Source organism: Panthera uncia (genome assembly GCF_023721935.1).
Source record: "Panthera uncia isolate 11264 chromosome B2 unlocalized genomic scaffold, Puncia_PCG_1.0 HiC_scaffold_24, whole genome shotgun sequence".
Taxonomy (NCBI): domain Eukaryota; kingdom Metazoa; phylum Chordata; class Mammalia; order Carnivora; family Felidae; genus Panthera; species Panthera uncia.
This window is the reverse complement of record NW_026057580.1, coordinates 8518517-8587848: the sequence shown is the minus strand read 5'-3', so window position 1 is coordinate 8587848 and position 69332 is coordinate 8518517. Positions and strand designations below refer to the sequence as shown.

At 53.5% G+C, this 69332-nt stretch overlaps 2 protein-coding genes across 2 annotated transcripts in view; both read right to left on the bottom strand.

Moving 5' to 3' along the window:
- Window positions 1-17157, bottom strand: part of LEMD2 (LEM domain nuclear envelope protein 2) — a 17648-nt gene extending 491 nt beyond the window's left edge. The window contains exons 1-9 of the mRNA XM_049653437.1: window positions 16366-17157; window positions 14708-14748; window positions 11344-11419; window positions 8160-8236; window positions 7168-7247; window positions 5402-5547; window positions 4273-4374; window positions 4088-4190; window positions 1-896 (exon numbers count right to left, since the gene is read on the bottom strand). The exon at window positions 1-896 is cut by the window's left edge and continues 491 nt beyond it. Of these exons, the coding sequence (XP_049509394.1) occupies window positions 746-896; window positions 4088-4190; window positions 4273-4374; window positions 5402-5547; window positions 7168-7247; window positions 8160-8236; window positions 11344-11419; window positions 14708-14748; window positions 16366-17095 (1506 nt within the window). The 5' untranslated portion in view covers window positions 17096-17157 and the 3' untranslated portion in view covers window positions 1-745. The remainder of the gene's footprint in view (window positions 897-4087; window positions 4191-4272; window positions 4375-5401; window positions 5548-7167; window positions 7248-8159; window positions 8237-11343; window positions 11420-14707; window positions 14749-16365) is intronic.
- Window positions 17158-21901: 4744 nt separating this feature from the next.
- Window positions 21902-32787, bottom strand: MLN (motilin). The gene is made up of 3 exons (XM_049653436.1): window positions 29101-32787; window positions 26929-27045; window positions 21902-23690 (listed from the first exon to the last, which is right to left on the bottom strand). The coding sequence occupies exons 1-3, from the start codon at window positions 29215-29217 to the stop codon at window positions 23526-23528; spliced, it is 399 nt and encodes a 132-aa protein (XP_049509393.1). The 5' UTR covers window positions 29218-32787; the 3' UTR covers window positions 21902-23525.
- Window positions 32788-69332: the final 36545 nt, after the last annotated feature.

Below are 69332 nucleotides of genomic sequence, written 5' to 3'. Positions count from 1 at the left end.
GCAGCACCACTAAAGAGGCCGCCTCTGGGCAGCCCTACCCGCCTCGCCGCTCTCGGCCCTTGTCTGCTCCCGATTGCTCTCAGGCGGCCACGCAAGCAGCTCACTCCGGACCCAAGGGTCCTGCGTGCCAGGGCCTGGCATTTCTAGATAGTCCTTCTACAGTACTCGTTCTAACTGCTAGCACCTTCCCCCTTCAGGATAAAAGAGGCCCAACCCAGCTAGAGGACAGGCTTTCTCCCCTCTCCCTTGAGCTCCCAGGTAACACCCTCTGAAGGCACATGGACCAAACTGTTCCCCGACCCCTGCCGCCCCAGCCTGCCATCCCGACCCACCGCCCACTGGCACGATGCCCACCCTGCTGAGTGCTCGCCAGCGGTGGACGAGCTCCAGCCCACCTAACTGCACACTAGCTCTGCAGGGTCTCACGGCTGCTGCTCTTTCATCTTTTTTGTTCATCAAAAACAAACCCTTCTCCCCTCTTCTGCCGGCAGTCGGGGCACAGGATTGGACCAATGCAGAGGACAAGGCCTCTGGCTTTTCCCCTGTGCCCTTCAAGGAAGCCCACGCTTCCCTACAAGCTAATCTCTGAAGAGTCTTACAGAGAGACCTTTGGAACCAGAGTCTGGAGGAAGGTGAAAGTCAAGGCAAGTGTGAATTCAGCACTGGCAGGTCTGGTGGCCTTCTCGCGCCCCGGGAGGGGACTGGCCTGGGACAGGCCGACTGGGAACAGGCCCCCGCCCGGGATTTATCGCTCTGAGTCGGAGAAGGAAGAGGGCTTAGTCCATCTCCACACCAGCATATCCTCTCCAGCCACACGGTGGGACTCTGTCTGGATCCGGGATTCGTTGGACGCCAGGAACTCCACAGCCCGGTCCCAGACACGCTTCATGCGCCTCCTGCAACGACAAGGACCAGGCTCAGCAGGCAAGCTGCGCCCCGGCAGCTCCACTGGGTACTGCCCAGAGAAGTGAGCTGGTCCGGACGCACCCTCTGTACAAACTGGGGCCCTGACTCCAGGATCTCGCGCAGAATTTATCTGCGGGAGGAAAAGTCATCAGGTACTAACAGAGCTCCTGCAGAGGAGAGGAACTTCTTGAGCCACAGAGAAATAATTCCTCAACCTTCTCTGCTCCAAAAGCATTCAATTAAAGGGAGCTGAAGGGGGCCAGAGGGGGCCAGGGCACCCCCAGGTGTCCAAGAGGGAAGGGGCTGTGCTGGCCTCAGCCAGCGCTTGCTGGGACCTGTTACCGCAGCAGCCCGGGCCAGGCAGCCCCACCACCGGTGCCGGCTGCATTCTAATGCCCCATGTGGGCTAATTAAAGAGTGGCCACTGGGCTGTCGAGTCCAAACTCCACAGTACTTTGGAGCACTCGAGTGAGCTAAGCATCCAACCGGGGAGGCGAAGAAGCTGGAGCTGCTCTTGGAACCAGAGCTACCGGCCAGGGCCCCTTCTGCTCTGCTGGGTCCCTGGGGCCTTGCATCCCCTTGGACAGCCCCCTGTGGTCTCTTCCCCCTCCAGACTAGACAGGAAGATTCCAAGGCAGTCAGGGAGGACTGCTCTGACGTCTCTTTGATGAGTTCCCGTCTTTCGTCAGCACCGCAGACCACCTCCCTGTGACCCCTCGCGTGGAGAGTGAACATGGGTGTGTACATGTGGGAGCGGGAAGGTTCCACCTGGGGGAGGACAAAGGAGGGAAGCGCCCAAGGTGGCCCGTGGGTCAGGAGTCAGAGTTGGGGTGCCAGGGCTTTCTCCTCCAGAGGTCAGATCCCGTTGGGCAGGCCCACTGGGCTGCTCTAGCCCCAGCCCCCGCTCCCAGGCAGCGAGCAGGCCTGCGCCAGCCAGGCTCCACGGCTCTCCCTCAGTCTCACGGGCAGACCCTCCTCTGCGGGGCACGCCCGACGGTGCCCACGCAGGGCCGACAGCAGCAGACAGGTCCTCACGACATGAGGGCTCAGGTGCACCGACCGGGAGCCTGGGCGATAAATCGAGAGGCTGGGAGCCAACATGGCTTGAGTCTCCCGGGGTTTACTGACCGGGCTCGGTCCCGCCTGTGGTCCCTGCTGTGGCGTGGGAGCTGAGGCTGGGTGGCCCGGCCGGAGACAAGCCGCGACGGCACTCTTGCTCTTACTTCAGTGAGCATGTGGGTTGCATGGAACTGAAGCCCAAGCAACAAGGGCCACTCTTGGGTGAGTGCTCACGTGCTAGGCACAGACTGAATGAGCTGTGAGGCCACTTCCTGACACCCCGTCCCCTTTTCCTGAGGACTTGTCACTACTGCCTAATAGCACACATTTTCCTTACGCATCTTGTCACCTCTCTTCCTCCCTAGAACCAATGTTTCGCTGGGGCGCGGATTTGGGTTTCTTCTCCCCACCGTCTCCCCGGGACCCAGTAGCATGTGGCCTGCGGTTGGTGCTCAATAAACATTTGTTGAGGAAACAAGGGCTTCAGCGCAGCCCTCTGCCCAGCAGTGGTGTCTTCGTTTTGGATGAGGAAACTGGCTCAGAGTGGCCATGACTCATGGTCACGTGGCGACTCCTGGTGGGGCCAGGAATTTGGTGGGAGTCTGAAAACACCAAGTGGCCTCCTCTTGGGAGTCGGAGGGCGATGTTAGCTGCCTCCTGCTGAAGACCAAACAACAAGCACGAGCCAACGCCTGCTCTCCCTAAGCTTCCTGCCTGCACGTCCCTAAGAACGATGAAAGTTACTAAGCATTTACAAGTAAAACCTTAAATGTTTTGCTCTTCCAGTTCCTCTTGGGTTGCACAGATGTGCCACCAGCGCTGGGCCTCGAGCAAGCTCCTTAACCTCCCTGAGCCTCAGTTTCCTCATCTGTTAGATGGGGTACTCACTGTTCTCACCTCGCAGGGCCACAGTGAGGAGCCAGTGAGTGTGGGCTTTGCCCGTGGAGGGCACAGAGCAGCGCCAGCTTGCAGTGAGTGTTCGTCCCCCTCCGGAGAGATGGCATCCGGCTGGAGACCGCGGCGAGCTACTGAGGGGGGCCCCACAATCTGGGCCGACACTTCGGCGGGCCCTGATGGCGGCCCCCTGGGACCCCGTCCTCCAAAGCTACCCCACATGTGGTTTTGCAGATGCCCACATCCGGGATCTGCAGCCCATGTGAAAGGTCCCCTGGTGTCATGCAGGACAACGGCCTGCTACCCCTTCCCATGCAGCCGTGCCCCCTGGGAACGGACCCCATCCACTGCCGTGAAGTTCTGCTTTCAACTGCAGGTACACCTGTGTGCGTGTGCATGCGTGTGTGGGAAGTGAACCGTATTTTAGATAGCATGTCATGGGCCGTGGTTAAAAATGTTTGAAAAACAATCTCCTCCTTGCTAGTGACTGATTCAAGAATATGGGGCACGTGGGTGGCTCAGTCGGTTAAGTGTCCAGCTTTGGCTCAGGTCACCATCTCACAGTTTGTGGGTTTAAGCCCTGCGTTGGGCTCTGTGCTGACAGCTCAGAACCTGCAGCCTGCTTCGGATTCTGTGTCTCCCTCTCTCTGCCCCTCCTCCAATCACACTTTGTCTCTCTCTCACATATTCTAAAGAACAGACAAGTAACCGAGTCTGGCCAGCAGGGCCTCAGTGAGTGTGTCACTGGCAGCTTCTGAGAATGTTTTCTCCTGCTTGTGACAGCAACGGGAGGCCCCTCTCCCCTGCTGGCTGTGACAAGGCAGATGCTGGTCCAGCTGCTGCTGGCCACCATCCTGTGACCGCGAGGAACTCCCGCCAGCCCACGACATCCACAGAAGCCAGGACCCCAAGGATCACAGAAAAAAGGGACCAGGGACCCGACTATTCTGTGTCTGGAGCCCACATGACTCTGGACTTCCACTAATGGAAACCTATCAAGATCCTTCCCGGCTTGAGCCACCCAACGCTAACAGAGGAGTGGGACCATGTTTCTAAACCTCTGGTCTGCGTTCTGCCACGAAGAGCTGAGCGTGGGAGGAGTGGCAGGAGGCATGCGTAGTGGCCCCCTCCCCTGGGATCCTCGGGGCTGAGCTGCCCCTCCCCCCGCCCCATAACTGATGCTCGGGGCTCCTTCCGTGGCACTCGGGGGGGCCGGACCAGGACTCACCGGCTCTGCGGAGGGATCAGGGTGTCGCGCACGTGCAGGATGCCCACGTACGGGTAGCGCTCCATGTCCTGCTCCCAGTCCACGTAATGGTCCTGGACCACGTCTGCAGGGTAGGGCAGGGGGCACGGTTTAGGACAAGGACCTTCCGGCGGGTGCCCGCAGTCCTCGCCCCAGGGGCCACACACCTATAATCTTCTTCACCATCTCATACATGGCTTGCTCCTCTTCTTCCAACTTCCGCCACCGATACTTCAGGAGGATCAGGAGGCCCCACAGAAAGGCCAAGCCTGTGAGGGAACAAAGGCCCGGTTAATCCTCACGTCACCTGCGGCCACTCAGAGGCACACTGCGTGTCAGTCTGGGTCGGTGGCTGCGCTGGAGGCTATGGATGAGCCGCACAAGTGTTCTGAGCACCTACTATGTGTCAGGCCCCGGCTAGCATGCGGGAGGGGACAAAGGAGGCGGAAATGCAAAGGGAAGGCAGGCCATTAAGTGATCATCTTCCTCCTGCCGGCTGTCACCACAGAGGCATCCCCAGCCGTCCAGATTGCAGCTCCTCCCAACCGCATTCCGGGACTTTCATCTCCTCCCTTGTGAACCAGAACACGGCGTTTCATACATATATACATGCGGGGCCCTTTGTATTCCGGGATGCTGCTGCCGATAATGATGTCTGTGCCTGATGGCGTGGGTGAGGGAGCTGTGTGCACGCCCAGATGGCCTGTGATTTGTAACTGTGCCATGTCTGCAGAGCCGGCAGTTTCTAGGACTCGGCCTTTTGCCTTCAGAGACACCCCAAGGTCTCTGCTCAAAGGCGGCCCCTGATGTCGGGAGACAAGACTCGCGCTCTGCTTTTCAGCTCAGCGCCCCGGGTCCTTCCTGCTTTCATCAGGTACCTAGAGCTCCCAAGGAGAGGGAGTAAAATCAGGCCAAGCTCCTGGTGCTCCTTCTCCTCCGAGAGGCCTGCACTCTGGGGCCCCCAGGGCGACGATGCTGGGCTCCAGCCAGCACCCATCTCCCTCTCAGGGACACTTGACGGTCCCCGACCCTGAGCAAGGATGTTTTCAGTTATCCTCATGCTCCCGCCACCAGTCTCTAAAGGTAAGATGAACCAGGGCAGAGGCCGACTTGTTCATCTCCTCTGTTTTATTAGACAGACCTCAGGTTCACTAGACAGAAATGAACTCTCTGGGCCTGGGCTTCCAGAACTCATCACTCATGCCTAGGAGTGTCACTGAGCTGGGCTCCTGGGAGGTGCTCTGGGAGCAGTCCCCGCGGCAGAGGCAGGGGGGAGAAGGGCAGCCAAGGACTTACACCAGAAGAAGATGAGCAAGTTGGTGATAGCAGTGAACAGGGCGCGGCTCAGGCGGCAGCCGACACCCATGCGCGGACGGGCGGATTCCAGGCACACCACCTTGTCCACGGTCGTCACCAATTCTGATGGGTCTTCCCCTTTCAACCTAAAACAGGACACAGGGCTGCAGACACATTCAAAAGCTCCCAGGAGCTGTGGGATCGGCCCCACTCAAGGATGGGCTTTGAGGCCTCTACTTGCTTATGAAATAGGCTCGGTATCCTGGTTGCATGCTTTCCCAAAATTTCCCACGTTGGCTACTTAGGAAGAATAAAGCTTTAAAGACGGCAGCAGGCTTGAACCCCTACCGCTAAAGTGACGTCCCCCTCTGTCGGGTCTTTTGACAGCCCCTCTCAGCGTGTGGAAGATTAAACTGTAAATTGGATTCCCACCTCCCAGCATAGAGAAATGGAAATGTTTACTGAATTGCTGGCTTTGCACTGCATGGCAGGAACTGAAAGAGTCTGGGAGGGTGTGCTTTTCCTCAGTGATGGTGACAAAGAGGCATATAAGCTGTTTAAGGGTAAAGATCGGGGTGCCGTGAGGCTCAGGGAATGACGACCACCGGGCTCCCCGAGGCCAGGCCCCAGCCCCAGCGCCTCCACCCTGGCCACTGAGAGGAGGTGTCAGGACACACGGGGATGGATGCCCACACCTACACCTTCTTCCAGCTGGGTGACAGTCTCGTGCTCTGGACCGCACAGTGCAATGCCCAGTATCTGTAGCGTCCCGACTTCTAACGACCCACTTTGAACACTGGTTGTGTGAGCTGGGCCCGGCCCCCCCTCCTGACTACCTTCCCCAGAGTGGAAGGGCGAGCGTCATCATTCTTCTGTGCTAGCAGTTTCGGTGAGTGCCGTGGAGGATAAAATCCATATTCTCCTTCGCCTTTCCTAACACACAGGAAAATCGCTCAGCCACTCAGGGAAGCTTTATTCTTTTTTAAGCCAACGAATTTTAATCGTGCCACGCATCCAGTTATCAAGCTTTGGGTTGAGCTGCCCGAGGGGCTTCTGGTAGAGGCACTGCTGATGGAATTAGTAGTCTGGGTGGATTAGAGAGGAAGGGAACAAAACCCTGGAGGGTGTCTGAATATCAGGAGCTATGGCCTGAGCAGAGACCCCGACAAACCCTGAGAAACGAGAGGCAGTGCCAGGATGATGAACTCTGGTGGGGGAGGGGAGGCATCACTGGTATGCCCTGCCCCCGCCAGCTGAGCAGCCAGATGGGGCTTTTCAGGAGGGCGAGAGGGCTCACCATCTCTGCGAACAGTGCTCCCCAGAGACAGAACTGAGGTGGAACTGCCCAGTCAGAATAAAATCCAGTATTTCCTTTAGCCATTTCTATACAGAGTGAAACCAACATACAGAAACATTTGTCTAGGAATGAAAACTAGCACCCAGGGAGAGGAAGTGCAGAAAAATGCCTTCTCCAGCAACCCACGTGGGACCAGTGAATTCAAAGCGAGTCACCTGAAACAGGTTTAGCTGGAACACTAGGCTAATGTCCTGCCACCCGGATTTTGTGTCTTATCTGCACCCCAAACGCTTCTTCCTTCTGTTGCCTGGCTTCAGGCTTAGCCCACAAGGACTCAGCCGGGAGACCTGCCTCTAACTTCAGACCCGAGACACCTCTGTGAGCACACGGCAGTCAGCTGAGGGTGAGGAACACAGCCACGGGTGATTGTGGCGGGGCCGCCACCCTGTGATGTCTCGCCCGCACTCACCAGATGCCCACGTCCTTGTTACTGCTCAGTATCCAGGTCAGTGCAGCTTCAAACTTGGCAGAGGAGCTGCTGGTCACGTTCTGTGGGAGGGGGCGGGAGATGAGTTCTGCGTCTGGGCCGAGCAGCGGGAACATTATTCTCCTGCTGGATTAAGGAAGCCCTCTCCCGTGCCCTCCGTGGGCCCCAAAGCCCTGTTCCACTACATGCACAGCAAAGTGACAGGCAGGAAATCTGGGCTGCTGAGAATCAAGAAGGAGCTCTGCCCGGAGGAGTTGATGTGGAAGCACACACAAGGAAACGACGCAGGTCTGAGGTAGCCAAAGGAATTATCATTTCCTCGAGGACCAAAGTGTCAGGCCACAGAGCTGGCAGCTCATCTTGGGGAAAATGAAAAACAGTGTGGGGATGGGAGCCCAGTGGCCAGTCCCAGCTGTGTGGCCTTGGGCAAGTCCCTGTCCCTCTCTGAGCCTCAGTTTCCTCGTCTGGGAAGTGGCAATGACCTAGGCGACCCCTAAGGTTTCTGTCAGCTCCAAAGTTCCATTCTATCAGACTGGGGCCAGGCACACAGTCAAGCAGACCCTGAGCAATCTGCACAGCAAACGAAAAGGAGAGAACGGACAGGTGAAATGTAGATCCGCAAAGCTGCTGGGAAGGAGATCAAGGGGGAGCGAGTAACAGGGCCACTTAAAGAAGAGGTGGCCTGCAGTGGCCGTACTGGCCGCTCAGGAGCCAGCCCCCCACCCGCATGCCAGCAGGCTGGGCTCTGGCTCATAGCTCACCTTGGACCGGTCACTCCTACTGCTGCCTAAACTTGCAGCAGCCTAGCACTCAACTAAGTTAAAAAAAAAAAAAAAAAAGGAAAAAAAAAAAACAAAAAAGCCAAAAAGCAAACACAAAACAAAAAGGGAAAAAAAAAAAAAGCAGGGCTTGAAAGATCACTACAAAAGCGCCAGCACCTCCCGGGAATGGGTAAGCGCTGCAGCCTTACTTACTGCTAGGTATTCCTGGGCCTCCATTACAGGAATGCATTTGCTTTTTAGCTTCTCTGGATTTCCACATTCAAAATTACCTAGGAGGAAAAAAACACACATTCAAACACAAAGAAGAGGTGGGGGAAAAAAAATGACTCTGAAACGGACTAAAAAAAATGCAGCAAGAATCAAGCCATCAGCTCTGATAGGGAGCATGTGGCCCCGTGGCTCTGGCTTCTGTGGGGCATCTTCACTCTGCAGCAAGATCAAAAGCCACTTAGCTTGGATCGATTCCAGATCATTAAAACCTGACCTGCAAAGCAGTGCGGTGATTTGCATTAAATGACTAAAAAGCTGCCCAATCCTAAGGTCTGTTTGCAATTGATCCCTAAAAGGATCAGACAGATAGCTTTGGAAGGTACCAGAATGGCACTATAAATAAACACAACCTGGGAAAAAAGAAAGGCAGGGAGGCCGGAGGCACTGCAGGGATTTTGACCGTGACTTAGGCAGGTGACCTGAACTCCAGGCCCACCGTTTCAAGGGGTTCTGGGGAGGGGTGTCCAAAATGCCCCAAAGAGAAAGAGGGCATCTCTGTGCTGGGTAGTGGGGCCTCGGCATGGTGCTCCAAGGGGCCACTCCCTTCCAAGCACCCTGGGTGAACAGCTCCCACCCAGGATGGAGCTGGGAGCCTCCCCTTAGGCCTGCCCGGGGCCACCTCCTCTGAAAAATCCCCAGCCCGTGGGAGAATCTTGTTGGACCAAATTGCTCTGGACTTGGGGGCCCACCACAGCCGCTGGTTCTCAAGAGCCTGCTATGGTCCACCCACAACGTGCTGTTTCCCATGGGTCACTAGACTCCTTGAGAGCAGGGACAGCACAGGGTCGGCATGTACAAGAACCTGAACCCACGCACAGCCTGACTGCTCTTAACCTGGCACAGCTTAGGGGCTACGGATGGCTAGTCTGTGAGTCTGTGTGCTGGGGACTGAGTGGCTGGGAATGAACATTAAAAAGCTTGAGAACGAACTAAAGCTTATCCCTCCTATGCCAAGTTGATCTTGACCTTATGGGACCCCTGAGACCAAGGTGGCTGCCATGGTCTGCCCCACCCCAGATCACCCCGCCTGGACCACCGCCACGGCCTCCTGATTGGTTGCCTCCTCTCCCCTTTCTCTTCCACGTTTGAGCAACCAAACTTTAAAACGATTCTGCTTACGTGACACTACTACACTCAAGCTGCTGTCACATTTGCATTCCTGGCTACTGGCTCTCAGCACATCACTCCCCTGCTCAGAAGCCTCCCCAGTGCTCAGTGCCTGCAGGATGAAGCCCCGAGGGCCTGGCCTCTACAGCCACCCATGGTAGAGCCCGGCCGACCTTTCCAAACTCCATTCCTTCCATTTCTTCTTCCCTCACGAAGCCAGCCGCTTCCAGCCCTGACCCTATTTCCCCTTTGGCCTTGCCTTCCCCCCCACATATGCAGAACCAATCCTTGCTGGGCTTCAGCGCCCAGCAGACACCGCCTCCCCTGTGACACTTTCCCGACTGCTCCAGCTAAAAGGCAACGTGCCTCCTGGAACTTCCGGCCTCTCGGTTCTCATCCAGTCACACTGTGTATCAGCCAGTGGTCAGGGAGGTAGGTGGTTTGTCTCTTCTACTAGACCATAAGCAGCCCGTGGGCTGCAAAGGCCAGCACAATTCCCTGCCCATAGGTGACCTCCAAGGCAGGGCGGGGGTGGGAGGGGAGTATGGCCTAGTAGAGCCCTCATTCCCCTGCAGTGAGACCCTCAGGGTCGCCGCTGCCAGGCTTGTCAGAGGACAGGAGGCAGCAAACCCCTGGATGGCATAAGCCAGGACCACATATGAAGGGTGGGATGGAGGAAAAATGTCTACCGGCATCCACAGTTTAAGAGGAGAGCTTCTCTATGCCCTGGGGGGCTTCTGAAAATGCAGACTTTAATTCATAGGTTCGGGATGGGACCTCAGAGTCTGCATTTCCAACAAGCTCCTGGGTGATCCTGATGCTGCTGGTTCCTGGGCCACAGCTGAGTCACTTAAGGTCTGGAACACCCTCATAGGCCAAAATTTATAGTCTAAGCACCTCAGCCATGGAGAAAGGCCCCTGAGGCCTGCGATGCTGTGAGCTCCCATTCCTCCTGCTCTGCTCCTCTGAGCTGCCCACAGATGCCTCCCTGACCACCGCCAGTCTCCCACCGTTCAGGAGGGAGGTGGTGGCAGAGCTGGGACCACAAGACTGGCCCCGAGGGCTGAGGGCCCACTACAGGCCCATCTGGCCTTGATTTCCTAGCAACAACCTTCCACAAGGGTTGGCCCCACAGGTAAGAGGTGCCTCCTGAACATCTCATAAGACTGAATAGCTTTGTCTGATTTTGGTGCCAAATATATTTAGCCTGGTACTCAAGCCCTGGTCATTCACCGATACCTTTAGCAAGTGATTCTGAGAGGTGTGGGGGGGTGGTATCTCTGGCCTCAAAGAATAATTTTCTAAATAAAGTAGTAGGGGGACCTTCTGGATGGATGACTTTTTAGGGGCATCCTGGGGGTGCTGGAAGTACCCTCCTCTAGAGTAGAGCACTTAATTTTCATTTTGTAAAAAAAAAAAAACAAAAACAAACAAACCCAAGATTACCTGGTGAGATGGGGAGTTCCTGAGAGGGTATGGGACTTCTCTGAAGTCCTGAGGCCAGATGGGGAGATCAGGACCAGCTGTGACACCAGGGCCCTGGCAAGCTGGATGGGCCCGAGTGTGACTGGTCCCCCCATGCACACCCCTGCCACCTGCCTATGCCTCTCCTCCTGGCCTGGCTGACCATCTGATATAGGGAGGCCCTCTAGGTCAGAAGACCCAGACTCTGAGAAGACCTGGGGCCTGGCCCCTTCCAATCAACATGAACCCCCAAAACATCAGGTGGTGGGCATCTAGGGAAGGCAGAAAGGCCTGTACATGTGCCAGAACCCCTGGGACCCTTAAAGGGGATATAAGAACGAAATGTAGGCTTAAAAGAGATGTGTCTGAGTGGGGAAGCAGGGAAGGCAAGACTTGGTTTCTGAGTATATCTTCTGGAAGATCTCCACAGAGCATCTCAGCCACCTGCCGGCCAGCCAGTCAGCCCCAGCCTGGCTGATCGGGGTAATAGCCCACACCCTCATGAGGAATCTCAGGCCTCAAGATACCCACTCACCGGCTTGGATGGCCAGGAAGTTGTACAGTTCATGCAGCAGCTCCAGCAAGGCCGCCTTCTGCTTGGCCTGACAGAACTGAAAGGGCACAGGACAAGCAGTCAGCAAGGAGGGGTGGGGGGAAAAGGGGGCTCTGTCTGTCTGGTTTTACCTCCTCGGTTACACTGTCAAGTATTAAGCAGCAAGAAACACCTCATACTTTAAAAACAAAAAACAGGGGCGCCTGGGTGGCTTGGTCGGTTAAGCGTCCGACTTCGGCTCAGGTTATGATCTCACGGTCCGTGAGTTCGAGCCCCGCGTTGGGGCTCTGTGCTGACAGCTCGGAGCCTGGAGCCTGTTTCAGATTCTGTGTCTCCCTCTCTCTCTGCCCCTCCCCTGTTCATGCTCTGTCTCTCTCTGTCTCAACAATAAATAAACGTTAAAAAAAAAAAAATAAAAACAAAAAACAAAAAAACAAATTCTGCAGCGCAGTGGGCCCAGGACAGGGTCGATAAATATCGGGTTAACTGACCAAAGAGGAACACCGTAAAAGCAGAGGCAGAGCTGAAAGCAGACACGGTAACTAAGGGTCTGCATCTTGGAGGCTCCCGGCCTCTGTCCCATGGTTTTCGCTGGAATAAAGGCCGTTAAGTGGGGCTGCAGAGCAGAGGCGATGGGGCTGTGGGGAGGCGCAGGAGCCTGGCCTCCTTGGTGGGCCAAGCACATGCCACACGACTGCAGTCGCTTCTCCCCTCGGGCCACTCCCGTCTGTTTTTGGAAAGTCCGCTGTCTGCATGCTGCCTATAAATTGTCTGTTCTGTGGATTAGCTACAGCAAATGCTTCATCTCGGACTGGCTTCTGGACTGGAAATGGGAAATTTCTAGAAACCTTGGAACTAGAGGGGGAAAGAAGTCACGTGTAGGAGAAAACAGGACTAGGAATACAGGCCTACCTAGATCTCCTGCACCTGTAACAGAACTGACACCAGTTTGCTAGACTCGCTAGATTTAGGAGATTTGAAAGAAAGGCTGCTCTTCCCGGAGAGCGAACGGCAAGCCATGTGCTGTGCTGAGTCGTTTACACGTGGGCACGCACTGAAGCGCCACCACAGTCCTAACCGCACACCAGTTTCTCAGATGAGGAGCCCGAGGCGGAGACCTTAGGTAGGCCACCAAGATGCCACAGCTAACGGGTGTTGGAGCCCCCCTTCAGACCTCCTCTGGGTTGTCACCGGGCGGGGTGTGGACCGACGCCTAGGGTCTGGGCTCTGGCTCCAAACTGCAGGAGGGACCACAGTCACTTCCTTTCTCAGGCTCACTCGTTGCCCTCACCTGTAACGGGATGGACTTGGTTTCTCACAGTCTCGGAGGCCAAGAAACGTCCCCTCGTGTTGCCTAAAGACCCGAAAGCCTTTATGAGGTACAAAGTGACACAACCAAGATTTACCCACAGGATCATAAATGTTCAGAGACAACTCACAGGTCTGTAAGCAGAATTAGGTATCCAAACTACCTCTTAAAGACTAATGAGATGGCAAATGTTGACGACAAGAAATGTAACTGAATATACACGGAGATCCCAATTCTATAAACACAGGTACGCAGACGAGATGGGAAGGAAATGCCCCCCAGATGTGAATGGAGCGTACCCCTTGGTGGCAGAATCATGGGTGATTTTGTCACATTTTTCACATTTTCTATACTAAACCTTACTGTCACAACCAGAAAAAAAAAGCAGTAACAATTAACTCTGTTCCAAACTCACCGACATTTAGGCAAAGCGGGGCTGATACCACCTAAAGGGAACAGGAGGACAGAAGGCACCAGACAACGAGACGGCCTGATTGAGACAGCACACCCACTCCCAGCCTGTCCACACGTTTTCCGCAGCACAAAGGCAGAAAGAAAAACGCTAAGTGTCGTAGTTGGCTGAGAAGGGAAAGAACACGTATATCTAAAACTCAAATGCCCATCTGGGTTCTGGGTGAGCCTGAGCCGCGCAAAGAACAAGACTTTCGGCATGAGCCTCACCAAAGCCAAGAAGCATCTGCCAACTTGCTGTTCCCGTGTCCACCCTTCACAAAGGCCAGCAGCACCCCATGCAACCTCAGCTCACTGGAGCCTGAGACGATGCCCAGACCCTGTCTTTCGATGCTCTGATGTGGCAAGTATACAGTGTGCTCGCTGAGCACATCTTTCGCAGGTACCTGGACTATGCCTGCCTGGGCTCACTTGAGTGGGACGAAGAACCAAGCAATAGCAACCAGAGAGGCCTTATAGAAAAGTTCCTTGTTTCCTGTTTTTGCTTTCAGGGTTCAAAGTTCTGGCCACTCCCTCTTTGTCTGGGCCACTGCCTCTAATCACCCACTGCGGTTTTCACGACAGAAGGCAGGTTAAACTTCTTATGAATCTGTTTTCACAAAAACAACTGAGAAGCAAAGATACTTGGTGGATGACTGCAGTAAATGAATGCAATGAGACGGCCCCCAATAGGATACCGCAGAAGCCAAAAGAAGCAATAAAACCTATTATCGGGAACACCCCTTCGTTAACACGGGTGAGAGAATGAACGTGTGGCCATGGGTTGTTTCTTTCCCAGCCCCCCGGCTGCCAGAGATGGAGACTGAGGTCTTGGGGGAGGCCTGGCATTGCACACTTAATAATTAGACTACTAAGTCATGCCCTCTGGCAGCAAAAGGCTCCTCCTTGTAGGATTTATGACCTGAAAATTTACTGCCTCCTATCTTCCCCATACTGTCACCTGTGCCAGCATCCCAGCTCCCTGCTGATGCTGCCTGCATGACTCATAGACAGATAGGGCTGCTTGCATTGCCCAAATATTATTTGTAGGGAACATCAAAGCTTCATAAAACAAATCTATAGACTAACGGGGCTAATTCCACTTTAGGTATGTTTAAAACCAGCCCCCCATGATGTTTCAAATCCGAACGGCATCGTCAGAGCCACAAATGTACTACCAGAGGGAAAGGTGGACCTGAGAACCCAGCCTCCTGACGCTTAAAAACTGCCAGCCCTTCCTCTGGAAGCCAGGGAGCTTGAGAGGTCCTTCAACCACAACCTACCGCATCCCCCCAGATTGACTTAGGCAGAAGATCAAAGTCCCCAGTGCTGTGATGGATGGGAGAGCTTCCATAACAATCCCAGGGTTGGATCTTGGGAGCTCAATTCTCTCTGTTTCAAGTACTCCTTTTGCTGCCACAATTGAGTCTGACACAAACATCACAGAACACGATGTGATTCTGGTGCATTACAGGAAGCACTCCTGAAAATGATCCTATTATGATCTTTTTTCTGGGGAAGTTTACCTCCTGACGGAGGCTCACATCCTTGAGAGGAATAACAAAAGCTAAAGAAATTCAAACTCACCTCATCTGTTTTACTGTCACAGTCCACTGGCAATAATTTCACTGAGACCAAGAAAAGAAACACAGGAAATTAAAAGTGTGGGTTAAGGAAAAGATGACAAAAAAAAAAGACCACTCTCAAAATTCAGGGGAAGTAAAACATTACCAGCCTAAGGGTGGGGATCAGAAAGATGTCATCTAAATGAGGCACTTTTAAAATGCAGACATGTCAGGGTTTCCCAATCCTAGATTAGGAATTAGGACCAGGACAGCTGGGTCCAAATCCTAGCTGGAAATGATTAGGCATTTCCAGCAACTCAACCACGCTGTGCCTGTTTCCTCATTTGTAAAATGGGATGAATAAAGCCCTCCCTGTTTAACTCGGGGCATTGGCCTCAAACAAGTCAATACACATGATGGTTTTGGAAATTGCAAACAATGATGTGTTGAACAGGGATCAGTAACATTGTGGGAGGGGAAGTCCAGGTAGATCCCAGTATATATCCAAGAGCTGTTGTCTGAAAGCATCTCAGCGGTAGGACAGTATATTGTCTGACTGTTGTGGTATCAGTACAGTCCCACAGACTCCCGGGTCTGCTTACTTTCTTTAGTAGGTGGATAAACTGCTCTTATAGCCAAGAAATTATTTGGGTGTGTGCATGAGTCTGGGATCCCCATGCCCACAGGCTTGTTCATACACCCGAATACCCATCTGCTGCAATAGCTAAGACATGATTTGGCATCTCCCTGCCTTTTGGCCGTTCCTGTTAGGCATGGAAAGATGTGGCCTTGGCTTGAGGCTGGGAACAGTATTAATCACATTCATCCTTTGCAAAGAATATCAAAAGTTGGTGAACTACAATGCCACTTTATACTTACACTTTAAATTTATATACTTTACACCCTAAAACTTATAAAGGAATGATTTCTATGTTGTTTTCTGTTCGGCTAAAGCCCAGAATTACCCAAGAGGCAAATTTTCCTTTTAAGAAACATACAAATCGTGAACTATTCAGGAAACATACTGTATCCTGCAGACCTCTAATTGTCATGTCTAATCACTAACTAAAGTGTGGACAGAAGCAGCATAGCTGGCAATGTCCTTGACTCACAGAACCCTTTCTTAACACACTCCAGGAGGATAATGTAAGCAAGGATAAACGCCTCCATTTACATCAGTTTAAACTCTTTTGGTGCTGCAAAGCTGGGAACCCAACCAGATCCGATCTGTGGGCAGTGAAACCTGGGGTGCCTTGGAATGGGCACTAATGTGTGAATGAGCAAGAGATCCAAGTTAAGAAAGAACTAAAAAGGAATGGGGGTGGACCTGTCTGTTAGAGAGGGGTGTGGTTTTCTCTAGAGAGGGAAAACCAGAGGTTGGGGAAGGAGTGACTACGAATGAAGATTGCTTCCAGCACGTGGTTGAAAGGGAGATTGGTAGGAAGGGCTAGGGCAGAAAATGAGAACAGGAGAGAGTGAAGACAGAAATTATTGCAGATGCAGGAACTCCGGCCCTCTTCTCCCACCGCTGGAGGGAGGAGAGTCAAGGTCTGGAGGTAAGAAGACAGCCAGAGGCATCTAAGGCCCGGGAATGTGCAGCCTGGCGCTGAGAGGAACGGTGGTGGTGCAGGTGGACACTCGCGCGCCCGGGGCCCTCCCCTGCGCCGGCCCGGGACGTACTGTTGTCCTCCGCCTCCTGCGGCGCCGAGGGCTTGCCCATCTTCACCCAGAGGATGCCCAGGAAGACGAGCAGCAGCCCCAGGCTGGCCCAGAACAGGAGCCGGGATAGGCAGCGCTCCAGCCGCCGCCCCGCTTCGGGCCGGGCCCGCGCCGCGCCGGCTGGGCCCGTCCGCGTCGCTCGCAGGCCCGGACGCGGGTCGGCGCCGAGGAGGGTGGAGGGCAGCCGTGCCGGGGCCGGGGTCGTGGCCCACCAGCGACGGACTCCGTGGCCCGGCGCGGCCCGGTCGAGCGGCCGGGCGTCCTCGTCCTCCTCGGAGCTGCCCCGGACCGAGGCGCGGCGCCTGAGCGGCGCAGGGCGGGCGGGGTAGGCGAAGCCGCGGCTCCCGGACCAGGAAGCCGCGGAGGCCCCGAGATTGCCGTAGGCCCCAGAGGTCGCGTAGGCCGAGCCCGAGGCCGGCGGGGAGTGCCAGGGCTCCGCTCGCAGGGAGGCCGCAGCGGGCCGGGCTCGCAGCGGCGCCTCTTCGCGCAGCCGGGCCTCCTCGCGCAGCCGCTCCTCGCCCCGCAGCCGGGCCTCCTCCCGCAGCCGCTCCTCGCCGCGTAGCCGGGCCTCGCCCCGCAGGCGGCGCAGCTTGTTGCGGTAGACGTCCCGGGTGGTGTCGGTGATGGGTCCTGGCTGGAAGCCCAGGGCCTGTAGCTCCCGCCGCAGCTCCAGGTCCGACAGGCCGGCCATGGCCAGGACGCCGCCCCCCGCCCGCCCCTGGCGCGCACCGCACCCGGAACTGCTCTCGCCGGCGGCCGCGGCGGAGCGGGCGGGGCCCCGCGCCATGATGGGAAGGTCGGCCTTTGCCGCCATGTTGAGAAGGTCGGCGCCTCCCCGATTGCCGGCCATGATGAGGGGGTCAGACTCGGCCATTAAGGCCGCCATGTTGGAGAGGTCCAAGGATTTTTTTTTTTCCCCCCTCCCTTTTCCCCCCTCCCTCCTTACTCAGTCCTCCTCCTTGTCTGTAAGGCCAATCGGTGTTTTCTTTCTGAATCCTCCGCCCCATGCGCGGTCCCTGGCACGTGGTAGGCACTCAGTGAATTGTTGATTTAGTGGATGAATTGCTTGATGGTGAAAGACAAGCCACTACGGAGAGCAGGGAGATGGGACCCTTCGCCGCTCTGTGCTTGGGGACCTTGTGTGATCCCTATTGCAGTCAGGAAAGGCTTTGGGTCGTGGACTAGACGCCAGGCATGTTACGAGACCCGGTCCGACCTGAGGTCGAGGGCTACAGGCTTCTGTGTTTTCCTGGGAGTTAACTCTGAGGTGGAGCTCCGAGGGGGCACCGGCCCTGCCTCAGGCCAGACACCGCATGCACCGAGAAGGCAGAAGAGCCAAATGCCCTTGGGCTTGAGTGGGCAGTTCAGGCTTCTGGGAGGAGGCCATATGTCTGGATAGTGGGATTTCTCTGAGAGATGGGTAGGGGAAGACCCCTGAGATAGTCCTGTGCCCCTTGCAGATTTAGGTTGAGGACATTTGAATCCCAACTGCACCACTGTTAGATGTGTGATCATATCCAATGAACATCTCTAGCTTGCTGGCCAGTAAAGTTGATAGGGTTGCTATGAGGATTAGAACAGGTAACTTGTTTAAGGTGCTTAAAACAGTGCCTGGTACACCCTCCTAACTGCTTATACTTAACCCCTATCTCTGCAGCGGCAGCACATGTGTGATCTCCCACAGGACACCCTCTTTGATTACAGGAAGGCTCTTGGCTGAGAAGCCCCTAAGGGAAGCATGGGAAATGGTGGCAAAGGAAAAGAGCGCCATGGCTCATAGTTGCCCTTCTGCCCTCTCCCCTCTTTGTAATCCTTCTACATCCTTCTTCAGCTCCCTGTCCCAAACGTTTATGGCCGACCTTGGCCTCTTAGGTTCCGCTCCACTACTACTCCTCTAAATCAGTTCCCCTCTTCCCTGCCCATCGCCCACTCCCCATCACCCTCCTCCCCAGGTCTCCTCCTATTCCTTCCCTGGGTCATGGGCACGGCCCCTCTGCCAGTGGGTTGCATTCCTGCCACTCGCTGTCCCACAGGGGTATTCCTACACTGGCCGCAATTGCTGGGAAAATTACAGGCTCAGCTCGGTCAGGCTTCCATTGTCAGCCTCCCCATATCCCCCAACTTAGCTGTTCCCATGTGGTGCAATTTTTCTCACCAAGTGTTGTTTTCCTTTTCTCTGCCTGTGTTTGCACGGAATGCCATGAATTTGATATAGTGATTGCCTAACACATATACCACATAATAGTATTTTATTTCTTTCTGAAGCACTGTTTGCATGACAAATGAGTTGGTAACATTTGTGCAACTCCTTGCAGCTGTGCAGTTCCATATATAAGGAATGAGCCTTTCGGCATCAATACTGGCCCCGTGTAGTCTAAGAGGGCTTGAAGCTGACGCTTAAACCAAGTGAACGTTCTCTGCATTTCGCAGAGTTACGGTCTGTTTCATCACAATGGATCCCAGGGCGATTTAAAAATATGTACTGAACTAGAGCTGCCCCCAGCAGCGGTCCCCAGCGTGGGCTTTGTCAGCCTGCCTTGTGTTTGGGGACGCTGCTACCGCCACATATACCCGGGGCCAAGTGACCCCCACCCACCAAGCCTGTTGTCTTGCCTCTAGCCTGGAACCCATCATGTTGGCAGCTGCGGTTTTCTGCCCCCCTGTGGTCTACTCTCTGCCTCCACGGGGCTTCTAGCAGTTGCTGGATTCATCTCACTGGGTCGAACAGGCCTTTGGGGGTAGCGTGCTACCACTTGCAGGGTGCTTGCCAATCAGTGTCCCCCAGGCCCCCGCCCCCATGCCCGCCCCCAGGAAGAAACCTCACCATCTGATTGAGCAAAGTCAATTGGAAAAACCCTCACAAGTCAGTCGTCCCTCTCAGGTCTGGGGCCTCTCCTAAACTCCTCATTCCAGTCCTGCCCCTTCCGTGGACTGATAGCCCCTCTGAGGCCCTCCATCAACGTTCCCTGCCCCCAAGACCCCATTACCTGCTTGTTGCTGTTCATTTTCCTCCACATGACCACCCACACCTTCTTCACGGACCCTCGTGTCTGCCCCAGCGCAGGCTTGGCCCGCTGCCTCGCATGGGGAGCTGCCCGCGAGGCTCTTCCGGGGCCTTCCATGTTGCGGATGGGAACGCGTATTTTAAAGTCAACAGCTGCTCTGCGTGCCCCCCCTTTCTCATCACTTTCTTGTGTGTGTGTGTGTGTGTGTGTGTGTGTGTGTGTGTGTGTTTTAAGGTGAGCAGCTCAGGCTGCGGGCGGTCTTCCTGATTTATTAAAGGCAGAAGAGGAAAAACAAGCTCCAATGTCCAGATCTACTTAGTAACCACATCCACACATTTAGCGGAGGTGAGGGGCCTCTAGGAGGACGTTCTGGATTCCCAGAGGGCTGCCACACCGCCTGCCGTCCTGCTGACCTCTCTCTTTGTCTCAGCAGAACCTTATAATAACAACAGCCATAAATCTTTTAGTGGCTTCCATTCTCCTTCTCCTCCTGCAAAAGCCCTGCACGCATTTATCAGGTCCTTAAAGATGCTCAGGGACCACGAGCTCCTCCTTGATCCACCTCCTCACCAGCCTCGTGCATCTCGCCAAGTTTCCTTGGAACCACATCTCGGGTGGGGTCCCACCGCGGAGTGGTGGGGCACGGGGAGAGCGTGGTTGAAAAGTGGCGACAAAGTGGGTGGCGTCTAGGCTCAGGTTTTGACTGGAGTGGTCCCAGCACTGCCCAGCTTCTGGCCGCCTCATCTCGGTGCCCTGGGGAAGAGGAGAGCACCTTAATCTCTCCAGGTCAACGAAGGGGCAACGGGACTCAACAGAGAAATGCCAGAACAGGTGTAATGGGCACTTACGTCGCCCGCTTTTCATAATCGGCTGAAAATGTAACAAAACTCTCATTCTTCTGGCCACACTTTGAGATCTGTGGGTTAAGAGTTCCTTTAGAGGCACAGAATACATTCCCTGATGTCAATAGCGAATTGTGTATGAAGAAAAATGTAATGCTTTCAGAACATTTTCTTTTGGGCTTTGTCCATGATTAGATTACACTAAATTACAGAGTACAGATATCAGGCAATTACTCTTTGCTTTTTAACTATTCAATTTCATGGCAAATCCACGTAGCTCAGTAATTATAAAATCATAGCGATGTGGTTGCCGAGAAAATACCTCATCATCTCCATCTTGTGAAGCTAGGTTCAGGTCGCCCTGTAATTACCAGTGGTCCTGTTAAGTGTAAAGTACATTCCAGACGAAGAGGGGTAATCTGTAACTCTCCGTAACTGCCAGTTTTCTGGAGAGATTCTTGCAGATTTTGCCAGATAAACCTCAGTGACCTGTGAGGAAGAACGGCATCCTTACCTGACTGGTTCCTCTGGGCACTCTCCCAGTCTCTGCTCCTGGCTGGGGCCTGGCCCTGGCAGTGGATCGCTTTAACCAGGAGTGTGTCTGTCTTTACTTCTGTTTTGTGAAAATGTGGTCATTTTGTCTTGGCTCAGCTCACAGTCTCCTCCCCAACCTCCCCCCAGTTTTAATTTCTTCCAGGGCTGTGCATGTCCTGTAAGCAATCGAGTCTGCTGTGCTGGAAACCGAGGAACTCGGAGAAAAAGAATTATTTGAGCCAATTGTGAGAAATTGAACAGCGGCAGGAGGAGGAAAAGGAGAGAAGAAAGGAGCCGACACGTCTAACCAGGCGGCTGGGGCACTGTGCATACAGATGCAGGTGGTGGCTGGGTCCCTGTTGCGGCTCATTACTGAGAAGCACATCAGAGGCCGCTGGGTGAGGGTCAGGGACAACAGCGCCGAGCTTTGAACGGGGCTCTAGGTGCTGTGGTTGCGGAGCCAATTCCCATTTTAAGAAATGCAGACTGCCTGGGGCATGATCCCCTCGGGGTCTCATTTCTCTCCTTGGCGCCTATTTCAACACTGCTATTCAGCCCCAGGATCTTAAGGAAAACCCCAGCGGGGTGGTGGGCGTGGAGGGGGAGGAAGGAGGAGGTGGAGGCTGGTGGGGGGAGAGGTGAGCGCCCCCTGCTGGTGATGGGGGAAGGTAGTCTCACTGTAGGGACAGATCCTGAGCAGAGACACAGGGAAAGACACAAAAGCAGTGTTTACTCCATAGAAGGAGCCGGTGACCGTTTAATGGTTTTTCTGCTTTTTTGGAATGGGTTCCAGATAATGGCGGGAATGGCGTGGTGGTACTCCGAAGGGCGAGGAGGAGTCTTGGATCCAGTTTTCCCCAACAGCATGCTTTGTAGATTCCTACGTTTCTCCCTCCCTTTTCTCCCCTGCCCTGTGCAGCCCTCTCTCCAATTATTACAGTGTTTTGGCAGCGTTTCCTGGGAACCTGCAGCTGCCCTTGGGATGATCAGTACGTGCATAGGAAATTGTGGGAATGTGCAGCATGGAGGGTGTGGGTCCCATGTAAGGCTTGGGTGTTCCTCAGGACCATTCAGAGCACCCCCAAAGGACCATCCTTTTTAAAGGTTGGGGTCGTCTTGTTCCGGTAGCTACTATCTGTGGCTAAGTTCTCGCAATGGTTGGGGTGGGTGAAAATACGGAATGGGCCTCATGTCTAATTGCTGATAACCTATGGGTAGAGGGAGCTGTGTTTCCCCTAAGGCCCCAGTTTATAAATAAATGAACATCCATTAATGTAACATTAAATTAGAATGAAATTTCCCATCCAGTTTTGTTTAGGAGGCAGAAATCAGTGGGTTGACTGTGGAATTTTGCTGCGGATGCTGGAGCATGCAGTCACAAGGTGATAATAATGATAGTAATTTGCCCGTGCCTGTACCCTCATCTCAAGGCACGTATTACCACCTGGCTTTTGCAAAGCCTCATTGAGGTTAAAGGGCTAGCTGGAAGTTACTCAGCAAGGGGTTGAGTACAGAAGTCTTACGGCTCTCCAGCCCATTAGACCTTGAGTTTGCCAATAAACAGAAAGTGGAGACCTGAATTCCTCGCTCTGCCACCGACTGGTGTGTGGGCCGGAAATGCCATCTCTCTGGACCTCAGTTTCCTCACCGGCACAAATGTTGCAATTCCCTGGGTCTCACGTGATATTTGAACGGAGAATTTAGCCAAGGCACACGTTTTGCTACTGTATATGTGCCATTTACCGCTAACTCCCTCTGAGCTTGATTTTTTCCCCCCTTTATGCAATAACCCGGGGTTTGGCCTTTAAAAATTAAAATATTAAATAAAAGAGTCGTTTCTGTTTATTTGCCACTTTATTTGCCAGAGGGGGCTTGCTTGGGAGAGAGTATTTTCCTTTGGAGCCCGGCTGTGGGGCATGCAGATTCCGGGGTCTCCCTCGGGTGGGAGGGCGCTCCCAGTTTCATCCACCTTCCCCTGGAGCGGGCTGTCATTTGTCTGTTGGGGAAAAACACAGGAGGTCTGCAGCTTGGTAGATTCAGCGGGTCCACTTCTAAGCCTGGCCGCCAACCCAGGGCCAACCCTGGGAGGAGGGGGCGCCCCCAGGGGAGGCTGGGCCAGGCTTCTGGAAGCTCTGCCTCTAGCTTTCTCTGTAGCCTGGGGCAAGTCATTTAACCTCCTGGTTCTTCCATTTCAAACACCAACTCCCCACCTCTCTCCTCTCCTCCTGGGGACCCTGAGAAGTAATTAGTGGCTGTTTGTCAGACAAGTCCTGGCTTTGCACAAGTGGCTCCGGCAGACCTTGAAGGGCAGACCTTGAACCGGGCAAGGCCACGTGGAGCTCAGGACTTCGATTTGTAGAACAGATAAAGAAAATGCAGGCTTCTGCGGCCAGACTGCCGCAGGGTTTCCTTCAGAGGAACTGCCCGGCTTGGGTGGTGTTTTGGGAGGGAACACGCGATCTGGAGCAGGGGGAGGGTTGGGTGGGTTGTCGTGGTCAGCTCTGCCAGGAGGGTGTTTGGGAAAGGGGCCTGAACCATCAGGGCAGGGCCTCGAGATGCCCCTGGCTGGGGAACTGGGCCTCCCTGGTCCCCAGGAGCCATCTGAGCCCCTGCTCTGTGATCAGGCTTCCATCCGAGATGGGGGCACCCTCTCCCGGAGAAGACCACTTCATGTTCTCAAGCACAAGGCAGAAAAACAAATCGCCATCCCCAAACCCTGCTCAGATGCACTCTGGGAATATTAACGTGGGTGGACAAGGCTGAGCCCCAGAGGCAGAGGCGCCCTGCCTCCCGTACCGTTCCGGGCAGGCAGAAGCACCTCACTCAGCAGCCCTTCCAGGGCGGCCCGGTACTTTTCCAGCTGCCTGGAGTTCATCCTCGTTCCAATTGCCACAGGAGCAGTCAGCTGTGAAATAAGGCAGAGTTAACAAGAAGGAAGAGACACGGAGAGCGCCATTAACCCCTGGGCGCCTCACGGGCGGCAGGAGGCACTGCCAGGAGCCACACCACCCTGCGGCCCCATTCTGCCCCATCCTCTGGGAGCCTCGGCCTCCCAGGACCCGGCAGGGAATTCTGGCACCTCCCCCCAACTCGATCCAGGGGCCCGGATCCTGGGAGTCCCCCGGACTTGCTGCCCAGGGACGATCAACAAACCTCCCCTGGTGGGGAAGCTGGGACAGGAGGGGAGGGTCTGCAGGAACCCACTGCCCCCACCCTGCCCCTGTCTTTTCATGTGGGAGGAAACTCTCCCTCCCCCTTCTCCTGAGTAATGATAACCAGCACTGTGAAGCCTTAGGGCACAGGCACCATTCTAAACGCTTCGTGTATATTAAGCCTCTCAATAACCCTGTGATGTAGGGATCATTAGTGTCCCCATTCTGCAGAGGAGGAAAGGGAGGACAAAGGGGTAGGATAACTCGCTGCTCAAAGCCACACAGGTACTCAGTAGCAGAGGGAGAAGGTGCTATACCCAGGAGAGCTGACTCCAGGGTCTGTGCCCATGACCACCAGGTCTTCTCTAGCACCGTGGGGACACAGGCGAGACCCCAGAGTTGCTGTCTGGAGGCTCATCACCAAGAAAGGTGGTTGTGGCAGAGCCGGGGATGCTGAGCTTGCTGTCACCCCCAGAGCTTCCTGGTTCAGTGGTGTTGGTTTGCAAACCAGCTGGCAGACTGGGAGATTGCCTGCCTGTCTGGAAAGCCGCGATGGAGGAGTCCCAGGCCCCCCACCCCCACCCCTCACTGGTGGTGGGAAATGGGCTTGGGATGCCTGAAGGCAAGCAAAGGGTCCCCGTGGGCTCTGGCCTCCAGCCCTGTGGTGTCCTCACCTTACAATGAGGAGGCTGGACGGAATGATCTGGAAAGGACCTCCTGGCCTGTATATCATGTTCTAGGGGGATGGAAAGGGGACGACGGGTACTTCACCCTCAGCCTCTGAGAGGCATTCCACAGGATGTAACATGTGCTTTAAACTGCCTTGGGTGCGGAGGGCAGTCCTGAGGGAGCTCCCCTTTGCCAGCTGAACCAGTCACCCCCAGTTCCTCCTGGGGAGCCCAAGGAGCATGTGGGAAGGAAAGGCACACTCCCCTAACCCCCTAACCACCACCCAGGGTGGTGACAGCACCGAGGAGGCCATGACCGACCTCCCTGTTTATGGACAGCTGATGGGGTCTAAAGACCCCTGGCTGGTGTCCAGCTCAGTTTTGCCCTGACTGTGACCTTGGCAAGGCCCTCGTTCTCTCTGCATATCAGTCTTTTCCTCTCCCAGGCCTCTTTACAGGGAAGTGTCCCTCCCCTCAGTCCTGGAGCCCTTCCTTCTCCATCCATACCCACCCCCTTAAGAATCCCACTGTCCTGGCTTGAAACTCCAGCTAATTGCCGATGCCTCCCACATTGATGCCTGCAGCCCTGAGCACTCCTGAAGTCCAGATGGCTATACACACCTGCCTTGTGCGACGCCTCCACCTGGATGCCCACCAGGCATCTTATAGTTCACAGGTCCTGTCTGACCTCCTGACCTTCCTCCTGCCATCCTGCAGCCAACCATAGGCTTCACCGTCTCCCGAGTGGCAAATCTATCCTTCCAGGTATTCTGGCCCCAAACCTCAAAGTTCGTTTTTACGTTTCTCTTTCTTTATACCCTGCATTCGTTCTTTCAGCAAATCCTCAGAGCTTCTAACTCGAAATTATTTCCAGAACCTGACCACTGTGCTCTGCCTCTACCTTGACCGCCCTGGGCTCTTGGATGTGCTAGCAGCTCCTCGGTGGTCTCCCGAATCCTGCCCTTGCCCCTTCGGGCTGCTCTCAACACGGAAGCTGGGGAGACTCTTCTAGTATGTGAATCTGATCATGTCCCTCCTCCGCTCCAAAGCCCCCAGCAACTCCCACCTCAGCAGAGGGAAGGCAAAGTCCAAACAATAGCCTACAAAGTCCACGATCTGGTCCCACCTCCCTCTTCCTCCCTGACTCCCTCTGCTCCAGCCACTCCAGCCTCTTCACTGTTCTTCCACACTCTTCCACCAGGCTTCCTCCTGCCTCGGGGCCTTTGCATTGACTGACTATTCCTGCCACCTGGAATGCTCTTCCCCCAGATATCTTTGTGGTTCCCTGCCTCACTGTCTCCAGGTCTCAGCGCTAATACCGTCTCCTCGTGAAGCCCGCTCTGACCACCCTGTTGAGGTTGCAACCCATCTGCCTCCAGTCCCTGCCTTATTTTCCTCCACGGCACCTGTTAGGGCCAGCCACATTATGATGCTTGTTTCTGTATCCTGTCTGTAGTCTGCTGCCCGTCCTTCTGGCATCTCATTTTCAGTCCCCCACTGCAGTGTGAGCTTCACAAGCTCGGAGGATGTATCTGTTTTGTTCACCGCCCTATCGCCAGGGCCCAGAACTGAGCCATGCTTCACACTTAGGGCTCAGTGTCTTCTCATCTGGATAAATGAGGCTGAGAACTTAAGAGCCGCACTGGACAAACTCAAGGCTCGCTCAGGCCGCCACGATCTGTGCATCCTAACGCAGCACTGCAGGCCCCAGGCCCTGGGTCTTGACACTGTAGTCGTCTCCCAGGGCACCCTTGTCCTCTGTCTCCTGGTGACTGCAGTTGCCCCCTGACTCGTCTCCTGCCTCCACTTGTGCGGTCCCAGGTCTTTCTAAGTCAGATGAGATGACTTCCCTGCTGTGAACTCCCCAGTGACCTTCCAGACATGGTGCCTGGACCACTAGGCCCTGCCACTCTCTTGTCCTCTCCCAAGTGTGCCCTGGCCTTGGGGGCCTCACACCTACCACGTGCTTCCTGAGCAGGGCCTTTGCTGGCACTTTTCCTTCTGGGACGTCCTTGCTCTAGCTGTTTGCATGACAGGCTCCTTCTCATCATTCTGGTTCCAAATCAAATAAATGTCACCTCCTCTGAGAGGCCTCGTAGCCAAAGCAGTGCCCCCAGCCCCCACCCCCTCACCCTCTATCATGCCTCCTTATCCGGTGCCTTATTTGAGACAGCTGTGTCATTGTTGGTGTCTGTATCTCTCCTAGGATGGAACTTGTTGCCTGAATGTCTAGTTTGCTGCTGTGTTCCAGAACAATCTGTGGCTGGCAGGGGGAACACTTCCCCACACTAGGTTTCTCTGCATTGTCCCCCTGTCTGCTCACCTTGATAACTTCGTTTTCTTCTTCCTCTGTGGGCTCCACAGGGTCCAGAGGGCCCACTTCCTCAGACCTCTGCTGTACAATCAGGGATTTCTTTTGCCCTTTGTTCCGCTCCTTTTCCTAAGGGCAGAGCACAAATTTGCACAAAACCTGCCATCTCTCCACCGCCCAGATGGCCCTCGCCTGTCTCTGCCCAGGGTGCTAAGTGGTCTGAGCTTCCCACAGGCCAAAAGAGTTCTCCCAGGTGCCTCTACACGAGGAGTTCCAGAAACCCAACGGCTTACAAATGGCCCTCAGAGTCGTTCACCAATAGGTCAACTTGAAGAAGAATCCGTTCCTTTGTAGTTCAAGCATTGCACCCAGATTGTTACTGTTAATTAAGTTAAAATGCTGAAAATAAGGGCTGCCCTTCATGCATATTAAGTGTGAAAATGTGTTTTTCTTCGCAGAGAGCCCATAAAAAAGGTGGCAAGACAGCCTCGCCTGGGAGGGCGCCATGGGGTGGCCCAGAAACTGGAGTCCCTGGGAGGTGATTTATAAGAGGCGAGACAGGGAGATGAATTATGGAGGAGGGAGTTTGCAGCTTCTTCATAGAAATCCCGGTGCCTGGCAATTCTGAGGAGCAAAACCACAGAGCAGATCAACGCAAAGCGTTCTTTGGTTGCCATTTTGCTAGTTTATGTTCTACCGACGTTGATTGTTTCTGCCCAGACCTAAACCTTACGTGGCATCCTGCTTGCCAGGTCCCGGGGCACCGAGATCAGACACACCTCAATCCTTTGGCTTCTCTAATGACCCCCTTGGGATTCAGCTCTGGGCCTTGCCTGCGACATGGTGATTCTAGAACAATTGGTTGTCCCTTCTGGAGAGGAAGCCGGTGGTAGAGAAACTATGTTTAGAGAGCCTGCTGCCTCTCTTCCATATTTCTATGTCTACCCCTGAAGAAGGGGAGCTGGGGCCGGCCTTGCCTCTGCAAAGGACATAGGCCACTGGGTATGTGGAAGCTTGCCCCGGACAGAGTATGGAGGTGCAGAGCCCATGCGACCTCCCAGAGAACGGATTCGTGTGTTTGTCCCTACTGGAGCCGAGTCTCAGACAGGTGGGACACGACAGTCCCATCCAGCTCCTCAGGTCAAAGAGAAACAAATATCTGCACAAGATACTCAGAACCGCTTGACATCTAAAGTAAAAGGCACGGGGAGCCAGGTCTGGCAATCCAGTTTTCCAGAGGCCCTGCTGCCTGAGTTCCATTAAGCCTGCCTTGTTTTCTTCTGGGTTTTTTTTTTTTTTTAATATTTTTTAAAATGTTTATTTATTTTTGAGAGAGAGAGAGAGACTGCATGTGAGCAGGGGAGGAGCAGAGAGAGAGGGAGACACAGAATCCGAAGCAGGCTCCAGGCTCCGAGCTGTCAGCACAGAGCCCGATGTGGTGTGCGAACTTGTGAGATCATGACCTGAGCCAAAGTCGGACGCCCAACCGACTGAGCCACCCAGGCCCCTTTTCTGGCTTCTAAAGAAGAGGCTCTGACCAGCACTCTGTGGGGGACCAACCCCTCGCCCCCTCCTTCTCTCTGAAGACCCCTGCTCAGTTCTCACCTTTTCCCTTCCGACACCCCAGGGAGCTTCTCCCGCCTCTGAACTTAGCACTTAACCATCAGCATCACTTACTGGGCAATTAATCCCGTCCTGCCTTGTGCCGTGTCCCTTTGTTTTCTATTGTTAGCGAATTTTTCATAGGATTGTATATTGGCTCCTGAGCCTGCTCCTTGAAGACGGAGGTTCCTCGATTTCCTCGCATGCCTGGCCTCTCACCCAGGGTGGCCCTTTGTACTAAGGAGATGCTCAGCAAATATTTATCGGCTTGTTAATTGAAAATTTCCTCTGAAGGATGGGCAGGGGTGGGAAAAGATGTCACTTGTGGGAGCCGCTGTCACCTTTGATTGGTGCTAGTGGGGAATGAAGGCGGCAGGGAGGCAGCTGGAGTTTGGGGTCAGCTTGGGTCTGGGTCCTTCATGCTCCCCTCAATGTCACTGATGCCAGCTATGCAGCTGATTAAACGTGGGTTTCCCCCAAGGGACACTTGTGCCTTAGAGAGACTAACACCACTTCAGCGCTGAGCAGCTGTGAGTCACTTGGACCATGCTGGGGAGGCAGGCAGCCTGGGGGATTTCCTACCCGAATCCTCTGGAGCTCGCTGTGGGTGAAGATGGGAACGAAGGCTTCCGTCTGGGAGGCCAGCATGACGGCCACGTGCACCATCAGCAGGACAGCCACGGCCTTGCGGGACACCATCCTGGGGCTGAACAACGACAAGAAGCTCTTGTCAGGTTCACGGCACACACCCTGCCGATAGCTGTGATGTTGAGCAAGCCGCTCGGCCTCTCCTCGTGTGGGCCGGGTGTGGTGCTTTACCAGAGGAGCTCAGAGGCCCTTCTCTGCCCCAGAGAGGTGAACAAGTGCCTGGGAGAGGCTGTCCGGCCCCCGTCACACAACTGGGGGAGAAGCATCCCACACGCCAGCCACCCTCGTCGTTACCGGTGAGGTCTTCCAAAGCTTCCAAAGCTCGTGAAGGGGGAAGGTCTCCATGTCTCAGAAGAAAAACTCTAGATTAGCAACAGAATGGTGCCCCAAGACTCAGGGAGCCCTCACTGCTCCCTGGGATCGACCCAGGCCCTGATGACCCTGGGTGTCCCCAGAAGCACCAGGCAAAGACCTTGGGTCTGAAGAGAAAGAGGCTGGGACCCTTTGCCCCGGGGGAAGGCAGAGCCAGATGGAAATTTATTTTCAGCAGGGAGCAGCATCCCGGAGCTGGGAGTGGGGTCTCCACCCTTCTGGGGCCAGCGCTGGCTCGGAAACAGGACTCTTTTGAGCCCCAGCTAGCTGCCTGTTGGTTACCATCTAGAAAGGACAAGAGTTCACCTCTGCCCCGCACCTCCCTCCACCCCACCTCAGAATGCCACGAGTGCTGGGGGTGCCTGCGTGCCTGTGTGGGGCCTCCTGTGTCCCAGGATGGGAGTAGGTCTGGAATGGTGGGCCGGAAGGTGGGCCGCCGACAGTTGCCAGGGACCAGGTGGGTGTGGTGACCTCAAGAGTGCAACGGCTTAAGAAATGGGGTCAGAGAGTACCTGGGTGGCTCAGTCTGTTGAGCATCCAACTCTTGATTTCAGCTCAAGTCATGATCTCAGGGTCATGGGCTCAAGCCCTGCCTTGGGCTCTGCGCTGAGCATGGAGCTTGCTTGGGATTCTCTCTCTGCCCCTACCCTGCTCATGCTCTCTCTCTCTCTCAAAATAAATAAATATTAAAAAAAGAAAGAAAGAAAGAAAGAAAGAAAGAAAGAAAGAAAGAAAGAAATGCGGTCAGTTGGGCAGACTTCAGGCCCTGTTGGGATGGTCCAGTGGCAGGGGTTGGCAAGGGCGCTTCCTGCTGGGTACCAGCCTTAGTTGATTCTGTAAGTAATTACCCCGGTGCTCAGTGTCCCCTTCTAAGCCCTCTCTCACATGATCCTCCCACTCATCTGGGAGCAGATGAAATCTGGGGAGGGGAGGAGGCCTAGAGAGGTGAAGACCTAGGGAGGGGCCAGGCCCCAGAGCGAGGAAATGAGACCAGGGGCGGCCCCTGCTGCAGCCGGCGTGGGGGTGATCACAGGGTTGCAGATAAAGAGCTTTGGGGGAGTCGGCCCGGGGCTGCTGGTGGGAGAGGGTCGTGCCCTGGACTGGCCTCTAAGTTTCTCTGCGGGTCCAACCCCAAATCCCCCTCTGGAGAGGATCTTCGAAGGCTGTGGTCTTGCATACTGCCTCTTCCCTGGGACCTGTCTCCTCCGTCATCTGAAGCCACTGCTATGAAGCAGGACGCTCCCTCTGCCTTCTTGCGATCCTTCCTTCTGCCCCGTCCTACTTTCTCTCTCCATCTGGCGAACACTCCATGAGAAAGGATGAGAGAGCTCAGGCAGCCAAAGCCTCCCATGCCAGCTACATACAAATTCCTAGTGGGGTCCGAAGACCGCTCACCCACTGAAGGCGGACCCTCGGGAAGCCGAGACCCAGCCCCGGGAGGATCTGGAGGGGAACAGAGGATGGGTGGGGGGTGGAGAGCTCCCAGGCACTCTCCCCCTCCCCGTTCCTACGCTTCCCCGATGGCGCCTCTGTGGAGCCCTGTTTCCCTCCCAGTGGGGACGGATATGTCACATTTATGGCGTCCCATTTCCTTCACAGAGATGCTATAGAGCCCTTTTCATTCCGGTGTTCGCATTTCATTCACTCCATAAGAATCAATAAAAACTTTAAATAAAAAAAGGCAAAATCCAATTGCTGCTCATTTTCTTGATCCAACTGGCAGTTGGCATGTCACCTACATTCATTTGTGTTTCTGGGAGCTCGGAGTGGGAGAGCTTTTCACTGTGTGATGAGCCAGTGATGTCCCTTTTCCATCTCCAGCGATGGGGCTCCAGCCTTCAAGTGATCAGCTCTGGATAGGCGGGCACCTGTCTCCTTCCCCCCCACCCATGGTACCACCCGACCTGGTAAGAGATGCCCCGTCCTGTAATCTCTCTAGGGACCAGCTTTCTCCTGAACTTTCCAGAGCAAAGCCTTCGTGCCAAGTGGGGTCCGGTGTCCATGCTGAGCTCTGGCTTGGGTACCTGGCCTGCAGTCAATGGCACCACGCATCCCAGACAGCTTCCTTTTTATCAGGACTTGCACCCACTCCTCCTCCCTCCAGCTTCCGTGCCTCCGGGGCTGTCCTGCCTGTGCTCCCACTATGTATGGCTTCAACCTGCTTCTCTGGAAATCAGCTCGGGGCTTTCAGCCGGAAGCCTAGTTAAGTATTTGAAGGTGGCAGAGGGACATAGGGGAGATCTCTGGACTGGGCTGGTTTCTGCTTTGGGGCTCAGGCCGAACTCCCCCTCCCCCCACCCCTCTCCTCTGTCGCTACTCACAGCAGCACGGTCTGGGTGGCACTGACCTTGTCTGTCTCTGCTCCTCCTTTGGTATCTGGCTCATCTGACCCGCCCTTATATCTGCTATCTGGCTGGTCTGATGGGCCCTCTAGCCCTCCCTTGGGAGCCCGTTAACCTTTGGCCACACCTTGGGGGCTTTGGGTGGGGAGCCTGGATTCTCAAAGCTCACGGAAACAACAGGCAGGGCCTGGCACGTCGTTGGACTTCTGGGGCTTTCCCAGAAGGCGACAGTCAGGATTTGGTGGAGGCCAGCTTCCACCCAGATGGCACTTTCCCGTCCACTTAGAACTTAGCTGCCGCTCAGAGGGTCGTTTTAACAAAAGCCCTTTCTTTTTTGTTACTTAAATATATGATGTTGTTGAGTGTCTTCAGGCCAGCTCTTTAGTGATCGGATTCTCTGTTGGGCTGTCAGAGAGAGTGCTGTATTAGAAAGATAACTTGCCTTCAGCCTCCCCCCCCCTCCCCCCCCCCAAGCCCCTCACAAAAGAAAGAAAAGGCTCAGGAGTGTGTGGCAGTTTAAAGCGACTAATGAAAAGACAATGACAGTCTAGACCCAGGGCTGTGGAGCAACAGAGACTCTGTGGGAGCCAAGAAAGCATGTAAGGTGTGTGATACAGAAGGTTTGTGGCTTTGTAGCTTAAATGGGGGAGATGAGACACCTATCCAGGCACGTTTCATGGTAACTGTATAACTCAAATGGTGAAGTGAAAGATTTAAACAGGGGAGAGATGACTGTAATCTAGAGTCAGGGCTTACTGCTGCTGCTGGCCAGTGCCGTTTCTGGAACACGGTCCGGGAATGCTTGACACGCATGTTCTAATGAAGCCTCAGCGATGCCATGACGTTGGTGCTCTTAATTGTCCCATTTTGCAGATAAGGAAACCGAGGCACAATGAAATAGCTCCTCGGTGACCCCACTGTAAGGTCTCTCTCTCTCTTTTTAAGTCAGCTCTACTCTCTATGTGGGGCTCAAACTCACAACCCTGCCCTGAGATTGAGAGTTGCATGCTCTACCGACTGAGTCGGCCAGGGACCCCCAAGGTCTCTCTATACAAGGGTCAAGGCTGGTCGTGGCCAGACATGGCAGAGGATGGGAGTGGGGGCTTCTGGGACACAGGGCATACGCAGGAATAAAGGATGGCATAGGATGGCAGGGTCTCCCTGCGGGTTGGGAGAGGGTCATTCTTGGGTCTGAGTGTGGGCGTTCTTAGAAACCAAGCAGAAGGATTTGGATTTGATGGGGGGAGAAACGGGGGCCCTCATAGTGCCTTGAATGGGCTTAGTGGTTGGGTCTGGTCATCAGGGCAGGGCGAGGAGAATCTGGGAGGTGGCTGGGGCAGACTGAGGGTGAAGTCCAGAGGGTCTGGGCTAGCAGAGGCCATTTCTCCGGAGAACCTCACTGGCCATTAGCACCTTCCAGAGACGCTGCCCCAAACATTCAGATGGGGATTGCTTCTTGTCCAGGAACCCCTCCCCCCTCAGTCCTCCAGTCTGCTGTGGCTTTTCCTCTCAGAAAGAAACAAGTGCAGGTGCTTCAAACCCAGCCCACATAACCTCTAAACCCCTGGCTCAGCAAGGCTTCCGGCCAGCAGGGTCTCTGCATTCTACTCTGACGCCAGGTTAGACCTCCTCCAGCTCGCTGGATCGCCGCCTGTTGTCAGACGGGTGCACTGGGTCTCTGCAGTCTTTGAGATTTATCGCAGAGAAATTAGAGCTTAAAACGCCAGGACTTGGAACTGAGATGCCACTCCCCGCCCTGCCCCAGGTTGCAAGAGTGGCTTTTAAGACCAGGTCACAGACCTTGGTAGGGACAAGGTTAGCCCGAGGGTAATGAAGGAGCCCATCACCTACCCAGGCTCTGGGAGGCTCGTCTGCACAATGGACTCCTGTGGGGCGGGGAGGGGGGCCGGGGAACACGTCAGTTTCTGTGTCTCTCATGCATAGACCAGGGGCAGGCCAACTATGGCCCACGGGCCAAATCCAACCTGCCACTTATTTTTACATAGCTTACGAGCTATAAGTAGTTTTTACATTTTTAATAATTCATAAAAATCAAAGGAAGAATAATATTTGGTGCTTTGTGAATATATATGAAATTCAAGTTTCTGAGTCCATAAATAAGGTTTCATTGGAACACAGCCACTCCCATTCATTTGCTTATTGTCTATGGCTGCTTTGGGGCTACAACAACAGAGCTGAATAGTTGGGCAGAGACATTAAGACCCACAAAGCTGAAAAGATTTATTATTTGGGCCTTGTAGAAAAAATTTGCTTACCCCTGACCTCGACAGTGTCTGGAGTGTGGAAGGTGCTTGATATGTAAAAAATAACAGCCAGACATCAGCTTTTTGCAATCTCACAACATACACTGTGAAGCTGGTATGGATATTATTCCATTTTACAGGTGGGAAAACTGAGGCGAAACAATGGGCCCAAGGTCACAGCTATCAAAATGGCAGGGCCAGGATTCAAAGTTTGGCTTCAGAGGCCACTGTGGTTTTTTGCCGCCTGATGCTTGATGAGTGAGCAGGTAGGATGTCTACAGCTGGGGAAGGCCCTTAACAGTGAGTGCCTTGTGGTAATTCTACAAACCCACCACTTTCTCCTAAGCCAGGCCCACCCCCCTCCCCCCCCTCCCCCCGCAAGGTATCTGAGCACAATGCAGTCTGAGCTGACCACCCGGGACAAGCACAGGTTGTTCTGATGTGTTCTTAGTTTTGGAGAGGCCAGACCTGGACCCAGGAAGGGCTGCAGCTGGTGGGCCAGGCCGTCCACCAAGCACAAGGGGAAATTCAAAGCCTCTCCTCACCACCCCTCTGCACCAGGGCTCTGAGACCCGGGCCCTGCCTCTGCTGGGCCAGTCTGGGCTCTGGTCCAGAGACACTCTAAGAAATGATGGGAACCTCAGAACCCGAGACAGGCCTGCAGTGAGAGATGGGGAGAAAGGAGGTGCAGGAAACAGTAAATAATCTGGGATCAATTCTCTGGGCATGAATTGCATTATCCTGGAACTCTCCCGTGATTCAGTACTTCTGATCCAAGCAATTTGCAATATTACGGTATGAGATCTGCAGTTTGCCCTGGAAGAAAGGCAAATCAGGGTTCACAGTGAGCCACCCCTTGGAACGTAGAGGAGGACGTGGACTAATGGGAGGCTCTGCTCTGGGGTCACAACCTGCAAAGATGAAGGGGCCTCTCCTTCGTGCCCCTCTTGGCTGTGGATCTTGAGGGTCAGCCCTTCAGGGAAAGTGTCTCCCCGGGGAAATGTCTTCTCTCTCCTCTCTGCTGGGTGCCTTGGCCTTCGACGTGTATTTTCCACGGTCACGGGTCGTGCTTCAGAAACGGAGCGATGGGTGGATAACAAGCCTAATAACGACTACTTTGTCTTTACCATGTACACCGTCTCTCCCTACAAATGCTCAATTAGTGGCTATTTCTCCAGCTAGAAACTGGACAAAAGCAAAAGGGAGGTATAATCTAATGTCCTTCATTCTCCAAACGGGAGTTGCCACGGACGTGCAGCGGCTGAAGCAGAGGGGAGGCGAAAAACCCACCCACATGTGGGCACTTGATTGCCTCTTTCCCCCATGTTGGGCAGAAGTATTAGCCGTTAAGCTCTCCTCTCCTCCTGACCTTGAAAATATTGTTTGCTGGGTACTGCCATAACATGTTCATTAATGGCCTGGAACAGGGAGGCAACGGCATGTTAATTAAATTTGCAGATGATACTGAATTGGGAGATGTAACAAACATCAGGAGGACAGAGACCTAATATGAGAAGACGTTGGGAGCTCAGAACTACAAGCTGGAAAAGGCCAGGTGAGCTGCTGGACATATGTCATCAAGGCCCCGGGGACACAGGATGAAGATATGGATGGCGAGGGGAGGCCAGCAAAGAAGGAAAGCTGCAACTGGGGGCCCTTGGAAGGAGGCATGGAGGTGCACACATGGCTGTGTTTTCCAGATGGTTCCTTCAAAGAGGCAGAGGACGGTGGCCAGGGGAAGACAGAGTTCAGATGAGTCAAAATAGCCCCAGGATGGCTGGGAGTGCTAAAGCTTAAGGTATAAAAATGAAAAATGAAAGATTTTGAAAAGGCCGGCTTGCCCGAATGCTGGTAAGAATTAAATGCGCACCGCTGACGTTAAGCACAGGCCAAGGAGAGGCAAAGAACACAGCGTCAAGTGCAGGAGTGGTGCGGGGGAGGGGTCCCTCGTGGAGCTAGAGGTGTGTGACTGGGCTCATGAGCAAAAATACTAGTTGATGGTGATGGCACTTGAAACTAGGGCAAGCAAGCACTGAGAGATGTATTTTAGGCAACAACTGTGCCCTGGCCCATGGGACGCGGGCTTTGGTGACCTGTGGGGTATTTTTATTCTTTTCCTTCTATGGCTCAGGGTCTTTTTTCAGAAGTCACAAATGATTTGTCGAGAAAAGATACACAGCGGACACCATACCCCAAGAACCCCTGATGTAGAAATAGTGTGCGTGGAAAGGAAAACAAACTCGGACAGGGTCTGTCCAGAATTAATGTCCAATTTGTTGAGCTTCTTGTGTGTTACATCTGATACTCGAATTAACATTCCTGCATCTCCGATTTCCTGTTGAGTCCATTCAATGTGCACCAACAACCTGGACCCAAAACAATCCAATAAAATGCTTTCCTGTTCAGTTCAGCTTTGTGGACTATTGACGGTGTGCACAGAACTTGGGGGCTCGGTTGAGTTTTACAATAGCATTCCTGCCGACTTCCCGGTCAATACTTCCCCGGGTGGTTAATATACTCCTAGAAATGTCCCAGTCACTAACTTGCTTCTGGGTTCCCTTTCTATTTATGGGGGTTTATCGCCAAAGCTGCTGCTATAAAACTTCAAAAAGAGGTCACATAACTTTTTTTCCAGGGACAGGATGCAGGTGCTAAGAGCTGGGTCTATGGGCTGACTTTGGTGGGATTTGTTTTTTTCTGTTCTTTCTGTTAATTGAGCTGGCGACATCAAGTCGCCTTGTAATTGAATTTTAAATATGTGTATTTATATTTTTATGGAGGTGATGGGTGTGTGTGAAGAGAAAGCAGATGGCTTTGGAAGTGACGAATTAATTATAAGGGAAGGCAAAGCCTCTGTCTCCTCTTCAACTCCTTCAGGGCAGGTGGCTCCCAGCACCCTGATCCGCGGGCACGAGGCACTGGAACACGGACAGCTGACAAACTTTCATAAATGATTAAGGAAGTCTGTGGTTGAGAAAAGTTTGTGCTTTCATGTTTAAGAAGGAAAGAAGTCTTGGTAGAGGTTTTACGCCGTGTGGATGGGAGCCAAAATCATTTCAAATGTCAGCCTAATCCAGGGTAGATTCAGGTAAAAGGAGCTGGCTGTCCAAACTTTTTTCTTCCGGTGCATCAGCCGACCTCTTCCAGTGACTCCCCCACCTCTGCTGGGCTGATGGGTTTTGGATTTGGGGGGCTGCCAGTGGCTGCTAATGGCAACAGCGGGTCACATGCGGCTTCTGCGGTTGACAGCTGTGGCAGTCACACAGACCTCCTTCCCATCAGCCCACTCTGGAGGTGAGTGGCAGGGCTAGGAGGGGATTCTGTTTCTTCTGGGGTCCATGGCTAGGGCTGGGTGGCCAGGTGGGGTCTGGGCAAGTGTGGTGGATGGTGCACGGTGGAGGAGGGTGAGTTCACCCAGGAATTGAGCAGAAATTGTTTGCTGCTCAGGTCTGGTGCTCCAGCCCCTTCATAGATGTCTGGCTGAGCAGAGACCTGTTCTGCCACCACACTGAGCATGCGGCTCAGGTCCTAAACCCTTGTGGTCTCTTGTGTGCCACATCTAAGTGAGGTACGTGTCAAATGGGCAGGTCCTAAAATCTCAGTGGGGATAGTAGGGTGAGCCAGAGGCACCCCAGGAGCCAGGACGGGGGCAAGACGAACTTGGAGAGAGTGATGTAGATAGATAGCGGCAAGGCTGGCTGCTCCTACCAGGATCGTAAACAAGAACTGCCCAAAGCAGCTCTGAAGACAGGGGCGTTAGAGCTCGACCTCGCCTCCCCTGGCAGCGCCCATTCCTCTTTTTGTCCTTTTTTACTCCCTAGAATAATATTCCTTTTGGAAGAGCAACGAAGTTACTGGGAAACTGCAGCCAAACAATACTGCGGGACTTTGAGAGAACGCCCCCAGGTCCCAGGCAAGGCCCAATCACAGAGGTAATTCATTTAATCATTATTCACCCAGGGCTCATCTCATGAATGTTCAACTGTCAGAACTGAATTCCACCCCAAAGAAAAGCTACCCTTAGAGAAGATTTGCAGTTGTTCTTTGTAAAAGGGAGAGGAAAAAAGGGGGAATTTATTTAAAATAGGCACGTGTAAGCTCCCAAGGGGCGGGAGGCATAAATTGCAAGAACAGCTCCAATCAAACTTGAATCCTCCCGGTTTAGGATTTTCCTAAGGAGGATGGAATATGAAAGGGAACCCAGTATCCCTACTCACTTCCAAGTCACATCAAGGCAGTCAGCTTGTGACAGGAAGATTACCTGCAGGAGGGCTTTATTTGATGGGAAAAGGGTTACCGTCGTTTTAGCAGATTAGAAATTCTCTGGGTCTCTTAGGAATGAAAAGAAAATTCAGAGCTTTTACATGAAGGAGTGTGCATAAACCCCCTTTAGACGCTGGAAACAAAAGGAGGAAATGGCCAGACTTGCTTTGTGTTCAATACATAGGGTCATGAAGATCATGAGGTTTTTTTTTAATTTTTTAAAATGTTTATTTATTTTGAGGCGCCTGGGTGGCTCAGTCAGTTAAGCGTCCAACTTCAGCTCAGGTCATGATCTCACAGTCCATGAGTTTGAGCCCCACATCGGGCTCTGTGCTGACAGCTCAGAGCCTGGAGCTTGCTTCGGATTCTGTGTCTCACTCTCTCTCTGCCCCTCCGCTGCTCATGCTCTGTCTCTCTCTGTCTCAAAAATAAAATAAAAACATTAAAAAAAAGTTAAATAAATGTTTAGTTATCTTTGAGAGAGAGAAAGAGAGGGAGAGACAGAGTGTGAGCAAGGGAGGGGCAGAGAGAGAAAGAGACACAGAATCCGAAGCAGGCTCCAGGCCCTGAGCTGTCAGCACAGAGCCTGATGTGGGGCTCGAGCTCACGAACCGTGAGATCATGACCTGAGCCGAGGTCCGACACTTAACCAACTGAGCCACCCAGGTGCCCCGATCATGAGTTTTATGATTCTCATTTTATGGATGGTCTTGCTGCATTGTGGGTAATGGGGGGGAAGGGTAGGACTATGACAAAATCTTCAGCCATTGAACCAATCAATGGATAGTTAATGATCACCTATGCAGGGTTCGGCTCTGTGCTAGGCACTGGGTCGGGTGGGGGCAGTGGACACTGATAACATAAGCACAACACGTCCCTGCAGGACCATTTGCTCTGGTTGAGAAGGAAAGATGACAGCAAGGAACCAAGGCTGGACACCATGAGATGGCAGTAAGCTCTGGAGGACTCCAGAGGAGAGAACTTCCTTGAGGTCAGAGTCATCAAGGAGGGCTTCCGATGCCTGTGGGTGCACGAGCAGTATGGTGGGAAGGCACATGAGCCTCAGAAACCTTCTCCACCACCGTGCCACCATCTCTCCCTTTCCCTTCTTTCTCTTCCCTTGTTGCTACATCCCTCTGCCCTCCGCACCTCCCCACACCCCACCTCCACCCTCCCCACACCCCACCTCCACCCTCCCCAGAGACTGAAGACACATTTCAGGCCAGCCGTGTTATTGGATTTTAAATGATGCTATGGCTTTTTAATTCTTGCTTTAATTGCCTTTCCATGCAGGGCACTGAGAATGGTTGATTACCAGGCAACTGGGCCTGGCGGTGACATTCCTTATCCGATGTCCCTTCAAGCTGCAGTGAAAGGGACATGCTCTCAGGGCCTCAAGGGTGCACTTTTCTTAGGCCTAGCCCTCAGCGTCCTCCAGCCTGCAGGCGTCTAAGTGGCTTTCCCGGGCCCGGGGCGCTGTCCGTGGTGCTGAGGATCCCAGGCTGCCCCGCTGAATCAGGCTCCCTGGCCACCCCAGGGCACTCTTTCCTGCAGCTTCGGTACTTGGAAGGCTGAATAATTTACACCAATGGGTATATTTCCTTTTCCCCTATGGACAACAAAACATCCCCTGCTGCATCTCTGGAATGATTACCCCTCATTCAAGGGTACTCAGTGACCCTGCTGGGAGCTGGGAGAACAAGAGAGGAGTGTGGGCAGGCTCCGCTGCGGTGTTTCTGCTGTGGGTGGTGTCCTCTATTAGCACGCAAGACAGAGGAGCCCTGAGAAGAAGAGGCAGCCCTGGCGCCCATGCCCAACCCTCCTTCCCTCTGCCTCTGGCTTTGTCAAGCCCGTATGGGGACAGGAGGTCCAATTTGTCCCCTTATCATTGATGATAGGCCCAGTACTGTGCCAAGAAGGCCCTACTTTGTCCTAAAACACAGCTGCTTATCAAGGCCAGGCTGTCACAGACAGTGGCACCACACAGACCCACGCAGGCAGATGCTGCGTGGGGACAAGAGGGCTCATTAGAGGATGAAACCGTCTGGGTGTGTCGCTAACTGTGCTGGTGGGCAGCAAGCCTTTCCTTCACCCTCCAGCTCACAAGCTGCCATCCCTGAGGTCCTGCCTACAGTCCTACCCCCCTGAGGTCCTACCCCCCCTCAGTCTGGGATCCAGCTTCAAGCTGTAGTCCATTCTGTCAGTTTAGACGAAAGAATAAACACTAGCAGTCATATCACCCCTAGGCACAGCTGGACCGGCCAAAGAACCTGTAGGGGCGCAACCCCACTGGCTTACAAGTAGTGAATCAGCACACCCCAAAGACACCATCTTCATGTGCCTGATGAACCAGATCTACCTAATGAAATCTCTAACATAAAAAATAAAGATATTTTTCGGATTCCAAGTTTCTTGAGATGGAAGAAACCTCTGGGGAGCCAGACAAAGCTCCACCAGAGCACCTGCTAGCGTGACCTCATGGGCCTCCAATCAACAGCATCCACTTTCTCAGGAGACCCTGGACCCCAGTTTTGCCCTTAAAAATCCTCACTTATGGGGTGCTTGGGTGTCTCAGTCAGTTAAGCATCCGACTTCGGCTCAGGTCATGATCTTCTGGTTTGTGAGTTCGAGCCCCGCGTCAGGCTCTGTGCTGACTGCTCTGAGCCTGGAGCCTGCTGCAGATTCTGTGTCTCCCTCTCTCTCTGCCCCTTCCCCCTCCCCCAAATAAATAAACATTAAAAATTTTTTTAAAAAATCTCACTTACAAACCATCAGGGAGTTTGGAACTTTTGAGTGTTAGCTTCCTATTCTCCTGAGTGGTACCACACCAGTAAATAGCCTATGTTTCTTCACTGCAAACACTCGATGTCAGTTTTTATTGGCTTGCTGTGCAGTAGGTGGGCAAATTCTCTCTTGATTCAGTTATAAGCTCAGGTTCCAGGGAGGGGTGCCCATGCACCAGCCCCCTTGACCCCTGCTCTACCCTGCTGGCTGCCTCTCTGGGTTTCTATCTCTTCTCTAAACATTCTTTGCTTCCTCTCTTATACCCCTTTCGTTGAGTAGCTTCATCAGATGGGCCCTTGTCCACAGATGTCAGCCACCTCTTTCTCCCATTTTTGTTTCCCCCGGGAAACTTAATCCACCTGGAAACCTCCTGTAAAAAGATCCATGGTCACAGTCAATGACCAGGGGACTGAGTGTCTGTAAGAAACAGGAAGGCAGTCTATTTCCTTGAGGGCTAAACTCTCTCTGGGACAGAGGCAGGCAGAGGGCTGGGTCATGGAGGGGTGTATTCGAGAGAACCAAGGAGGCCACTATCTCTTTTTCATACTTGCTGAGGCCATCTCCAGTGTGTGTCTTCTTCAACAGCACCAAGCAATTCTGTGACACCAGCTGGTGCCCTCCAATTTAGACTCAATTCTGACACTATCTCCCTAGAGGGCTCACCCCCACAAGACTGCCCTCATTTCAGATACCAATTAGAAGTCCAGCTTGTTACCTGGGCTTCGCACTGGCTGGCTATAAATCGGAGATTCCTCATGACCCTCTCTTTGGGTTTGATTTGCTCACAGAAGTCAGCTTCCGTGACTGGTAAGCTTACGTTTACCAGTGTATTATAAAGGATACAGATGAACAGCCAAATAAAGAGGTATGCAGGATGGGGTCCAGAAGGGTCCCAAGCACAGGGGCTTCTGTTTCAGTGGAATAGAGTACATCACCCTCTTGGCATGTGGATGTGTTCCCAGCTCATTAGCTCTCCGAACCTGTCCTTTTGTCTTTTTTATAAGAGTTTCATTACATTGGCATGGAGTTTAAATCATTGGCCATTGGTGGCTGAACAAGATCTCCAGCCCCTCTCCCCTCCCTGGAGGTGGAGGAGAGGGGTTGAAAATTCCAATCCTCCAATAAGTGGTTGGTTCCCCTTGGCAACCAACCCCATCCTTAGGTGCTTTCCAAAAGTTACCTCATTAACATAAACCCTGGTGCAGTAGAAGGGGTTTGTGATGAATAACAAGGCACTCCTTTCATCTTTGAGGCTCTGGGGCTGCCTCAGGAGCCAGAAAACAAACATTGTAACAAAAGATGCTCCCATTGTTCTTGTCGCTTAGGAAATTCCAAGGGTTTTAGGAGCTCTCTGTGGGGAAGGAGGAAGACCAAGTATGTATTGCTTATTATGAATCCCAACATCACTCCACCATTAGGGAGCAGTCTCCTAAATGATGGGTGGGGTTGGGGGACTTCAGGACAATTTGGTGGGGTGGAGGGGCAGAGGCAAGAGAGCTCCCCCCAACCCAGACTGTCCAAGCTGGAGGAGGAGACCAGGAGGGCCCAGGGGCTGGAGGGAAGTCTTGGCAGGAGAGGACTCAGGAGCCAGCAGAATGGGGGCGGGAGCTGACATCAAGCCTCCCAGCTGACATCCCCTGCATCCCCCCACCATCATGACACTGTCATTGTCAGAGCGGGTGTGACAGGCTCCACCCGGCAGTCCCACTTTCATCTCCAGCATTTTAATTCGCTGATTTAACATTTCTCCAGGACGAAGGATTGATTTTTCCCCCCACTTGATTTCTTAGGGTTCGTCTCTTCATTGTTTTTCTTCTAAAAGAATAAAGCCAAAGACAAGCACCTGTCTTTTATGCTTTTGCTGAAATTTTGCAGCTGTGGATGGTGAAGAGGGAGGGGGGGTGGTAGAAGGAGGTGCGTTTGGGGGAAGGCACACAGAGGGACTGGATTCCTGTGCCTGAAGTTGAGCCCTGCCTCTAGGAGAAGCACCCCCTGGAAGATGCTGAGCCTGGGAAGGAGGCGGGGGGGGGGCTAGCTTTGGAGGGTGCCCCCTCGGGGAAGCAGCCCCACATAAACTACCTTGACAACACCTGGGCTCTGAGAATGTGTTGGCCATGAAGGTTGGCTTTGAGGTCACCCATCACAGCTGACTGGAGCATGGCCTGGACACCTGTTGGACACAGCAGCAGCTCCCTTACCCCTCCCATCCCTGTAGCATGGAAAGTGAGATGAGTAAGAGGACTGTGTGAAGCAGGGATCATGAGGCATCTTTCCTCTGTGAGGGTGAGCCCTGACACAGACTGTAGAGGCAGGAAAGAACTTGACCATGTTCTAGAAACTGACAGGTCAGTGTGGTGTGGAGTGAACCAAGGCAGGAGCTGGTGGGAGGTGGATAAGCTGGGGATAAAGAGAAGTCAAGAGCTGGATCATGCAGTGCCTGAAGGTCACTTATGGATATTTATCATGCTTTGGCTATCCAGCATCCACCCTTCCTCCCTTCTGGGACAAGGAGTAGCCAAAGATGGGAAGTAGCCAAAGATGGGAAGAAAGTCAGGCTGTCTCTGGGTGGTGATGGGGAATGTGGGGCCTAGGAGCCTTGGGTATGTTCTGTCCTGGCTGTTCCTGCCAAAAGATGCTCCTTGTCTCTTTTCCAAACCTAGAGTCTCCTGTCATGAATCCTGAGGGCTGATATCCCCCAGCAGAGCCTTTTTTCCCCCTTAAACTAGACAGAAATAGTTGGTGTTACATATGAATGAACATATCTTGACTGACCCTGGACGGGAGTCTGGATTCAAATGGGATGCCACTGAGGGGTTTTAAGTAGGGATCTTATATTTTATTTATTTTTTTCTTCAAACTTTTATTTAAATTCTAGTTGGTTAGCATACAGTTTGGTTTCAGGAGTTGAATTCAGTGATTCATCACCACATATGACACCCAGCGCTCATCATAACAAGCGCCCTCCTTCATACCCATCACCCATCTAGCCCATCCCCCACCCACAACCCTCCATCAACCCTCAGCTTGTTCTCTGTTGTTAAGAGTCTCTTATGGTCTGTTTCCTTTCCTCTCTCTTTTTTTCCACTTCCCATATGTTCATCTGTTTTGTTTCTTAAATTCCACCCAAGTAAAATCGTATGGTATTTGTCTTTCTCTGACTTATTTTGCTTAGTATAATACATCCTAGCTCAATCCATGTCATTGCAAATGGCAAGATTTCATTCTTTTTGATGGCTGAGTAATATTCCAATATATATGTGTGTGTGTGTGTGTGTGTGTGTGTGTGTGTGTATACCACATCTTCTTTATCCATTCTTCAGTCAATGGACATTTGGTTTCTTTCCATAGTTTCACTATTGTTGATAATGCTGTTATAAACATCAGGGTGCATGTCCCTCTTTGAACTGTATTTTTGTATCCTTTGAGTAAATACCTAGTAGTGCAATTGCTGGGTCGTAGGGTAGTTCTATTTTTAACTTTTTGAGGAACTTCCATACTGTTTTCCAGAGTGGCTGTACCAGTCTGCGTTCCCACCAACAGTGCAAGAGGTTTCCCTTTTCTCTGCATCTTATTTCTTGTGTTGTTAATGTTGGCCATTCTGACAGATGTGAGGTGGTATCTCATCATGGTTTTGATTTGTATTTCCCTGGTGAGTATCTTCTCAGGCGTCTGTTAGCCATCTAGATGTCTTCTTTGGAAAAATGTCTATTCATGTCTTCTGCCCATTTCATAATTGCCTTGTTTGTTTTTTGGGTGTTGAGTTTGATAAGTTCTTTATAGATTTGGGGTACCAACCCTTTATTAGATACCTCATTTGCAAATATCTTCTCCCATTCCGTCGGTTGTCTTTTAGTTTTGTTGATTGTTCCCTTCGCTGTACAGAAGGCTTTTTATCTTGATGGGGTCCCAATAGTTCATTTTTGCTTTTGTTTCCCTCGCCTCGGGTGATGTGTCTAGTACGAAGTTACTATGGCCAAGGTCAAAGAGGTCGCTTAGGCAGGGATCTTTTGAAAGATCCTTCTGGCTGCTGTGTGGAGAGTGGATTGTGGGGAGGCAGGAAAAGAAGCAGGGATACCAAGTGGGAGGCTACAGGCCAGGTGGGAGATGATGGTGGCAAGGAAACCAAGGATTCAGGATGTGTACTTGGAAATGGCTTTGGTGACGGTGGATAGAGGGTGGATAGATGGTGGGTAGGTAGATAGGTGGATAGATGGAAATCAAGGACGGTGCTTAGGTTTCCGACTTGGATGCTGTGTGGACAGTCCTGAAGAGGACTGAGGAAGGAAGAATTGACGGGGCAGGTGGAATTGGCAGTTCCATGTTGCACATTTTAAGTGCGAGCAGCTATCCCAACGAGGGTCGGAGCAGGAAAACAGAACTTTGCCAGGTAGTTCAACAGAGGGAATATAACATGCAGAACCAGTTACAGACGTGCTGGAGAAGTTAAGCAGGAAGTGGGGAAATACCTTGGAGGTTGTTGATGGCAGGAATCTGCCTTTCTCCCCCGTTGCCCCTCCACAACGCCCTCCCCCACCAGGATAGAGGCATAAGAGAAAGAGGTGATGGTACCAGCCCAGGGCTTGAGGCTGCCTGATGGGTGCTAGGATGTGGCGAAGGGGCTGCCCAACGGGCCTCCCAGGCTGGAACTGGAACCGTGGAGGGGACAAACTGGGGAAGCTGAGGCCACAGCAGAGATGTAGCCACTAGCCAGATAAGCAGCCACAGGCAGAGACACCACAAGTCAGAGAGAGGGAAGAAATACCCTGGCTTCTCCTCTTCTAACTCCTACCCGTCTCCAGCCATGGGCTCAGTCTGACAGGAAGCCAGCCGGCAGGGAGCCTAGGAAATGTCGTTTTCTGGGGGCAGCTCCTGTGATGCAGAGCAGAGCAGGGGGAGGGCAGGCAAAGCAGCAAGGGGGCAGCACCGATGTCTAAAATCACAGTGACAGTTTAACCAGTCTTCTTCCAGAAATATCTGTATTTTTAACATGCCCTTTTCAAAGGAATGAATCTCTAAGGAGGGGATTCAGGCATTGGGGACAGGTGACCTGGGAGACCGGGGAGGCCTAAGAGTCTCTCTTAGCTTCCCTGCAGGGAGACCAAATGTGACCGATTCCATCCAGGACGATGCCCTTCCCGCTGGGAAGTCAGAACCAGCCTTGCTCGTGGTCTAGGAAAGCTCCCCCCGACCCCCCACAACCCGCTACTTCCAGCCTCCTTCTCAACATCTTTCTGCCTTTTTGCAGGGGCAAGGAAACAGCCGACTTGTCAGAAACCTGCCTCCAGGATAAAGAGAAGGAGGAGAAATGTGACTAGGAGAGTCATGAAGTGGTGATGACAGCTGCTGCTTAATATGGAAAGGGGATCCTAATTATTGCTTGGACAAGCAGGAAAGTAAAAAGTCAATCAGCCAAGATAGAGGGCAGACACGCCAGTCAGGGAGGGCTGCCTCCCTCTAAGAACACTGGATCCCTCCACAAGGTGGAGGAGATTTTGGTTGAGAGGCGATGGTGACCTAAAGGACCTGAGCCGCTCCCTCGCTCTGCCCACAGGGGGACCTCTGGCTCCCATGAGGAACGGGGTGGGGTGGGGGTGGGGCTGAAGCCTAGATCTGCATTCCGGTTCCAGCAGAAGAACGGGGCTTTGGGGTAGCCTTGGGCAAGCTGCCTCCCCTCCTCTCCTGGGGGGCCTCGGTTTCCTTCCCACTAACCAGATGCCTCCTGCTTCCGTCCACAGACTGGACTTCCTTCAACACCCACACAACCATGCTGGAGCGCCTCCCCACTGTGTGCAGGAAGTCCAGTCCAGTCTTGCCCAGGTTCCCCTCCTAGGTAATCCGCCAGCATCTCACTCCAGATGACCGTTGGTCCCGGGATCGCTGCCTCTGCTTCACATGGGCATTTTCGGATCAATTCCTTTCTCAAACTCCCTCCCTCCAAGCTGGGACACATCTTCCGCTTTACAACGTGGAGGGCTCTCTGCGGAGTCACAGCCATTTAGCTTCACAGATAGGGACTTTCATCACCTGCTTGCCACCTGCTTTTTCTGGCCTGCCTCCAGGACCTTCCATCCCCCCATCCCCCAACCCGGAATCCTCCCTGCACCCCAGGTTTGGTCCAGTTCCCTAAAAATGCAGGTACCACATTGCTTCAGTTCTGGGCACGCTGCTGTTCCCCTTGCTGGGGTCCTTCAAGGCAGAGTGAAAATGCTTCCTTCTCTCTGGAAGCTTTCCCCGATTCCTCGGGTGGAATTGATGGCCACCTGTGCTCCCATTATACCTGTAAACACCTGCAGTGCAGTCCCCCCTTCTTTACTGCCGCTTTCTCTGTCTCACTCCCCATCTGACTCTTCAGTGTCCAGACAGTGGGGACTGTGTCTTACTCATTTAAAATTTCATCCTGCACACAGTAGGCGCATAATAAATGCTTGTTACCTTGGATAAATCATTGCCACTCACACCATGCACGGGTTGCTTGTTTTCTTTTAAAAATTTAAAAGTTATTCCGAAAAGAATCCCCATGGCTTTTAAGCATTCGGAACAATTTTGAAATGGGTAAACAAAAAGCAACAGTCCCTCATACTTTTCTCTCTCCCAGTCTAATTCCCCAGCGTGAGTCTGTCAGCCGCGGGGAGTGCTTTCTCTAGGCCAGTGGTCCTCAAAGCTGGCGCCCCTCCTGACAACATTAACCTCTGTGAGAGATGCAGATTATGAGCCCCAGCAGCTTGGGGACCAGGCCCAGCACTCTGTCTCCAGGTGAGAGCCATTGGGGTCCCAGCCTGAGAACAGTTCAATTAGCGCTGAAGCCCCTGGGCCCAGAGTCACCCCCAAACCCCCGCCAAGAGTAGAGGTGTGGCAGGTGCAGGCTCTATCACAGACCCTGGCACTTTATTTTGGAGCAAAACCCCTACGTCAGCTAATTTCCTGGTCTCTGGCCTCCTTCGATCTCAGCGGGTGGCGGAAGAGAGCCAGTGTGGGCTGATGGCCAGTGCCCTGCCCCTGGGGTCGGGGTGGCGGTGCAGGGTGGACTCTGGCCCGGGACACAACGTACTGGGTGATGTTCGGCAAGTTGCTATACCGTGCTCATCTCAAAAAGGCACTGGTTCTCTAGATATTCTCCAGCATATGAACAAAAATAAATCTGTGTTTTGGGCTCTCTGAGGGCTTGGAGTCCAGGCAAGGGAATTTTCTGGAGAGATGCCACCAGTCTTCAGGCTTCCCAAGGGAAGGGGCAAGACTCCAAGCTAGTACAAAAGGAGTCATTTCTCTCCTGTGTTTTCTGCTTTCCCGGTGCAGAACGAACCCCTGCCCATCGGTTGCCTGTGTGGCTTGGGTTTATGGATCAATTAGGAGAAATACTCCAGTGCGTACATTCAGTCTTTGTAAAGAACGGGATATAACAAGCATTTATTCAGCACCTACCATGTGCCGGGCATTATTCCAGATGCCAGGGACACTACAGCAATGAAGAGAACAGGCAAAACCAGCCCGCCCTGTTGAATTTTACACTCTAGTCGGGAGAACTAGGCAATCAACAAACCGAGAACTAAGAGATAGCATGGGGGGAGAGGGCCCGTGGAAAGGGGTAAAGCAGGGTGTGGTCAGCTGAGTGGGAGCGGCTCAGAGCACAGAGCTGGTGGGCCAGGGTGCGATCAGGCCCCTCTGTACAACGGGGAAAGGGAATTTCCAAACATTCTTCACGTGAGCCAGGGCTGGTGCTAGGCTTTGCATTTAAGGGGCTTCTGGTTGTTTACAGAAAGGGTCAAGACCGGCAGCCTGTGATGCTTCCTTGGACAGGACTCCATTTATGAGCCGGCCTGGCCTGTCAGGGAAGACTGATCAGGAGGTTCGAAGGTTCAGGGTGGGCTTCCCTGGCTGGGCCATGAAGGATGAGTAAACTCACAGCCGCACAGGAGGGAGAGGGCACCCCAGACCGAGGTACAGAGTGAGCCAAGATGTGGCAGGGGCTGCTCAACCCCCTCCTTGAGTGCCCCCTGGGCAGGAAGGGATGGGCTGTCCCAGACCCTCCTCCTTCTACTAAAGCCCAGCCCCAGCCTGAGCTTGGCAGGTGCTGTCAGCAGAGTCCTCGCTAACTCTATCCCGGACACGTGCTGAGCCCTCGTTGCCCTGGCACCTTTGAGAGCCTTTGAGAGCCTGTGATGCCAGCCTCCACGCCGGGCAGCGCATTGACGACATTCTTTCGTTTCTCCCAAGGCCTCCCCTTGGCCTCCTTACTGCCAGCAGTGCCCAACCGAGAATCGTTTCTGACAAAAATCCAAACGGAAAGTTTCCATCTGGGGTTTGGGCTGCAGGAAGGCACAGGTATCCATTTCTCTGCTCTTCAAGGACTTCCCCTAACTGTCATTCCACGAGCCTAAGGGCAACTCTGGTCCCTAGTAGGCCCCACTGGGTGGAGAAAGCCAGTACAATGAACAAGTCTGGTGGTCCAGAAGGGGGTCGGGAATATCTGTGCCTCAGTTTCCCTACAGTTGTGTTATGGAACTGGGGTGGGACAGTCAAGGTCTTGCAAGTTCTGAATCTTGGGCCTGACTTGCCAGGGAGCTGACCAATGGTGGGCATTTTACATTTGTCCTGCAGCTCATTATGGGATCGCAGGCAAGTCTGGGCCGCAGGGCCCTAGGATGACATATGGCCCAAGGAAGGGGGGCTTGTGGGTGGCTGAGCCTGATGAAGGCAGCCAGGCCATTACTTAACCATCCTGATGGGCTTTACACTCCCAGCGGTGACATTTTTGCTTCGATTTCTTAAAAAAACAGAGTGGCACCTCCTCCGGTCATTTTTCTGCTTTTCCCCTCATAAAGGAAAAGATGTTTCCCAGAAGAGTTGCAGCTGGAATCTGATTTCTCCTTAGTGCCTTGCCGCTTTGCTGCCCCTCGGGCCCGCCCACCTCCTCTCACGTCCTGGTTCCCTCCCTGCCCGGGCGCCTCATCACCTCCTCAGCTTGCTTTCTCAGTGGTCTCCCAGCTGACTCCTGCCCAGGGCTCCCTGACTGCTGCCCGTTTCACTCTGCCCTGCCCTCCCCTTCCTCTTCAATTCTTCCCCTTTGTCTCCTGTGGGAATTCTTCCCCATTCCCTATCCCCTTCCTCCCTCAACCCTTCTTCCTCTCTGCCACTTTCCAAACGTCTCCCCCTTTTGCAGATGAGCAAACCCGGACTCAGAAGGGATTTGCCCAACAGCCCGCAGCTCACCCCCCTGGGTGGTCAGTGACATTGCAGGGGCTCCGTGTTCCACGGCTGCTGTTCGCCTCATGTGTAGCACAGGGGGGCCGGCTGATCGTCCCTCCAGCCCTGTGGTCTGTGCTGCCCACCCGGGAAGCACACCCGGGAAGCCACAGGTCTGGCTAGACCAGCACCTTGCTCTGTGGATGAACGGCATCGATGTCAGCTGGGAGCTAGTGAGAAATGCAGAGTCTCGGCCCCCACGCAGACCTTTTGCATCAGATTCAGCATTTTCACACTCTTCTCCTGGAGATTCCTGGGTACATCAGAGTTCGTGCTGGAGTGTTTTCAGGGGAGGGTCTACATCCTGCCAGTCTTGCCTCCAGGAGGGGGCGCTGTGTACCCCTCGGGGGTCCCAGTTGTGTGCTTGCCGCCACTGCAGCCACCCCCTTCCGCCCCTCCCTACATGGCGGAAAGAAAGCATGTCAGAGTCCCCACCAGGCTGCCCAGCCCAGAGTGGGGCAGCAGTGGGCAGCGGCTTGGCCGACTGCCGCTGGGTCTCCTCATGCTTAGTTAGGCCCTGATAATAAGGGCTTGGAGACGTCTGGAAACCATAACCTGGCATTAGCGGGCTGGACCCTTCTACCTCTTTCCTGGGGGTAGGCCGCCTCGGGAGCTCCGTGGCGGGGAGGGCCGCATCCGAGCCTGGCAGAGGCAGAATACCAGGGGGACGGCTGGAAGCTGGGACCTTGCTCTGTGGTGCCTCCCAAGTCCGGCTGCCCTGGCCTTAGCCTCGGGTCTCCCAGCCGAGGCTCTGAGAGCAGCCCTGGGAAGAGAGGTCATTTGTCTCTGGGAACTCGCAGGACAGGCTGCCCCCAGCCCCTGTGGCTCGTGTCCTGGGGCTGGAAGGGACAGCTGTCTTCTAATCCTGGCCCCTCGTTTCCCAGGAAGAAAAGGGACTTGGCAAAGGTCACACAGCTTCCCCTCTGGACGTAAATGGCAACCTCAGTCGGGATGTAAGTGGCCCAGCCCCCAAATGCTGGAGTCACCCTTGACTCCCCTCTGTCTCTCACACAGCCTGCGACAGGTTAGTAATGACCACACATTCTCCGTGTCTCCTCCCACTGGAAGATGGAGTGGTGACTAATCCTCCTCCCCTTGAGTCAGGGCATTGGTGTCGGCTGACCAACAGAAGGCGGCGGAATGCGTTTCGAGGGCTCGAGACTTGATCGTAAGGGGTTTCCACCTTGGATTCCTGGAACACTTGTTCTTGTCACCCAGCTGCCGTGTTACGAGAAGCCCAAGGCGCCTGGGAGAGGCCTGTGGGAAGAGGAATAGCGACTTTGGGCCAACAGCCGGGATAGGCTCCCAGCTGCCGTCTGCATACACTTGCTGCGACTGAGCCATGTTGGAAGTGCCTCTGGTAGCTCCTGTCACGCGGCCCCAGCCGACGTCACAGGGAACAGATGAGTCTTCCATGTTGAGCCCCGCCAAATTGCAGACTGATGAGCAAAATAAATGAGTGTGGTTGTTTTAAGCCACCAAGTATTGGGGGTGGTTTGTTATGTGGAAATAGATAACTGGAATACACCCAGAATTCAATCTGTCAGCTCTGCCTTCTAAATATATCTAGAATCCAACCTTCATCGTCTCTTACTTGGAGGATAACAATAGTCTCCCGATGGGTTTTCCTGCCTCTGGTCCCTCGCCCCCTACAGTCTGTTCTGCTAAAACAGAAGTCACATCTTGCCCTTCTGTGCAAACTCTCTATTGGTTCCCCAATTCACTCCAACTAAGAGGCAAATTCCTTTCTATGGTCCAGCCAGCCCCGCAGGATCGGATGCAGCTTACCTCCCCGCTTTACCTCCTCCTCTCTCCCTGGCTCCTTCCATTTCAGCCACTGGACTTGTTAGTTCTTGACCATTCTAAGTTCATTCCTGCCCCAGGGCCCTTGCACCTACTGCTTTCTGTGCCTGAAGCACCCTGCTTGTGGGTGCTTGCTGGTTCACTGCTGTGGGTGAACCTTGCTGGTTCACTCCTTCATCTCACTTAGATCACTAGTCAGATTTTTGAGAGGGACTTACCTGATCACACTATGTAAAGCAGCATTCCTATCCCTCCCCAGCTCCCTCATCCTATTGTCTGTTTAGCGCTTAGCACGGGCATTCTATATGCTTATTTTATTATCTCTTTCTCTCTCCTGACTAGAACACAGACTCTTAGAGAGGGGGGATTTTTGCCTTTTTGCTTCACTGCTGAATCCCCAGCACCCAGTTCAGTGCATGGCCGGCCAGGACTGCTCAGGATGTATGTGTAGAGTGCAGGAATGCACGAGAGCTGACCTGGGCTGGCAGGGGGCCCTGCAGTCCTGGGGGGCTGTCAGTACTCTTTCAGAGCCCTCCTGCCTTCCTCCTGTAAACTTCGCTTTCCAGGGCCCCTCGCTGTGGGCTTCTGGTTTCTAGAGGGAGCACAGGGGGCTCCCCTGCCATACTGCCCCACAGGTCCTCCAGCCTCCTTGCACCGAGTGTCTCCTTTTGGGCCTCGCTCACACTTGCTCCCGTGCCTGTGCCTGAAAGGGCTTCCTCAGTCTCTGCTGCTTGTTGAAGTCTCACCTGGCCGTGGAGGCTCAGATCTCAGTGTCAGCCATCTGACGCCTATCCTCCCCCAAGGGTCTGCTCAGAAGGCCATTTGGGAGTTCACGAAGGCCTCTAGAGAACAGAGAGAGTGAGTGCCTGGCTCAGAGTAAGGCTAGCCCCCAGCGAGCCTGCCCCGGGGGTCTCGGGGTGGCCTGTGGCCAGACAGGACCGATATGTGCTTCTCTCCACTCCGAGCCCAGCATCCCAGGCTTCCCCAGCCTTGCCTCTCCTGCAGCGCAGCGTTTTCTTCTGCAAGTCTGGGCTCTGGACACCAGGCACCCCGCAGGGCCGGTTCTCTCACTGGAGACGGTGTGCCAGGCACATTAAAAGCCCTTTAAAAGCCCTCACTTGCCCCTCCCAAGCTCTCTCCCCCAGAATGTCTGCGCACTGGAAACAAGTCTCAGCCCCGAGTCTCTAAAAATAATTTTCTATTTGGCTCCAGAACCTGGTTCTGCTCTGCCGGCAGGAGGCCTCGGGAGGGCCTCGGTCCCCAAGCTGTGCGGTGAAAACCTGAGGTGGGAGGTCTCCCGGCTCCTGTCCCCTCCCCTCCCCCACTGCAGGTGGCGGTGGTGGCTGGTAGCGGGAGGCGGCACCTCTCAGTCGCCTCAAATCTAAGACACTATTCGTTGAAAGAGTGACCATTGTTTGAGGTACCATGAAGGGGGAAAAAATGCTGCTGATTAAGCCAGGAGAAGTCATCGATTATCAGACATATCGTAGTTTCAGGGATATTAAAATGTGAGAACAAATGCGCATTTGTGATAATACGGTGGTGGTGGAGGTGGAACAGCCCCTTCCTCTCCAGGCTGGGCGCTCTCTGGCTCACACCTTCCCTGGAAAGGAAGGAATGAAAGTCTTGCCTCTGATCCAAAGGCTTTGGCTCCTACCCTTGCCAGGGCTGTCTGTGAGAAGAACCAGAGATGGGGGTGATATCAACAGAGGACCGGGAGAAGGGGATCCTGGCAGTAGAAAGTGGAAAGGAATCTACCACCCACAGAGCCTGTTGAATAATAAAGTCACAAGCCCACGCCACTGTCTTGTCAGCCCAGAGCAAAACAGATGGCCTCAGCCCCTGTCCCACCGATCTGAGTCATGGAGGACTAGCAGGCAGGCAGAGACTGTCCTAACCCCTCCCCCGATTACTCAGCTCCCCAGAGAGGATCTTGGCCCCCAGGAAAAGAGGGAGAGGGGATGCTGGAGGGAGCCTCGGCGTTGGCTTTCTGGAAGGGAAACAGAAGCCTGCAACGTGGAATTGTCAACACCAGTCCAAGGAGTTGGAATGATGCGGGAGGGACAAGACAAGGGGGCAGGGTCCAGAAAAGCTCAAGAGAGGAGCACCTGACTGCAGCACGAGGGGCACGAGTGCGACTGGCAGTTGGAAGGGAGTCCTTTGCAGCCTGCGGTCGACTCCGCCGTGCTGCCCACATAAGCCCCTTAAGACTCAGGTGCCTGCTCTCCCCTCAGTGGGGAATGTTGGCGGCTAATAGCTCCAAGGTGAGCCCCTCTTCCCTGGGGAGCGTTCCCGGCTGAGGGGGAACCTCCTTCCCCACGGTTACCTCACTTTCTGGAGGCAGAAACTGGGTCCAGTGACTGGTAAATGGACAGTGTAAAGCACCGTCCTCCTTGCTTCCTGTGAGGCCGCCTGCAGGGTCGTCCTTGATGCGAGGCTCCTGGGGGGCAGCTGAGGCCTTTGCTGTGCCTGCATCACAGCCCAGCTCCTCACTCGGCCCAGTCCTGCCTCCTTCACTCCCCCTCGGGGCCTGTTCCCAGGAAAGCTGCACGGGGACCTCCAGCTCAGAGTCTGTCTCACAGGAACCTGGCCTGCTGCAGAGACCCTGAGTAAACAGGATAGAGCAGTGAGTGGCTGCAGGGTCCCCCTTTGAAGCTGGCAGGTGGCCCAGACAGCCCCTTGAGATTCCTCCCTAGCTTGGGGGTCCTCTGGAAGAAGGAGCTCTCAGGGGCTCCCCTGGGAGCGTCCTCCAGGTTGGCCCTCGCTCACCCACCCACAGGGCCAGAGGAGAGGCAGCAGATACATGGACCAGGTTCCCGGACCGTGGCAGAGGCGGGGGATGCAGACAGAGCCCAAGCAGGGGGACTCAGGGACGTTTGGCAGGCGATGCAGGTGCTGGGGGCCCCAAGTGTGGCTGGGGGCAGCGTAGGCCCACTACCTGTGTGCAGAGCAGAGCATACGTGAGCTTTATCCAAAGCTGGGTTTGGCCAGTACAGGTCTGTCATGTACAGGTCTATCGACACAAATGCATGTGTGCATACACGTGTGTGTGCACATGGAGGTGTAAGAAAGCTCGTGTGTGCCTATACCTGGCACGTAAGCCTGTGGTTATGAGCGTGCATGGATGAGTATGTGCATGTAGGCGTGAGTGTGTGCAAACAGACCCGTATGTTTATCAGTGTGCCTGTGTGTGGGTACGGACAACTCATGGAGGCAACTCATTCTGTGTTTCATCTCCCTCACCAGCCCTAGCCTTTCTATCTTGCCTTAGATCCTCTGCCTAAGCTGTCTTGAGACCAGCTCTTCCTCCCTAAGGCTCAGCTTCCTCCAGGAAGCCTTCCTTGGTGAAGCCAACCCAAATTCCAAGTCGTCCCCTCTGGTTCTGGTGTGTTCTCACCAGAACAATTTACTTGTAGGTTTGGCTCTCTGTATTTGTCTGCGTCCCGCCATCAGACTGGGAGGTGCCCAAGCATGAGGAAAGGCTCTCCCTAGTGGTCAGTGTCTTCCTGGAGAGGGGGACTGGAATCCTAACTCTGTCTCCCAGACGGAGCTTAATAAGCCTCATTGTTAAAGCCCTGACAGAAGGTGGAAGGCTGGAGACCCCACTCCTTACCCCAAGCCCAGTCTCCTTTCTGGATGATCTGTGTGGGTAGGTTCCACAGAATGGGCTACAGGCGGGGCACTGGGACACTCTTGACTCAACGTGACTTCGGAAAATTTTGGCTTTCTGGGTTCCAGCTACCTCATCTGTAATGTGAGGGCTTAGACGGGTGGTCCCAGGGCACCTCACGGCCCTGCCCTCTGCCAGCACAGCTCTGGTGATGTACAGTCCCGTGCAGCCCCTTGCCCCTCCCCCTGACCCTGGCCCACCTCTCCGTCCTCATTTGGAGCTTGTCAATTGACCTGGCTGCCGGTGGCACCCGCCCCCTCAGCCATGAGAGAGAAAGAGGAGGGTCAGTGGGCCACATGTCCTGTGTTATTACATTGAATAAGCTGACAAAATCCATCAGAAGATATATCATTTAATAGGAGATTAAAAACCAACGAGAGCAGCTGGGGTTCTGACCCAGAGTCTCTACGTTTTTTAATTTAATTTCTTTTGCTGCTCAAATCACAACATTCTAAAATGATAAAAGTAGCTGTGTTTGCTCAAGGGTTTTATCATTAATTGATTTGGCTGAAGTTTTCCCATCAGCCTCATCTTTTGGAACATGCTTCTCATTTTAAGCCTCTAGACTCGGGGAGAAGGGGAGGAGCAAGACCCGCGGGGATAGGAGTGGGTGCAGAGGGTCGCCCTGGGCAAGCACCTCCCCTCGGGACAGCAGGCCCGGGTCCTTTGCAGAAGCTTGGTGGCAACTTGGTGGCGTTGCTGCTCTAGCATCTAGAGCAGGCTTGTCCGCAGCCCTCGGTCTAAGGGGCCAGAGCCTGTGCGGTCTTCCCAGACCCTGGGCAGGCTGGAGGCTGGCAGGTGCCCTTTGGGGGCTGGTTTCTGGCAGGGCCTCATTCCCCCAAAGGCTGTGCAATTCAGCAGAGAGCCCCACTTGGCCTCCCAGGCCTTCATGTCCTCTGTCCCTCCACTCCGCGTGTCCATCGGGACCCTTTCCTGGGGAGAAGCTCACTACTGACCTTATTTCCCACAGTGCCCCGGGCCACGCCCCAGCTCTGACAGTAGCTGCTCAGGGCTTTGGCCGGGTGATTAGACAAGACCGCATGGAAGACAGGCGTTTGTATCTAACCTCAAAAGACGAGCAAGACTTAACAATACATATGTTATTTAATTTCTGATTATAAATAGGAACATATGGGCCTATTGTAGAAAACTTGAAACACAGGCAAGTCTCAGGTTACTTAGGGCCCTTCTGGTGGCACGTGAGGGGACACCAAGTGGAGCCTACGCAGGCAGGAGGGAAGCCATCACTTGGCGGCCAGGAGGGCTAAGGTGTGCTAGATATGTCTCCGCTGTCACTCCTTTCCCCCTCAGCATGGAGGCTTCTAGGTCTCAGGCTGCCTGTCTCCATGGGGCCACAATACCGGCCTCACGGGCTCACAACCTCAGGACGGGAAGACCAGAGAAATGGCTCGCTGCCATTTCTAGAAGCTCCACTTCTAGAAATCCCAAGGAAGAGCTCTGATTGGTCTGGCTTGGGTCATATGCCTAACCACGCGGCCAATCACGCGGCTGGTGAGGCGGGATCAGATCCTGTTTGCCCACATGGCTCTTGTGGGTGGGGAGGCTAGGAGAGGAGGCTGGGTGGGGTGTTGTTTCCCAAAGTAGGGAAGGCAGACAAATTAAGGGTCGTGTGACCGTGAAGAAAACACAACGGACTTGTTAAACCATTGTGATATTTGCATGAAGTTCTTATTAATACGTTTTCTATGCAAACGGCAAACACCTCAGGAGAATAGGCAAAGGCATGGACTAGAGGGGGAAACCAGATGGGACACACACACGGAAAGAAGCTGGGCACGGTAAACAGGGAGGTGCACACGAAAACCACAATGAGAGACAGTTTCCTACCTATTGGGTTGACAAAAATGAAACGTCTCTCCTTCCCGAATGTGGGTAACGGGAACTCTCCACTCTTGCTACCTCTGCTTAGGAGCAGGGCTCTGGGAAGGGGAGGGCGACCACGCCCTGCAACCCAGCACCTGCCCCTTGGGGAGTGAATCCCGGAGACAATCTCACTTAGGTGCACAAAGAAACCTAAGAGCTGCAGCATTGTATGGGAAAAAAAAATATTGTCCGTAATCTCAGCGTTTATTAACCAGAGAAAGGATAAAGTATGGGATACTTACAAATGGTATTCTTGACAGCAGTTAAAATTAATGTTACATGTTACCGAGATGGATTAAGTGCACAAACATATTGCTGGTTGAAAACAGCAAGTTGCAGAAAGTCTATTTAATAAACTGTAAAAATGTACAAATATTGGAGCGCCTGGGTGGCTCAGTCAGTTAAGCGGTGGACCTTGGCTCAGGTCACGATCCCATGGTTTGTGAGTTCGAGCCCCGCATCGGGCTCTCTGCTGTCAGCACACCTCCCACTTTGGATCCTGTCCCCCTCTGTCTCTGCCCCTCCCCTGCTTGTGCTCTTTCTCTGCCTCTCTCAAAATAAATAAATAAACTTAAAATAGTGTACAAATGTTACATATTACTTATGGGTACATACATAGGTAGTATGTATGTTTAAAATCATGCATGGGAATCATACCAACCTAGGGTGGCTTCATTTGGAGAGGGAAGGGGCTACATTAGGAACAGGGGAGAAGTATGCAAAGGATTTCCATTGTATGTGTAATGCTTTATTTTTTATTTTATTTTTAAAATTAAAAAAAAAAGTGTTTATTGTTTTGAGAGAGTGTGGCCCTGCACATGAGTGGGGGAGGGGCAGAGAGAAGGAGACACAGAATCCCAAGCAGGCTCCAGGCTCTGAGCTGTCAGCACAGAGCCCGATGCGGGGCTCAAACCCACAGACCATGAGATCATGACCTGAGCCAAAGTCAGATGCTTAACTGACTGAGTCACCCAGACACCCCTGTAATGCTTTATTTTTTAAAAAATGATCCAAAACAAACAAAAAATGGGGATCATCCTGTTTGTGTGTGTGTGTGTGTATGCATATCTCTGATGTCCTGCTGTTCACTTAACATTTTATAATGAGCATGGAAATACGATTTTTAATGTCTGCATAATATCCCCCTAAAGGGATGTGCCATAATTTATGAACCCATGTCCTGTGGTTACATATGGAGGTGTTTTGTTTTTGTTTTTTTTTCTATTTTTCCATACCACAATGACTGTCCTTATATGAATGATTTTCTTAGGGGCAGAAATGGGAATACTGGGTGAAAGATTCGAGCTCTTTTTAAGGCTCTCGGTAATTACTGCATGACAAGGTTAGTCAGAACTTTTTAGGTTGCAAGTGACAGAACATCACTTCAAACTGGCTTAAGTAAGGGGGGACCTGTGGTGGCTTATGCTGCTGACAAGGCCAGGGAAGGAAGGCGCCTTCAGGGCTCTGCCTACCTGCTAGTCTCCCTCTCTCCAGGCTCACCTCTGCTTTTCTTTCTTTTTTTTTTTTAAAACGTTTATTTTTGAGACAGAGAGAGAGCATGAACAGGGGAGGGTCAGAGAGAGAGGGAGACACAGAATCTGAAACAGGCTCCAGGCTCTGAGCTGTCAGCACAGAGCCCGATGCGGGGCTCGAACTCACGGACCGCGAGATCATGACCAGAGCCGAAGTCGGTCGCCCAACCGACTGAGCCATCCAGGCGACCCTCACCTCTGCTTTTCTCACAATCTGCTTCTTTGCAGGCCAGAAGCAGCGCCCCCCCCCCCCCCACCGGGCACAAGGCGACTCTGCAACTGTAGGAGCTCACTGTGTTAGTTTCCTAGAGCGGCTGTAACAAATTACAACAAACTCAGTGGCTTCAAACAATAGAAATGTTATTTTTTCACAGGTTTGGAGGCCAGAAGTCTGAAATCAAGGTGCCAGCATGGTGCTCCCTCCCTCTGAAGGTTCTAGGGAAAAATCTGTTCCTTGCCTCCTCAGCTTCTGGTAACTGTCAGCATTTTCTTTTTTCTTTTTTTTTCCTTTGTCTTCTTTTCCCTTCCTTCCTTCCTTCCTTCCTTCCTTTCCCTTTCTTTCTTCCTTTCTTTCTTTCTTTCTTCCTTCCTTTCCCTTTCTTTCTTTCTTTCTTTCTTTCTTTCTTTCTTTCTTTCTTAGTAGGCTTCATGCTCAGTGTGGAGCCCAGTGCAGGGCTTGAACTCCCCACCCTGAGATCAAGACCTGAGCTGAGATCAAGAGCTGGATGCTTAACTGACTGAGCCACCCAGGCACCCTAACTGTCAGCAGTTTTTAGCTTGTGGCCGCATCTCTCTCTGCTCGACTTTCATGTCACCTTCTCCTTTATTTGTGTCCAATCTCTTGTCTAGGGCCCACCTAGATAATCCAGGAGAAGTTTCTCCTCTCAAGGTCTGCAACTTAAGCGTATGGTTTGGCACATGAAGTAACATTCATAGGTTCTGGGGGTTAGAAGTGAATATATCTTTGGGATGAAGTCACCTTTTCAGCCTACCAAACCATCCTTGCAGCTCAGAATACCAGAGAGGGAGCTCAGGCAAAAATCCCAAAGGAGGGCTCTAATTGGCCAGCTCGAGTCATATGCCCATCCCTAAGCCAATCACCAGGGCCAGAGCACAGAGGGCCTCGGATTGATTAGGCCGGGTTACACTCCAAACCTTGCAGGTGGGAGAGTGGGGCCAGCCCCACCTAACCTGTTTGAACTAAGTGGTATCACTATGGGATAGACAAAGGAGGAGGCCAGGAGCTGCTCACAGGCCCCTCTTGCAGGGGGCTGGGGCACTTCTCCAAGGGTGGGGGGAGGGTGGAGAGAAGGTGTCCTGTCTGCATTGCAACAGGTTACGCTCCCAGGTGGCTTGTCACGACCTGTGCTCAGCCTGCATGCACCTTCCTTCCTAAGAAGAAGCAGCCCCTTCATCTTCCCAGGGAGCAGGGCATGGCGGCAGATGAACTATTTAATAAGTTCAGGGGAGGAGGGGTTCCACTGGGGGCTCCGGCACAGGAGGCCCCAGCCTCGGGGTCACATGGCTCCTGGGTCTGGCATCTCTGGTCCTCTCAGTCCTGCCCCAGGCCAGCGCTGGGCAGAGAGCAGTCCACTGTCATAGGTGGGGGGGCAGGGGTGTCTGGGCCCCAGTGCCGGTGCGCCTCACTCCAGCAAAAGTTCCTTCGGGGGACCCACAGCCAGAGTCTGCAGGTCACAACTGCATTTTGAAGAGAGGGACACTTGGGTACTCTGGTTTTTGAATTCAAGATGCTGGGACCCCCAACAAATACAGTCCCACCCTCTACCTCTGACTTTAAACACTTGATTTGAACTGCCTTGGCTGCTCCTGTTATCAGAGCCCCAGTGGGAATGTGGGTAGAGCTGGGATGGATTGCTCAACCCTCAAAGATGCCCTCTGCTCTTCCCCAGACAGGTGCGTGCATGTGCACCCTATTCCACACACACACACACACACACACACACACACACACACACTCGCAGATATGTACCTAGCTCTTCAGTCTCCTGCCCTGACCATCAGCCAAATAAAACCTCCTGTGTCTACACATCTTCCCACGGCCAGGCCTCAACCCAAAGCAGTCAGCCTGCACTGGCTGTAGAAGATGGGCCAAGTCAGCCTGCGGGGTCTCTGGGCAATCCGGTATTGGGCTCTGAGATACGTGCTTGGACTCAGCATCGATTCTATTCCTTCTGGTGCTGCAGAGGCTGCAAAGCTAAAGACTATGTTTCCCAGACTCCCCTGCACCTAGGGTTTTGGTTCACGTTAGGTTCTGCTAAATAGTTGCAGCTGCCCCAGATCTGGAAGGCAGCAATGAAACAGAGTAGCTTCCTGCCCTTTGGCTATTTGTTGATGGCACATGGGTTTTCCTTCAGCAGCCCCCTCCCCCCCTCCAGTCGCCAGCTTTGTGGGAGCCTAGATGCAGGTATGGCGGTGACGGTGACGGTTGCTCTTACGTAGCCCTGTGTCTCAGTGGTGGCTCTCGATCCCCCACCTTCCTGATGGGGATAACACCTCCCCAGATGGGCGATTTCAGCACTGTTGTTCTCAGGCACTCCCCGAGGCCCGGCCTCCAGCACTTCCCATGACTTTGCAAACATCTCATTCCCTATATTAATTCCCTCTCTGCCTAAACTCCCCTCACTACTTTGGTTTCTTGCACTGGACCCTGAAACGGACACAACTGTACTTTGTGCTAACAGTTTGGACTTTTAGCATGAAGCCGACAGGTCCTGAAGGGCCCTGGGACCAGGGTGGCCTTGAAGGACCCCACAGAAGTGAAATCGGGAGTACAATGTCTGCAGAGTAGGGCCCTCCCATGCCCCCCCCCCACACCCTGGGAGGAGACAGAGGGGTGCTTTCTCCCTTCCTGATGCTTCAGGGTTGGGGGGTCTTTGGCCACACAAAGCCTCGTGCTGCAGGGTGACAGGCTGAAACGCTAGTCCATATTCTGTGGTGTGCCCCCATCCCTGACCTTGGCTGTTCCTGTTCAGCAGCCAGCAGGACAGCTGTTGTCTCAGGGAAGGGATGAGTCAGCATAAAGAAAGAAACAAGCAGTCGGGCCTGGCTTTTGAGTTTCAAAATCGCATCCCTCAAGGGGAAACGGAAATGACTCACGTGGATGACAGTTCAGGAGATTGCAGCAGGTGGGATGACACAGAGCAAGATTCCCACCCTTCTCTCCTCTGCACACACAGGGTTTTCTGGAGGCAGACCGTGGGGAGAGGTGGAGGGAAAGAAAGCAGGGCAGAGAATGTTGAGGGGGGGGGGGGCGGCTGAGAAAGAGGATTCCTGAGGTCACATGCGGCCTCTCAGCTTGGCTCTCTCGGCTACCTGATTGGGCGGCTGAGTTCCAGTTCCAAATTCTTCCAATCTCATTGGCTTAGCTCATCTTCTTCAGCCAGGCCCCCCAGTCAAGGTCAGGGACTAGCCTATGAGGAGGCGGCCTTTGGCTCTGCTGAGCACCCCTGTTCTAAGCCTCTGTGGCCAGGAACCGGATCACACGATGGAGGCATGGGTGCCAGGCATAGGAGGCTTAGAAGCAGCTGCAGGTGGGGACACAGCAGACACACCTAGTTCTGGAATGTACTGCTCCTCTCACAGGTGGCCAGTCCTCCAAGGCAGGCTCTGGGGGTCAGAGGCTTCCTTTACCTCCCTGGTCCATAATGGAGTCACGGAGGTGTCATCTCTGGGAGCTAGGAGTTTTGCCAGATAGAATGGTCATTTGCTTTTGATTTTTTCCATGTTGCAGCAAAGTGCGTCGTTAAGAATTCCAGGTATTCCAGCAGCAAAGGCCATGCCCACCCCCACCTTTTCTCTTAATGCCGTGCCCGTCTGGGCCTGAAACCTGAGTGCACTGTGCCTCAGTTTCCTAATTTGTAAACATATACACTTCTCGGGAAGCTTCTAGGACATTCATTGGCATGGAAATGCTATGGAGCAGCCCAAAGCAGACCCTGTAAATAGAAAGCCTGTGGGGAGTGATGAACTCAGTCCTCCCCTTCTCTGTTTCTCCTCTAACTGAGCCCCCAGCCCAGGCCTCTCTGCACGGTCCCCTCAGACCCAAGATGGAGAGAGGAGGAGCCTTCTTCCTCCCTGGGCCAGGCGGGGGGAAGTAAGGTGCTGACGGAGCCCTTCTCCCCATGATGGATGGCCCGCTGGCTGGAGCCGCAGTTCCAATTTGCTCCCCATTTGGACAGCCGCTCTACCCACAATTCAACTTGTCAGGGCCACAAATCACTCTGCGCCATCAGACCAAGGAGGCGGTGGGGGAGACAGGAGGCAGGGGCACAGTGGTTCCTGGAGGAGCCCGGGCTGAGAAGAGAAGCTGATGCTATGAGGTTTGGCTCCATCCTGGGCCCTCTCGTCTTCCACACCTGCCTCCTGCAAGCTCCAGCCACCCCCGAAGTTCCAGATGACAGGCTCCTCATCCACTGCCTCCCAGTTTTCCCAAAACAAGTGCAACAAACCCTGTGCTTATTGTCCTACTGACCCAAACTGTCCTCTGCCCGGCTCAACAGCCGGGGCTCCACTCGTGCTTAGAGACCTCCAGGGCCTTCTGCTGCCTTCCACTCCCTCCGTGGGACTGATCCTTTCCATCTCTAGGCCATCATGGGAGTTAGGGCTGTTCATTCATTCATTCATTCATTCTGAAACCATTGATTGAGCATTCGCCGTGTCACAATGGTGAGCAAAACTGAGCCCACAGTCTTGGTGGCCGACATTGGTTGAACGATTAGAGAACTGTACAACTCCAAACAGACAACAGCTGAGGAGGAAAGATCCTGGGACCCATAAAGGCATGTTGCGGCATGGGGGTGAGGGGGCCTGCCAGGTCTCTAGTCTCTCTCCACTTTCCTCCTTTAAAGCGCTGCTTAGGCTCACCTCCTCCAGGAAGCCTTTCCTGATTGTCCACCCATATACCCCATTAATGGCTACTTCATGATGCGTCTCTGGATTCAAGACTTCTGGTGGGGTCTTTTCTTCCTGTTAAGCCCCTAAGAGTAAAGACTCCTTCAATATAGGGGTCTGCCTCCCCAAGCAGACCCCTATCATACTGGATACCACCAGCACCTCCTTAAAACTCAGCTCAGATGCTTCCTCCCTCCCTGGCATGTATCTTGGGCCTGGAGCTCCTCCTTTGGCCCCCACCACATCCTGGGCTCAGAGGGCATTGGACCTGCCCCCCCCCCCTCACCTCCACTAGGCACATCTGGGGCATCCAGCTTTACTCTGTAGACCTAAAGAGCCCTCCAGTTTCACTCCTGCCCCCTGGCCTCTCCCCACCTCTGCCCTCTGCTAATGATGATGTAGAGGCAGACAGAGCAGGCTTTGATCTACAGCAGCTGCCTCCCTCCTTGATGGATTTCCCGACCTCAGATATCACTTTTCCCAGCCTGGTCACAGTGTTCCCAGATTCATCTTGCTGAAGGAGCTGGTGCTGGTGTGCTTGGAATGAACTGGGAAGGTGATTCTCCCCATGTCCCTGCTGGACCAGGATCTGGGAGCAGCTAGCAGTGAGAGAGTGACAGCAGGGCTGGGCAACTGGGAGGCCCCAGTGCTGATCCATCAGTTTACCTCTCCGCAGAATGGGTAGAGGCATACACGCTCTCCCTCCTCAGACTGACAGGAAGTTGGAGAGGGGTGAGCAAGCTCCCTGTAATCCTGGGGTCTGGGAGGCAGGAGCTGCCCCGTCACCCAGCCCTGTCCACCAGAACGTCCCCATAGAAAGAGCCAGCCCGCTTTCGGCCACTCCAGTGTGTGAACCTCTGCTTTTAGACAAAAACCAAATGGGGAGGACAACTGTCCTCCATGGAGAGAAACTCACGGTAGGATCCTCAGCGATGCATTTTCCTGGTGAATTTCAACGAGGATTCTTTTGCCTGCATTGATTTATTCTCCCAACCTTTCGGGCACTCGTGCCTTGTATAAAGGGAGGCCTGCGCACATCAGACGCGGGTCTGCCAAGCTGATCTCAGCGGAGAGCCATCCGCCCACCAGATACGCGGGTGCCTGCAGGAGTTTTGGGGGGGGAGGCTTTGCTCAGCCCTCGGCGGCCCGCTCACACATCTGCCCCCCAGGGTGTGCTGTTCTGGTATTTAGCGATCTGGGGGTTTAACCTTGGCAACTACCCCATGCTTCTAGAAGCGGCAGAACAAAGCTGCTTCCACCCCTGAGGTTCCTCTTCCCTCTCCTCTCCCTTTTGTTCCGTCCTGCGTTTCATCTCCCCTCCCTCCTCTTCCTTCCGCTTCCCACAGGCTTCTCCCAATCCTCCCTGTGCTGGACAGTCTCCATTTGCCCCTCAGCCAGGCTCGTCACTCTGTCCACTCGCCCAGTGCCCTTTGCACAGGCGGTTCCCTGCCCTGGGTGCATCTGATTGGGTAGAGGGGAGGCACCAGCAGAAGATCAAAGCCCGGAAGGATATAATAAGATGGGTGTTTATGGGCGACAGTACCAAAGCCCTGGCAGGTCCTGTGTGGCAGCTCCTCCGTTGCCCACCCTCTCTGGGCCCACTCTCTCCCTTGCCCCAGGTCTAGGGGTAGTCATGAGTCCCCATGCTGCTCGCCCCCTGGCATGCAGCAGTCTAGCTGTTTTTCCAGAGTGCAGTGTGCATTTTTTTGGTGGATCATCCCCAGTTTTTAAAATATTTGTTTATTTATTTTGAGAGAGAGAGAGAGAGAGAGCGCGCGCGCGTGTGAGCAGGGGAGAGGCAGAGCCCGACTTGTGGCTCCATCTCATGACCCCAAGGGCTCGATCTGAGCCATTATCAAGGGTTGGACGCTTGGGGGGCGCTTGGGTGGCTCAGTCGGTTGAGCATCAGACCCTCGATTTCCGTCCAGGTCATGATCCCAGGGTCATGGGATCAGGCTCCATGTCCACGCACGTGCTCAGTGTGGAGCCTGCTAGGGATTCTCCCTCTCTCTCCCTCTGCCCTTCCTCCTTGCTTGTGTCCCTCCCAGGGCTCATTCCTGCTGGGAGGGGGCTGGCCGGGCAGAACAGGGGTCTCAGGGGCCAGGGTCCTAGGGTGATGGTGGCCTGGTGGGGCCTGGAGTCCCAGGCGTGGTAAAGCCCATCAACTACTTGGAAGGTCTGAAATTGAGTTATAGCGGATTCATCCAGGGGTGCCCAGGCCCAAGGCGGTTGCTCCAGGTTAGTCAAACCCTCAGGAAGCAGGTTGATAAAATAGATCTTTTCCTTCTGTGTATCTACAAGGGTCACATACTCAATGGGATGGACATTTCCGGTTATCTGTCCAGGACACCCCCTTCCAGGGGGACCATCTTGGGGCAGGGAGGAGAAATTTGGTTCCTTGCAGCATTTTCTGTAAAACATGAATCCCATGAAATGCTCCTTACAAAGAGGGTTTCCACGGTCAGATAAATTGTGCATTTTGTAGATTCCCAGTATGTTCCCTTGTAGCAAAGGTTCGGAAATGCTCCGTGGGAAAGAATATGCTGCTTAATATGTGCTTGGCTCAGTGTCCCCAAAGCTGGATCAGGGAACCAAAATACTTTTTTTTCCCCCAAGGACTCATTTCTTGAGCCCAGTGTTCCGGAGAACACATTTTGGGAAACCGTGATCACAGGCCCAGCATGCACAGCTCTGTACAGTAGAGAGATCAGAGCCACGTAGAAACGGCTGGAGTCGTGGCTTTGGTTCTTAGTGGCAGCCAGGTTTGGGGGAAAGCATTTACAGTCTTTCCAGTCTACATTTCTTCATCTTCTCTGCAAAGGGAAGAAGCCATGGCTCTGAGGTTTCAAGATGCTAAGCATATCTTAGGGAAGGCTCTCTGGATGGCAAAAACAGGATTCGTGTTAAACAAGAAGGGGAATGTATTGGAAAGATGCTGGGGGTCTTCAGGGACCTCCTGGGGCCAGAAGTGCAGCGTGAGGGCCAAAAACCAGAAGGAGAAGGGGGACCTTGGCCGTGTCCACACCCCGTCCTCCATCTCTCCTTCTCTCTGGACGTCTGCTTCCTGTGTCTTCCTCCACAGACCGTGTTTTCGGCTGCCAGGGGTGTGGGGCCAGATGAGCCAACCGTAGCTCCCGCGGCAGCCTCAGCTCCCGAGTTCCGGTCACCTCTTCCTCTCTCGGTCTCTGTCTGGACTAGGAGTAGTGCCCCCAGGGCCAATCCCAACCCCCCAGGAGAGAGTGCCTGAAGGGCTCTGTGCGGTAGGTGTCTGCTCCCATCCAACCGCCTGCGGCCAGGGTGCTGAGGGCGTGTGCCCACGCTGCCACCACACCATAGCTTGCCTGTGTCAGGAGCGATTCTCAGCACATGAGCTCCAAGGGACACAGGCCGAGCAGGTGCCCACAGGCGGTCTGTTGTAACGCGTAAAGTGCCTGAAAGCCGGGTAAAGTACTCGTATGATGAAGCGAATTGTGTGTCTCCGAGAAGGCAGTGGTGTTGAGCAACAGCAAGGGCTGTTGTCCATCTGGAGGGGCTCCACTCCCATTCCAGAAACTTTCATATGCTTAAAATCACTTGGACGCAGGACATGAGAAATATTACCCCTAAAGGGACAAAATGGATAATTCAGACTATATTCAAATAAAAAAAAAAAACCCAAACTCTGTCCATCAGAAGACCTCAGTCAGAGGGGCACCAGGGTGGCTTAGTTGGTTGAGCACCTGACTCTCGATTTCAGTTCGGGTTGTGATCTCGCGGTTCTTAGAACCCCGCGTCGGGCTCTGTGCTGGCAGTGCGGAGCTTGCTTGGGACTCTCTGTCTCCTTCTCTTTCTGTCTGTACCCTGCTTGCTCTCTCTCTAGAAATAAATAAATTAACTAAAAAAAAAAAAAAAAAAAAAGACACCAGAGTAAAAAGGCAAGGCACCAAGTTGAAAAAGATACTTGCAATGCATATATCCAACAAAGGATCAGAATCCAGAATGTATACAGAACTCCTATAAATCGATAAGGAAAAGACAGACAATTGGATTACAAAGTTGGCAAAAGATCTGACCACGCACTTTATAAAAGAGGATGCCCAAATGGCCAATAAACATAAGAAAATGTGCTCCACATCATTAGTCACCAGGGAAATGCAAGTGGAAGCATAAAACGATACACCCACCAGACTGGCTCAGACAGGGAGAGAAATGTACGCAGCGCCAGTGAAGATACGGATCCAGTGGGACTCCTAGAGCTGGCGGAAGTCTGCGTTGGTGCGGCCACCTTGGAAAATCACTTGGCAACATCTATGCAATCCGGACGCAAACACACTCTGCAATACAACATCTCCACTCCCACTCTACTCGTAGTAGATGTGTGCCCTTCAGGAACGCATGCAAGTGTCCACAGAGATACAGGGAACAGAATATTCACAGCCACCCTATCCTAAAGCTGGCAACGACCCAATGCCCGCTGCCAGCAGAACGCAGACAAGACGTGGCACAATCAGGCTGGAATACGTCTCGGCGGTGAGCGTAGATAAACCACAACTGTGCCTAACAGTGTGAGGGGGCCTCCCAAACTGTCAAGCGGAGGGGCGCCTGGGTGGCTCAGTCGGGTGAGCTCAGGTCATGATCCCAGCGTCGTGGGATCAAGCCCCACGTGGGGCTCTCTGCTGCGTGTGGAGCCTGCTTGAGATTCTATCTCTCCCTCTCCTTCTGCTCCTCTCCCCCACTAATTCTCTCTCAAATAAAAATAAAACAAAATATCTTTAAAAAAAAAAAAGCAGAAAAGGCAAATGTCTGTATAATTCTATGCATAAGACGCTCAAAAGCAAGCAAGGCTGATTTAAGCTGTTAGAAGTCAGGACGGTGACACCCTTCGGGGAAGCTAGTGACTGGAAGGGGGCATGAGGGGGGTTTCAGAAGGCCTGTTAATGTTCCCTGTTTTGATCTGGTGCAGAGTCCACAGGTACGCTTTGTGAAACTGCATTAAGCAATCCACTTCCGGCCGGTACCCTTTTCTGTGTTCACGTATCCACTAATAACATTTATGAAAAGCCTTGGAGAGCCTATTTGAAATGCAGATTCCTATGACCCATTCCCAGAGATTCTGGTTCAC

What these genes read in the sequence shown, in the direction of transcription:
- MLN (XM_049653436.1), bottom strand. Translation starts at nt 29,217, where the DNA reads ATGGTGTCCCGCAAGGCCGTGGCTGTCCTGCTGATGGTGCACGTGGCC. An exon ending in GCGAGCTCCAGAGGATTCGG is followed by an intron (nt 27,046 to 29,100) that starts GTAGGAAATCCC and finishes CTCTGCCCTTAG; the next exon opens with GAAAAGGAGCGGAACAAAGG. An exon ending in AAGAAAACGAAGTTATCAAG is followed by an intron (nt 23,691 to 26,928) that starts GTGAGCAGACAG and finishes CTTATTTCACAG; the next exon opens with CTGACTGCTCCTGTGGCAAT.